This window comes from Lathyrus oleraceus, chromosome 1 (genome assembly GCF_024323335.1).
Source record: "Lathyrus oleraceus cultivar Zhongwan6 chromosome 1, CAAS_Psat_ZW6_1.0, whole genome shotgun sequence".
Lineage (NCBI taxonomy): Eukaryota > Viridiplantae > Streptophyta > Magnoliopsida > Fabales > Fabaceae > Lathyrus > Lathyrus oleraceus.
The window spans coordinates 432,637,519-432,709,607 of NC_066579.1; the positions used below are offsets into that span (position 1 = coordinate 432,637,519).

The 72,089-nt window shown below is 36.2% G+C and overlaps 3 protein-coding genes across 3 annotated transcripts in view; 2 read left to right on the top strand and 1 right to left on the bottom strand.

Moving 5' to 3' along the window:
* Positions 1–1,171, bottom strand: part of LOC127080207 (myosin-8) — a 1,761-nt gene extending 590 nt beyond the window's left edge. Inside the window, exons 1-6 of the mRNA XM_051020538.1 lie at positions 1,117–1,171; positions 941–1,042; positions 825–862; positions 530–656; positions 269–439; positions 43–174 (exon numbers count right to left, since the gene is read on the bottom strand). Of these exons, the coding sequence (XP_050876495.1) occupies positions 43–174; positions 269–439; positions 530–656; positions 825–862; positions 941–1,030 (558 nt within the window). The 5' untranslated portion in view covers positions 1,031–1,042; positions 1,117–1,171. The remainder of the gene's footprint in view (positions 1–42; positions 175–268; positions 440–529; positions 657–824; positions 863–940; positions 1,043–1,116) is intronic.
* Positions 1,172–13,429: 12,258 nt separating this feature from the next.
* Positions 13,430–15,338, top strand: LOC127080200 (GDSL esterase/lipase At1g29670). Its single transcript, XM_051020532.1, has 5 exons — positions 13,430–13,706; positions 14,069–14,193; positions 14,458–14,703; positions 14,788–15,016; positions 15,124–15,338. Exons 1-5 carry the CDS (start codon positions 13,430–13,432, stop codon positions 15,336–15,338), a joined length of 1,092 nt encoding a protein of 363 aa, XP_050876489.1.
* A 17,823-nt stretch (positions 15,339–33,161) lies between these two features.
* LOC127080185 (GDSL esterase/lipase At1g29660) lies at positions 33,162–34,679 on the top strand. Its single transcript, XM_051020518.1, has 5 exons — positions 33,162–33,441; positions 33,544–33,668; positions 33,772–34,017; positions 34,129–34,366; positions 34,434–34,679. Exons 1-5 carry the CDS (start codon positions 33,183–33,185, stop codon positions 34,655–34,657), a joined length of 1,092 nt encoding a protein of 363 aa, XP_050876475.1. The 5' UTR covers positions 33,162–33,182; the 3' UTR covers positions 34,658–34,679.
* Positions 34,680–72,089: the final 37,410 nt, after the last annotated feature.

The following is a 72,089-nucleotide window of genomic DNA, read 5'->3' on the forward strand; positions in this document are numbered from 1 at the left end:
TGTCATAATAAAGAACAAGGCTAATATGGGGGTTGAACTCACCCCACATCGAAGCTGCTGTAACACATCGTTGTTCTCAAATATCCCCGGCTTAAGAAGATTATTTGGCTTTACACAACGAATGTAGTGTGGCTCAGTCGCACTTAATGTTTCAAGCAAAGATTGCAGTTGTTGCTTCATTCCATAAGCAATAAGAATAACAATGATCAATAGTTATATACAAAAGACTTATAATTTTCAAGCATATGCATGTTTAAAGAAAACCGACCTTAAACTGAGTGGCTATAGAAGAAAACTTTGTTGATTTAGTACTTTCCTCATGTAAAGGTGGGAAAAGTCCTGAAACAAAGGAGCACTTGGAAGCACAGAGCAGCGCAGCGTGTTCCGGAACAACGTAGTCTTTGTTTTTATCAAGGAAAAGATCAGTTTGATACGTGACCTGAAATCAAAGTTCGACATATATACTAAGCTTTTAACTTTTTATTTCATGGTTGATATAACTGCGTAGACCAAAATGTATTTTACTCACATCACCAGCATAGTGATTGATGGTGAAGTCAGTTCGTGACAACTTCGGTTTGCTGAATCGCTTATTGTCCTTAAGTGTTTGATATAGCTTTTCAGCAAATGTTTCGTGCGTTGATCTTGGAAACATACTACAAAGAATAAGCAGGACAATATATAAAAGAATGACTATAAAACATAGTTATTGCTCAAAGTATATATATTTGCATGCGCTAACGCCACTTTACATTATGTAAAATGACATAAACAAACCATTAACTATAATACAAATATTTGAACTATTGTCATTTAATACATACCAGGCCTCGTCCAGAAGAGCAATAACGCCGCCAGGTTTCTGAAGTTATAAACAAGAATGAGATGACAAACTGATAGAACTTTTCTAAAATGACAAAAATGCAAGGGTGAGTTGCACCTTCTCAATAAGATCGAGAACATCTTGATTATCAACGAACTCTATATAACTCCAATCAATTTCTTCCTTTGTATATTCCTCTTGCTCCATTTTGAAGACATGCTGCATAATGAAATAATGAAGTGTTATTTGAGTCTATAGAAATTGTTTACCAGGAGATAGCAGAAAAATCAAACCTGGTTGAAATGCTGCTGTAACTTCTCATTTGTCAAATTGATACAAAATTGCTCGAAGCTGAACAGGGCCGATGTAAAGTTAGTTACTGTTAGAACAATAATTGTGGTTCAAAAGTAAATAGATACGAAAAATGTAAATAGAGAATATATATGTAGAATTGTATAATGGTCTAACTGAAAATTCATCATATAGTTTTTACAAAAGATAAATATTGACTAGAAAATATATATGTAGAATTGTATAATGGTCTAACTGAAAGCTAACAGAAGAATAGTCGACTCTAATTTACTCTATCAAATAACATCCATACCTAAACTTCTTAAGTTACTAGCTGTCATACCCCAAAATTTGCCTGTTGATATTACAGAGCATTCCTCAAGACCCTCCGATTTGTCATGCAAGGCACTAACATCAAATGGACAAAAGCCCAGCTCACAACAGGCCCAATCCAAAGGCGGCCCAAAATAGCTTGCTCGCTAGGCGAGCAATCCCTTCGCCTAGCGAATACTTCATCATGATACTCGCCCAGCGAAGCATCAGATCCAGAAAAAAGCCCAGAATAGCTTGCTCGCTAGGCGAGTAATTCCTTCGCCTAGCGAAGCTTGCAAAAATCTGAAGTTTTGGACCTCATTTTAAGCCCATTAGGTCACCACCACTACTACTATAAATACCAGCTCCTCAGCCGCGAAAAGAACACACAGACCCAGAGGGAGAAACACGGAAACGCACAAACAAGCGGACGAAGGACGGAAACCCTGGTGCAAAAACCCTGCTAACCTGAAGGCAGCCCATCCGCGCCGAAGCTACCGCCGCCCAACTCAATCCGGCCTCCAAGCAATCAATCCCTTTCACTATCGCAATTGCACACAGGTTTGCGTATCACCGTTGTTTTACGTTTCCAATTGATCTTCTTTACATACATGATGCATTCCGATTAAGGTTTTGATATGTAAATTGATTTCGCATGTGAATCCGAGTATGAATATCCTGTATAATTGTATCTGCTATGCCTGTGATCAAATGCAATAATAGTACAGGTTTTCGGAGGTCGTGCTGCTGCCAAATTCCAAACCCGTGGCCGCTCGCTAGCTCATCGCTAAGCGAGCCTGCAGCAAGCCTTCGCTGAGCCTTCGCTAGGCGAAGCAGAGGCGAACGGGACAATGGCTGCTTTGTCCCTTTGTTGTCCATTTTATGTTTTCATGATTCTGTATTATTTGGCTTAAATTCCTGATTGTTGTATTTATTTTATGATGCAATTTCCAATTGTATTTTACCTCAATGCTCTAATCCGTGTGTTGCATGGTGTAAAAGCTAGCATACTTCCAAAGAAATAGCCGGCTAGGCATGCCGCTTTAGGTGTGGACATTCTTGAGGAGATGGCTTTTGGATGACCTAAGTTTAATATGGAGATTCATCTTGAATCACCAAGCTTGATTTTTTAATGTATTGATTTCATTGATTTACTGTGGACCTAATTACCTAACTGATTATGGCTATTTAATTAATTGTTAAAATCCGGACTTTAAATAAATAATATCGGACCTCTCTTTATTACCCCACGATTACGTAATACGGTCATGTCCCGCGAATGTAGGGATACACTTAGCAACGGCCCTTCGGTTAAATCATCATAAAATAAATCATCGTCCCTCGGATGTTGCCTTTGAAAATACGATTTTGTCCCTCGATGACCCTTCGGTGTAGCCCACGGTTAAATGATGATCGTCCCTTCGAATGCTAAGGTATCCTTACAACTGTTGCCTTCAATGACCTATCGATGACCCTACGATGACCCTTAAACATCCAAAGGATAAAACTACTTACTTCTCAATAGTAAGGACAGTTTTACCCTCATAAGGATAGGAAACGTTCATAACGACCTTAGGAAGGTATAACTCTCAATTACTGGATCATAACCTAAAATATTTTCAACACCTCACACCTTTCAAAATCTCTTTTGGAAAATCACCACTTGGTATACATTCATACTAGAATCATTACCGAGTTATAAACCATTTTCAAAATCAAATGAGATAAATACTTTGTATACATTCATACGAGAATCATTACAAAGTTAAACTCTCTTTTCAAAACATTTTCTAAGCCATTCACAAGCACCTTTTCAGACAAAAATATAAGTGATCCAGTAATTAAGAGCCCATGGATAACCATGGATACAAATGGTGCTAATACCTTCCCTTTGTATAATGTACCTCCCGAACCCAAAATCTATTGAGGTCTTTCCTGTTCTTTTCCACCTTTCCTTATGGGATAAAAGAAAAGTCGGTGGCGACTCTTGCTATCCGCGACATTGCGATAAAAAGCAAAACACCCCAAGTCAGTTCACCGTATGACACTAGCTACGCTATGTATGCTAGAATAAATACACTCATAAGCTGCATAGTGTACCTTTGATTGGTAGAAGGTGTTTTAGATATTGCTGCCTCCTTTTTCTACATCGAGAAACAAATGGAACAATTGGTGAAATTTAACCCATAATGCCTAGTCTCCATTGCTAGCATTGCAACACAATAATTATTGTTGAGAATACTCAATAAATGTATGAACCAAGAAAAATGAAACCAAAAATGAACAATAGCGAACGTCAGAAGAGAAACCAAGTAATATGAAGATTAGAAAAATACCTATGGTGTCAAAATCGAACAGCTAACAACGAATTAATAGAAGGAGGAAACGTCGTAGATCTAACAGAGGTGGAAGGAGAACGCCTTAGAAGTAGCGAAAATCGTAGCAGTGAGAACCCTAACGTGAAAAAGAACGAAAATAACAAAGAGTGAAATAACAAAACGCGCAGTATGTTATAATTTTAATGTTTACTAAAGGGGACCTTAGAGGGCGCTTGTGGAAAAAAAGCGCCCTCTAAATGGGGCCTAAGAGGGCGCTTATGAAAGCGCTCTCTAAGGCTTTCCAAAAGCGCTTTATAAACTGGAAATGCACATGGACTTATAGAGCGCTTTTTTAAAAGCGCCCTCTAAGGGTAACCTTAGAGGGCGCTTTCTAGAAAGCGCCCTGTATTGTTGTCCCTCTATCTCCTCCTTATTTTTTTTGCTTCACCTTAGAGGGCGCTTTATTACAAAAGCGCCCTCTAAAGTGCGCTGTCTATTCTAGTTGTTCGCTCCTTATTTTTTCGCTTCACTTTAGAGTGCGCTTTTGTAATAAAGCGCCCTCTAAGGTGCGCTGTCTATTCCAGTTTTTGGCGTAGTGGTTATGCTCTTATTCTTCTTTTCAGATCTATCACAGATAGCAAATTCAAAAGTTTGAAGTGACCTAATAAGCTCATCCACTCTCATGTTGCAAATGTCTTGGGATTCTTCAATAGTTGTGACCTTCATGTTAAACTTCTTAGGAAACAATCTGAGAATTTTTCTAAACTGCTTTTCCTGTGACATCTTCTCTCCCAAGAAACTAGATGAATTGGCAATGTCAAGAATATTCATGTGAAAATCATGAATGCACTCATCATACTTTTTTAAATTTCTTTTATTTTTGTGGCAAAAAGTAAAAACAAAAAAGTTTATTTTTCATTTTTTATATTAATTCTCGTATTTTATTTTATTTTTTATGTCTTATTTTATTGTGGTAACTTTTCTTAATTAAAAAAAATCATGTTTTTTTGCATAAAATCAAAAAATTGTATTATTTTGATTAGAAATTATTGATATTTAATTTTTACCTTCTTTTTAAATTTACTCTTACTAGTCTTAACTTAATCTTTTGTATATAAATAAAACCCAATTGATCACAAAAAAGGACACCAATTTACACCACTCAAGCACTCTCACTCCATATTACACACTTATAACCTCACCCAAAAATTTACCATATTTTGCCATCCACACAAACACACACACACACACAGACATATATATATATATATATATATATATATATATATATATATATATATATATATATATATATATATATTTCATCGGTTTCTAAATAAAACTGAGGAAAAATATTTCAGGACATGCTTCGAATTCCAGCATTAGCAGTTTATGTTTTTATTTTTTAAAAAGTGGTGTCTTATTTTTATTTAATTTTTAATTTTTAAATTAATGATCTATTTCTTCGGTTATATTTAATAACCGAGAGATTAAATTATCATATTTTACTATAAAAGCACCCGCTAATCAGATTTTACATTAAATCTAATTTATATGTAGTTGCTCCAAAGTCTTCCACATAATTCTTTGGAATGGATTGCAAGACAGAAAAATCTTCAATATTTTTCAATATTTAACAAAATATTTTTTCTTCCCTTTCAATCCATCTCACATAATGATGTTGACATTGTATTTTTGTAATAACCTTCATATATTGTCAATAAAAGGAAACATTGAAAAATTTATTGCTTTCCTCAATTGACAACATTGAGAAATTTATTCCTAAACACAATCATCCATTTCTCTTTCATATTATCTTTCATGTGAAATCATTTGCCATGAAAATATTTGGTCAAGATAATGAAATCTCTCTGGGATGGATTGCAAGTACAATTTTTTTAAAAATCATTTGGAACAAATAAATTATCAAAAATTTGAAAAGATAGGTTGTTCTCCAAGAAACCATTATCAAACTCTTTATTTCATTAAATAATTTATTTTAATATTCTGTATAAACAATGTAAATATAATAAATAAACACTAAAAGTTTTTTTCCCTCGGTTTTTAACAAAAATCGAGAGGTATGTGACGTTTGGGTTAGAACATATTTTATTTTTTATTTACTTTAAAAGAAATACATTTTACCTCGATTTTGAGTAAGATGTGCTTGCTCGTGTGGTAGCTTATCCGCAAGTGCACCGACTTTATCAAAGTAATACAAAAGATGTCGAACCCACATAGATTTTTAGCCAACTTAACCGCTATCTACTGTCGCTATGTAAATTTAAGGCTGGTCGATTTTTGTTTGAGAAGGGGAATGGAATAACAAGATGATGAAAGAACTCTATGGAAACTTCAAGATTGAGCATCACAATTCTTCACCTTACAGACCCAAGATGAACGGGGTTGTTGAAGCGGCAAATAAGAATATCACGAAAATCCTATAGAAGATGGTTGTAACCTACAAAGATTGGCATGAAATGTTTCTTTTTGCTTTGCATTGATATCAACCATTTGTCCTCACTTCAACTTGGGCAACCACTTTCTCCTTAGTCTATGGCATGGAAGCAGTGCTCCCTATAAAAGTTCAAATCATATTATACCTCTTTTATTTAGATTTTTTTGCCAAGATGACTCCCACTTACGAAGACCCATATGTTGTTAAGAAAGTCTTCTATGGAGGTGCATTGGTTCTTACATCTATGGATCGTGAGGAGTTCCATAATCTGGTGAATTGCCTCCCAAGAAGCATAATGGCATTATAAATTCCTTCATCAGTCTCCAAGTCACATTGATCCTCTTCATCCCCAGCATTAGAGATAAAAGTTATGCTCTTGTTCTTTTTTTCATATCTATCACTAATAGCGAATTCAAAAGTTTGAAGTGACCAAAATACGCTCATCCACTCTCATGTTGCAAATGTCTTAGGATTCTTCAATAGTTGTGACCTTCATGTCAAACTTCTTTGGCAACAATATGAGAATTTTTCTAAACTGCTTCTCCTCTGACATCTTCTCTCCCAAGACACTAGATGAATTGGCAATGTCAACAATATTCATGTGAAAATCATTAATGCACTCATCATATTGTACCTCCATTTGTTAGATTTCTTTTATTTTTGTGGGAAAAAGTAAAAAAAAAAAGTTTATTTTTCATCTTTTATATTAATTCTCGTATTTTATTTTATTTTTTATGGTTTATCTTATTATGGTAACTTTTCTTAATTAAAAAAAATATATTTTTAAAAAATCATATTTCTTGCATGAAATCAAGAAATTGTATTATTTTGATTAGAAATTATTGACATTTAATTTTTCCCTTCTTTTTAAATTTACTTTTACTAGTCTTAACTTAATCTTTTGTATATAAATAAAACACAATTAACCATAAAAAAGGACCCCAATTTACACATCTCAAGGACTCTCACTCCATATTACACACATATAAACTCACACAAAAAATTACCATATTTTCTCATCAACACATACACGTACCATGCACAATCCTTCCACAAACACTACTATAAATAAAACATTTCATGACAAAACTTTCATCTCAACCTACTAAAAACTGAGGTAAAAGGTTAAGGTGCGTCACATTATATATATATATATATATATATATATATATATATATATATATATATATATATATATATATATTAATAAATACCATATATTTCCTCGGTCTCTAAATAAAACTGAGAGGAAAAATATTTCAGGACATGCTTCGAATTTCAGCATTAGCAGTTTATATTTTTATTTTTTTAAAAGTGGTGTCTTTATTTTTATTTTATTTTTAACTTTTAAATTAATGATCTATTCCTTCGGTTATATTTAATAATCGAGGGATTAAATTATCATATTTTACTATAAAAGCACCCATTAATCAGATTTTACATTAAATCTAAGTTATATGTAGTTGCTCCAAAGTCTTACACATAATTCTTTGGGATGGATTGCAAGACAGAAAAATATTCAATATTCTTAAAGGTTTTTAATGTATGCACAAGTTATCCAATTGTCTATAGCGTGATTTTCTATTATTTGTGAAACAAGGGTTGTTGTTATCTTTTAACAATCTGGCTTGTTTGATTATTTAATTAAATTAAATTTAAATCAAGGAGATTTAAATTTGAATTCAAATCAAATCGAATTTTTTTGTGGAGTTGTATTTGGAGATACAAATCCTAACTAAATCTCCACCATATCTAGACGAAATCATTTCCAAAATCCAAGGAGAAAAGCCTAGTTATGGATTGATATATAGACCAACTATTTCCATGTATTGAAGACCACAAGCGTGAGTGATATTTTGTGTTTAGGCTGAGTCTTTGTTTGTGTTAATCATACACCAAATTATTTCTTAGTTCATATCATAAGGCATAGTAGTTGGTTTATTTATTGTTGATGATCACTATGGTTACAGATTGAGAGAAAGTGAGAGGGCGCTCTCATATTTAAGGGGAGTCCTAAATAGAAATAAAGTAAGGATAGAATTAAGAGAATAAGTGAGAGGGGGTTCTCATATTTAAGGGGAGTCCTAAACATAAATTCATTGAGGGTAGAATTAAGAAGAGGGAAATTGATCAAAGGGTTTGTTCATCTAAGACATTTTGTACTAATTCTATTAGAGAGTGAATTCCCTTTCTTGGGTAGAGTGTCCCTTAGATGTAAGTGTTGTTTGCACTGAATTGAGTTAATATTTATTTGTGTTCTTTATTGGTTTTACCCTGATTTATTATTTCTCTCATAGTGTCTTTATTCTGCTATAACAAGTTGGACAAGACATCTAGTCCAACATCTGCCTCTTGAGGAACAAAATTACAATTGGCATTAGAGAATGCACCCTGTAATGTTTGGGTGAGCTCCAGAGAAAATATCTTTTGTTCTTATGGGTAACACAAAGAATGAAGGGTCTATCAACATACCACCTGTTTTAGATGGAACCAATTATGATTATTGGAAAGTTAAGATGGTTGCCTTTCTTAAATCCATAAACATCAAAACTTGGAAGGCTATTATTAAAGGTTGGAAACATCCTGTGAATTTTCTCAAGATGATTCTTCAAGCTTAAAACCAGAAGCTGAATGGACTGATGAAAAAAATAATGAAGTTCTTAGAGACTCCAAGGCTTTGAATGTTGTTTTCAATGGTGTTGACAAGAACATGTTTAGATTGATCAACATATGTACTAAAGCCAACGATGCTTGGGAGATTCTCGAAATTGCTCATGAAGGTACATCAAAGGTTAGGATGTCAAGATTGCAACTCCCCGCTATAAATTATGAGAATCTGATAATAATCCATATCTGATTTTATCATCAGACTACATGATATTCCCAAATCTTCTTTTCCCTTAGCAGAGAAGATGTCTGAAGTAAAGTTGGCCAAAAAAATCCTAAGATCTCTTCCTAAGAAGTTTGATATGAAGGTTAGAGCTATTGAAGAAGCCCAAGACATTGGTAGTATCAAAGTTGATGAACTCGTTGGTTCTTTACAAACCCTTGAGTTAGCCTTGAATGACATATCTAAAAAGAAGAACAAAAACATAACTTTTTGGTCCAATACTGAAAAAGATGAAGATCAAGGTGAAAAAAGATTGTCAAAGGCTATAGCTCTTATTGGAATAAAGTTTAACAACTCTTAGAAGAAACTTGACAGAAAATTGAGGACAAATGTCCTATACAAAGTGCCAGACATTAGTCTCATGTACAAGAGAAAAAAGGACTACAAATCTAACAAAGCCAAAGGAGCAAAATGTTATGAATGGGCAGGATTTGGTCACATTAAAACGGAGTGTCCTACTTTTCTAAAGAAGCAGTAAAAGAGAATTTTAAAAACTTTGTCTGATTCTGATGATGAAAATGAAGGAGAAATATCTAATAAAGTAATATCCTTCAGTGGAAAATATGACTATTGTAGTGAGTCTGGTGGTGAAGATATCTCAGTGGAAGAGCTTATTGAAACTTATAGAGAGTTGGTCACTGAATGGAAAGAATATTGCATGAGAGAAGAGGAACAAAAGAAGACCATAAGTGCTCTACTCATGGGAAAGGAGAAGCTTGGCTTAACCATTGTAGATCTATCGACGACATAATGAAGATATTGAAACGTCCATAATTATCTAGTAGTGTCTAGGTTTTCTTATTTATCACCTTTTTTAAAGTTATGTTTAAGTTATGTTTAAGTTATGTAATCGTTTATCAAATGCTAGTTGATGTTGATGTAGCATGAATGAAAGATCAAAAATATTATCTAATAAAAAAGTTTCAGATGAAGATGTCTGAGTAATATACAAATAATACAAATAATACATAAAATATAAAAGATGTCTAAATAGGCCCCCTACGGACTATGTGTGCAGCCCGAGCTAATTCAGTATAAATCTCGCCATCTAGGTTCACCAAACCCATGAGGTTATCCATAATAACTGCAATCATCTGGAGGCGTTGTTGGTCATCAACATCAGCTGTAGGAGGTGGCGGCGACACATCATCAACAGGTACCCCAACATCAAAAGGCATAACATCACATGTATCCTCGACAAATGGAATGACACGAGGGTGTGATATAGTGAGGTACCACTCTAAGTAACCATTCTCACACTATGATGGGCGTTGAACCCTAATTGCTCGATCTCTAGTGGCACGGCCGAAGTTGATGAAGTTACTCTAAAACCACAAATCAATGCCCGCAGATGGTATATCTGGAACTGGTCGTGGGATACTCTGAACATAACCATACTATCGCAGACACCTCTCAGGCAAGTTTGTAGCAACCATGGTCTCCCTCCACATATAACCTGAATATAATGAAGACTTTTCGAACTCACAGTGGACTCTTGGATCAGTGTATTGTGTCCATATGACATCATCTACAGTTAGTGCATCGAGCCTCCTCCGGTACTCAGCAACACCACCCGGATGTGACTTCCTCCCCTTCCATCTCCTCGCTTGTGGGGCCATATTGTGGAATGTTGCACCCTCCTGTCACAGATGGAGAGGAATTGCTCGTATATCCAACACTGATATCAAAACACAGACATGATAATAATAAATAATAAATGTTATTTGTAACAATTAAATAAGAAATAAGTAACAAATAATAAGTGATATCGTACCTATAACAAACTCAAATAACCAACAAGTTGTCTGGTCTCAAATATTGTCGCCACTTCAAATGTTATATACAAGATAGTCAATGCAACAACCTCATTAGCAACCTCTCTAACAACATATTCAACAACAACCTCATCTCCCACATCATCCGCCACCTCATATCTAGGCTACTATACTGATTGCACATGTTAGTGTCGAGTGCTACGGGGTGCGTGTAACTGCTCAGCCAACCGTTTCTGATGTGAACCGGTTGGAACAACTCGTCCAACCCGTATTCGTGAAGACTCGGTCTCAACAACCCTAGTCTGGCCTGTCGCTCTATCGATAGCTCTGCTCGCAATAATGTTGTCCCTACCTCTATATTTTACTGCAAAAGAAGGCAAAATTTTAAAAATATATAGCAACTACCAGAAATTTCTGAATTTCTGATATAAAACAGAGTTTTTATCCATATCGGAAATTTCAGAATTTTTGATAAAAAACAAAGTGTTTATAACTATCGGAAATTCTGAAATTTCCAGAAAACCAAATGGGATTTTGTACCGGAAATTTTAAAATTTCTGATAAAATTGTTAGAATCAGAAATTTTGGAATTTCAGATACAAAATCCTAGAAATTTGAATATTTATGGTAAAAAACAGATTGTTTAAGAAATTTTCGATAGTTGCTTCAAAATTTTCGGTATCGTCCCAGATTTTTCAAAACTCCGCATGAATCCGGTAAATTTGAGAAATAAATGAAGTGATTTTACAAGAGCAATATTGTTTTTTCATATGCAATGAGAAGTATCGGGTTTAATTAGGGGTCACAGGAAGAAATCTCGTTGCTCACTGATTCCTCATCAGTAGCAGACCCATCATCTTCAAAGCCCATATCAATTTCATTGGTCAAAACACCTATAAAAATAAGAAATAAAGAAAGATGCGTATTTAGTAGGGGTGGCAAAATGGATGGATTGGATGGATATAGATTGGATCGTTAATGAATGGATCAAAACAATCCATTATCCATTAACAATCCACTAAAAGTTTTTTAAAAATATCCAATACAATCCATCAATTATCATATTTTTAGTGGATGGATATCCATCCATCCATTTTTTTTCCTTTAAAATGTTTCTTTGAAATTTATTTATTTTTAAAAGTTTTTTACTTTTTTTTTATAAAACAATATCAGTTTTTTTTTTTCAAAAAAATATATATTTTTGTATTTTTGAAAAAAAGAATTTAATTTTTTTTTTATATTCGCAAAAAAAAATAATTAAATTTTTTTTTTATATTCGTAAAAAAACAATATCAGTTTTCTAATTTAAAAATAAGATTTTTTTTTATTTTTAAATTTTTGGAAAAAATCGATTTTTTGTATTTTCAAAAAAAAAGATTTTTTTTCGAAAAAAAATTGATTTATTTTCGAAAAAAAAATTATTTTTTATTTTTTATAAAAAAAATTTAATATTTGAAAAAAAATATTTTTTTTAAAATTAGATAAAAAAATCCATTGGATCATTAAAATGTGTTGGATGGATTGGATCAATCCATGCTTATAAATGGATGGATTGGATCAATCCATTAATTTAATTTTTTATGTAGTGAATGGATTAGATTGATTTTTTGATGGATGGATTGAATGAATTTTCTTTTAATGGATCCAATTGCCACCCCCTAATATTTAGTAGTTATTTTAATTTACTGACCAAGCAGTAACTATTAATTGCATTGACGGTTAGTTAAGACCAAAAAATGAAAAGAATGTAACTATTGCAATGAAATGTCAAAAGGTAAATTATAACTTCTGCATTTATACATTACTATTAATAACTTAAAACCAAACTTTATTAAAAAGTAGTAATTTGTTAAGTAAAAATGGACGATTTTGCTTAAAAAGATAAAAATTGATTACGTAAAAATCAATCAATACAAAACAACTTACTATAAATTTATAAGATGTTATATTTAAAATGATAAATACTACGGCCAACATATTTGACGAATTTATGTATATATTTTAATGAATACATTTATGGTAAGAGGTGTTACACAAAATTAACTTATAGTTACATAAAGAGAAACCGCAATACGTTTTATAATAAAAGGTAGTATTACACAAATAATTAATAATTTACAATAACATTATAGAAAAAGTTACTAACTGAAAAAATGAATAAAAAATAAGACACTTTTATAAATCGAAATGTAAGGAAAAATCCATTTTAAAATACAACTATATATATTTATATAATTATTTTGGGCAAAAGTAGTATATATATATATATATATATATATATATATATATATATATATATATATATATATATATATATATATATATATATATATATATATATATATATATATATATATATTTTATTTTCTATTTCTCAAATGAGTATTTTATAAATTAATATCTATATTATTATTTTAGATCACATATATTTGATCCAAAAACCTTATATATACACCTTCATTCCATCTTATGTTTGATAAATACTCATCTCTTTTTCCTATATTATTTTATTTGTTATTACTATAGATTACATATAGTTTTTCTACTCATAGATATAATTAGATGGCTTGTGAGACTAAAACATTGTTGATTTTTTCTCTTATTTTCTTGGCTGCATGCTATATGCAACAATGTGTGTATGGACAATCCCAAGTGCCTTGTCTTTTTATTTTTGGTGACTCTTTATCTGATAGTGGAAACAACAATAATCTTGTTACACTTTCGGAAGTTAATTACAAACCATATGGCATCGACTTTCCAACAGGACCAACAGGAAGGTTTTCTAATGGACTAACATCAATTGACATACTTGGTAACATTCTCAAATCTCTTTTTTTTAGTTAATAGTTAAACTGACACTTTTTGTGTGTGTGTGTGTCAAGTAGCCTAGGAATTTGGCGGATTAAAATCCACACGCATACATATATATATATATATATATATATATATATATATATATATATATATATATGATGTTTTTGCATAATTATTAATTAAATTAACTTAATCAAAATAAACTCATATTTTAAGTATGAAGATCTCTAATACCGCGTATTCAAACTCACATTCACATGAATCAACCTCTTTGCGCTAATACATGAGTTATAACTACCAGATATATGAAATCTTCAAAAAAATTGTAAGTTCAGTTTTTAAATCCAAAATGTTTATTCAATTCTAACTCATGTGTGAGCATTGCAGCTCAACTTTTGGGATTTAAGGATTTCATTCCCCCCTTTGCAAATACTACGGGCTCAAATATATTGAAAGGTGTTAACTATGCATCTGGATCGGCAGGAATTCGCAACGAGACGGGCAAACATTTGGTATAAATTAAATTAAATAAACTTATCTTTTTTTTAATATACATTTAATCCTTAAACATGACTAATTGATTTTTGTTAATCTAAAAAAAAAACTATAAATCAATTGGTCATATATTAAACAAATATATGACATAAAATAATTTGAATAACCTTTATGTATTTTCCTTTTTTCTCTGCATATGCAGTCGATTTTTCCTATATTAATATGTAATATTTCGATGAATATTTTGAATTACTCTAAAAAAAAAATTCTACTCAATGCAGGGTGCTAATGTGGACTTGGAATTACAGTTACAAAATCACAAAACCATAGTTTCCAAAATTGCAATTATGCTTGGTGGTGTTCAACAAGCTTCACAACATTTAAACGAGTGCTTGTATTATGTGAATATAGGCAGCAATGATTATATAAACAATTATTTTCTTCCTCTGTTCTATTACACTAATCGCACCTATAACCCTAATCAGTATGCTCAAGTTCTTATCGACCGATTATCTCGATCTATAAAGGTATTTAATCATGTTACATTTTAAAAAAAATCATTACAGAAATTAGTTCATGATTATACTTTATAACCCTTGGTTGAATTGCAGAATTTACATAATGCTGGTGCAAGAAAAATGGTGCTAGTTGGTATAGGAGCAATAGGTTGCACTCCAAATGCCATAGCTACTCATGGATCATGTGTTGAAGAGAAGAATGCTGCAGCATTAATTTTTAGTAGCAAACTTAAATGTCTAGTGGATAGACTCAATAAGAAATTCACTGGTTCTAAATTCATCTTTAGAAACAGTACATCAGACTTTTATTCTAGTTTAAACCGTAAACATTTCACTTAATTTCTTATATTTCTTTTCATGTTGTATATTGATGCTAAATCCTAAACCCTAAACCCTATACATGATTCTTGATCCTTGTATTTATTTCAGGTTTTAAAGTTTCGAATGCTGCTTGCTGTCGATTGATATTCAATTCGATGTGTGCTCCTAATGAAACTCCGTGTGAGAATAGAGATGAGTATGTGTTTTGGGATGGATTTCATCCGACTTCGGCTGCGAATGAACTTATGGCATTGCGTTCATACAATTCTTCAAATCCACAATTCATATACCCAATGAATGTTCAACAACTTATTCAGTCATGAAAATGTGTTCTTCATGAATAATCACTCACAACAATTGAGAATAATACCTTTGTTACTGGAATTTTTCTTTTTTAGAGGAATTTTATTTGATATTTTGAGAAATATTAGTGATCTATTAAAGTAATAGCAAAAGTGTCTTGGTTTAAGTCAGAGACCAATCATTTTTCTTTAAGTTTGTGTTTCCAAAAATAGTGAAGTCCCTTAAACATTCATATGCCATAATAATGGGATTCCATTAAGCTTTATGAAAGATAATGTTAAAGTATTACTATTATCACTAAAAAGAAAGAAAAGCAAATTACAATAGTTTTTTATTACCGCGGTTTAAACCACCGTGATTTCTGAGTCGCGTTTTTGTTCTGTTATAAAAGTATATGTCATCAACATAATCTGTAACGGTTTGAAAAAACCGTCACTCCAACTGTCATTATTATTTACGTCTATTAATAAATTGTCTATAGTTATTTGTGACGGTTTTAAATTGTCGCAAATTTTATTTGATATTTCATTTTCAATGATTATTACGGCTGTTTTAAAACCAACTAAAAAGATTTATAACGTGGTTAAATTAATTAATTTAAAAAATAAAATAAAAAATCTGATGTAACTATAACATTAATTAATGTTTTCTAACGCGTGAGTACTGCTGCTAAACCTGTCTATAGCAGCCACTCATTAAAAAAAAATCCAATTATTCGCTACTAAATTAGCTTCTTAAATCCTTTTCAAACAAAACACTACTATCAATTCAAAATAACACAGATCTGATATGAACAATATCAATTATCATCTCATTTTTATTACAGGAAAAAGAAGAAACTTCATGTTCACCTGCAACATGTTACTTTCTAAGTCAATCACGTTAGGAAAAATCTATGTTTTAGGGTTCATCTCATTATAACTAGTCTGGTAGGTTGAGCAACAGTACATAGATGCCTCTTAAATTTCCCTGCAGACACCATGTTCTCCAATTTCAATGACAAAAAAAGTGGAAATATTTGATGAGGTAGGATTAGGGCTGGAATGAAGAGAAGCTGCAAATAAAGTGGGAATATAGTTTAGTCATTAAGAACTTACACAATATTGCTCACAAGAAGCATGCATCGTTTCTGGTAAGAACCACATTGGTCAACAAGATCAACAAACACTTCCTCCTTCGAACCCTGACATATTTTGTCCAGAATGTTAATAAACAACAACTTAAAGAAACAGATTTATACTAAACAAAAACATTGAATATCAAAGTAAGGAAAAGCATCAAGTTTTTAATATCTATCAATATCTAACTAAACTAACGATTCTGCCGAGCCAACATAGAAAAAAGGCATAATTCTTAAACTCTTATCTAGAAACTTTCCAATCTCACATAAACAACATATTTTCATTTTGCGAAAATGGGATAAATCCCATATCCAAAATTCAACGCACAATCCATCGACCGTTAATGTACAAGATGAAATGGATGAAGATGGAAGACGAGAGAGAAGAAAGAATAACAAATTTCCACTACTCTACTAAAACTGTTATAAACAGATAATGGTTACACACAGTACTCTACAATACTCGGTGGATACAACTGTTGACAACTACAATAATATATATACACAAATAATAATGCCATGTAGGCAATAATGTTAACCTACGCTAACTAGGTTAAACTTAACAAAACTAATACTACACTACTGAATATGAATTACTTCTAAAACAATCCCTTAATTCATATTCAGTTAATCAAAATTAATCAAGATTATCAACATCAATTCCATCTCTCAAATGAAGAAATTGATTAACCTTGATCGCTTTCGTCAGAATATCTACCGGCTATTTCTGAGTACTACAATGCATAACTTCTAACATTCCATTCTGAACCTGACTTTCTCAGAAAATGATATTTAGTCTCAATATGCTTACTTTTCTCATGCATCACTGGATTATTGGCAAGATTGATTGCGGACTTGTTATCAATCATTAGGTTCAGAAGCTTATTTACCTTGATCTTCAGATCCTACAGTAAATTCAGAAGTCAAATAACTTGGCATACAACCACAACACCTGCAATATATTCTGCTTCACAGGTTGACAAAGCAACAACTATTTGCTTCTTGGAACACCAAAAAATAGGACTTTTCAGATACTTAAGCAAATATCTTAAAGTACTTCTTATGTCAACTCTGTCTCCACACCAATCAGAGTTTGAGTAACACATCATCTATGTATTAATCTTCTCTCCAGAAGGGAACAAAACTCCATACTTCATAGTTCACTATATATACCTAGAATTCTTACAGCAACTTGATAATGAGACCACTTCGATTTACTCATGAAACTACTAACCATTCCAACTACATAGCAAATGTTAGGTCTGGTATTACACAAATACCATAGAGAGCCAACCAACCGCTTGAAAGTTTTGGCATCTACATCATCACCTTCAGAGTCAGAATTTAATTTGCGATTTGTTTCTGACGGCGTGACATCAGCCTTACAATTCAACGACTTGAATTTCTTCAGAAGCTCAAGTTCTTCTTTCATAGTCTCCAGCCACACTTTCTTCTTGAGAGTTTCTTCAATACTAACTGGTTCAGAGTCTACTAACATAATACACTGAACTACTTCTCCCTCTGTATCTACTTTAGTATCTTGCAACGTGTCAAACTTTATAAATCTTATTGGTATTTGTTTGATTCTTTGTGGCATCTGAACTTGTTAAGAATCTCCTTATGATTCTAAAACAGTATCAGATGCTTGACCACCCTTAGAAGTTGGACCACCTTCAGAGGCTCCACCTTCAAAGGCTCTTCCATAAGAAGCTCCACCTCCAGAAGCTCTATCTCCATACATTGGATTACCTCTAGATTCTAGATCATCATCAGAATTTGGATCAAAATTAGATTCTCCTTCAGAATCAGACTCGCCTTAAGAGTCTTCTTAATCTTCAAAGTCACCTTCAAACTCTGACTCATCTTCAGGTTCAGAGTCATCTTCTGAGTCTGACTTATCTTCAGAACCCTCAGATTCTGACTCTTCTCCAGAACCTTCAAATTCTTTCTCATCTTCTGATTTTGACTCATATTTAGAATCAGACTCGACTTTAGATTCAGATTCATCAGAAATTGTCAATCGCACAGGTTCATCATCATTAGATTCATAAGCCATCAATAACACAATTCATCATCAGAATATCTTCTGGCTATGTTTGCTTCTTCTGACTTCCTTTCCTTGTTTGACCAACAGTCCTTAGCAAAGTGGCCAAACCTATTACAATAGTAGCATTGAACCATTCTCTTGTCAAGTTTCTCCCTCCCTTATGATGTTTCTTTTCATCAGAATTTGAGGCTTCTGACTCACGAGACCTACCATGTCTTTTCTTAGCCTCTGACCAAGATTGCGTCTGGTCCCTCTTGACAAAAGAAGATTTCAGAGCCTATTCTACCTCTCTCTCACACATGTTTTTTCAGTAAGACGCAACTCTTGCGCCTCTAGACTGCTTTGTAGCTCTTCTATTCTCATGGTGCTAAGATCTTTAGAATGTTTAATTGCTACAACGATGTAATCAAATTGAGGAGTAAGAGATCTAAGTACCTTTTCAATGATACTTTCTTCAGAGAGGGTTTCTCCACACGACCTCGTCTCATTTGTAATCATAATTACTTTGGAGATATAGTCAGGTACCTTCTCATTATTCTTCATGTTGAGATTCTCATACTGCTTACATAAAGATTGAAGCTTTACCTTATTCACTTATGCATCACCGCCGTAGAACCGTATCAATGTGTCCCACGCGGCCTTCGCCGCCATTGAATCAACGATTTTCTCAAACATGTTCACATCCACACATTGATGGATGTATAACAACGTCTTATGATCCTTCTTCCCCAGATCACATTGAGATTTTCTCTGTGCATCAGTTGCATTTTCAGCAACCAGAATGTAACTGTCTTTGATGAGATCAAGAACATTTTGATCGTCAAACAACACACACATCTGAAACATCCAACGATTCCAGTTCTTCCCATCGAACACTGGAAATTTGGTATTCAAGCTACCATTTTCGCTCATCTTTAACCTTGTATAAAACTTAGATCTCACAAAACACCAATGTTTTCCAATCTCACAAAATCAAGAAATATGATTTTGTTACGATTCCAATCAAAATTTTAACACGAACTTAAGAAACAAATCAATCATACAACGCCTCACCGTTCACTCGTGTTTCCCTGTGGATCTGAACTGGAACTCTAGATATCAATTGTTGGTGCACAAGATGAAGAAGATGAAGATGGAAAAAGAGAGAGAAAAGAGAATAACAAACTTCCACTACACTGCTAAAATGGTTACAACAAAATGGTTGCACATACACTACACTACAATGCTCAGTAGATACAACTGTTGACAGTAACAATATTATATATACATAAGTAATAATGCCACCTAGACAACAATGTTAACATACACTAACAAGATTAAACTTAACAAAACTAATACTACAATACTAAATATAAATTAAATGGCCAACGACAATTGTGAGAAATTCCAATTCTTCAAAGCAAAAAGTATTGGAAGACAACTCATAATTATAAATAATATCTGATATAATTCTAAAGATATGATAACTATCTTTATCATTCCGTGCAATATATCATGCTCAATGGTCTGCTGAAATACACTTTCACCATAATTTTTAGTAAAGGTCTCTGGTACCTACGTCAAATACGGAGTATCCATGTCAGGTAATCACTACTTTTCATTACCTACAACAAATTCACCTAATATTATTTATTAACCACATAACAATAAAAAAATATGAATGAGGCTTTTTAAATAGCTTACAATGTGAAAACTTACGGGACCATCAAAAGTTACGAAACCAGCAAGCTACAACTCATCCAGTATATTATCGCGGTGCAAAAAATACCACGAGTGCTCGTATGATCAAGATAATAACAGAATCATCATCAAAATTTATATATTCCAAAAAAAATGATAAATATCGGCAAAACTCTTAAAGAAAAATAAAATGATCGTCGCAACCAAATTTAGGTTTGGGAGTCGGTTATGCGAGGGGAAGGTATTAACACCCATCATGTTCGTTGTACTCAACGGGAACCGTTTAGTTAGTTTTGCGTTAAATGTTATCTTAAAAAATGTTTGAGTTCCTTAACATTTTGAAAGGACTAAAATTTACGTTTTTTTTATCATGGTGCCTACCGAGACATTGAATATCGTTCCTACGTATCCCCAGGTGTGATGGGGAACTCAAGACTATATAGTTTAAGGTAGCAAATATTTGTGGGTTGGTTGATTTTAGCGATATATATTTAGTCGCATTCGAGTGGAAAACATTTTCTTGCTACCCAAAACATAGAGAAGTGAACCTTGAAATTGCATCAAAATGGATAACATAACTTTGAATCTCACAGAGTTATGTTCTCATCGCATTTGAGTGGAAAGCATTCTTACTTATTGCACATGGTAGGAATGAAGCGTTGTTTGCATCGTCTCAAAATGGAAGAAACATATTTCATTTGTAAAAATATTTTGACATCACGCTAAAGCGAAAGTAATATGTTTGATTTGTTGGATTGCTTTTAGGTGGAAGACAAGTATTCAAATGGACAAGCTATTGCAACTTGTATCCAAAAAATTTAGGACTAGGATTGGATATCTTGTCCAACTAATCATTTTTTAACCCATTTTATTTCGAAAAGGTTTGAAACACTTATTATGAATTTTAAATGGAAGACAAATACTCGAGCTGACAAGCTATTACAACTTGTGCCTAAGTATGCGATACTAAGATTGGATATTACGTCCAACTAGTCATTTTTAATCCATTTTATTACGAAAAAAGCTTGAGATATTTACGATGGGTTTTAAGCGGAAGAAAAATACTCGAGCGGGAAAACTATTACAACTTGTACCAAAGTATTCGAGACTAAGATTGGATATTACATCTAACTAGTCCTTTTAATCCATTATTATGAAAATGTTTAAAGTATTTAAGTTAGACTGAAGCTAGCTGGAATATACCCGAACACATCGCACGTTCGAACATACAACAAAGTCGCCATCAAACTTTATTTATTCCTGAAGGAAAGGGAAAACATCGATAAAACCCCGGGGAAAGAGATATATGGGTAAATAAGTCGATTATACAAGGGGAAGGTATTATCACCCCTAACATCTGTTGTACTCAACGGGAACCGTTTTGATTGTTCTTGTTCAAATAGGTGTTATATCTACAGATTATTCACGAAAGAGTAAGGGAAAATGAAAGAATAGATAAAGTGCTCAGTGAGGATTAGGCCCCTCATGCCTACGTATCCTTATAGTGCAATAAGGAATTCAGAGCTCTGTAGTTCATAGAACTAATGATAGGAGGTGAAAAGAAGTTGTGATAAAGTTATGATCTGAGCCAAAGGATTGTATGATTTGAACTCCAAAAAGGGATGAAATATGAACCCAAGAGTAAACTAGCATTGACCAATGTGTGGGTAGCCGAAGCGTTCACCACTATATATGGTACGACAAAAAAGAAGGGTATTTCCTGTATATAGCTACAAAGTAAGTAAGGAGATGTTTGTCAAAGCAACTAGAGGACTAACAAGAGAAACATAACGACTTTTGGTTCAGAGGCAGGCACGTGATGAAGCTCAAAGAGATTTTGGCTCAAAGATAACACTATATTACATGGAGTGAACGAAGGTAGTAGATATTGAATGGAGGTCGTGATCAAGGATCCATGGAGATGAATGGAGGAATAGAGAAAGAATGAACAAATATGGATAAAAATGCTCATGGAGGATTCAAACCCTCGTGCCTATGTATTCTCATTGTGTAATGAGAAAGTCAGAGCTCCGTAGTTCGTGGAACAAATGGTGGCACAAGGAAAAGATTGATTGGGTTACCCAGGGGCAAGGTAAATTGCTTAAAAAGCAAGAGTGTGGCATTAACCTATGATGGTAATTAACCACAATGACAAATGAAATATGATTGGCCTACACACGAGAGGATTTGTAAGGAAATAAAGGTTTGCCTAAGCACGAGCGATGAATAAGGAATGGTTTGCCGATACACGAGAGGATTTACAAGGAAAAGGGATCAAGGGTTTGTCTAAGCACAAGAGGTCTTATAAGACAAACAATGAATATGAGATAATTTTCCAACACACGAGAGGGTTTACAAGGAAAAAAAGCTCAAGAGGTTTGTCTAGGAACAAGAGGTCTTATAAGACAAAAATGATTGGGGGATTTGCCAAAGTATAAGAGGTCTGACAAGGCAAACAATGATTAAATAGGGGTGGACATAAACACAAGAGGTCTGATAAGGCTCACAATGATTGAATAGGGTTTGCCAAAGCACAAGAGGACTAACAAGGCAAATAATGATTGACTAGAGTGGGCCTAAGCACAAGACGCCTGATAAGGCTCTCAATGATTAGATTGATTGATTAGGATTACAAGACTTGATTACAAGGGAATTGATCCAAAGGATATTTGGATATCAAAGAAAATATGATTAATAATCCACTGAAGAGAGAATGATTGATGTGCAATTGTGCTTCACTGTTGAAGTGTTGAATGATTGTTGCTTGCTTGAAGAAGACTTGTCAATTGTATGACTCAAATTGCACAAAAGTCTATGAACAAAGGTGAGTACCTTAAGCAACTAGGTCATTCATCCCGTACCCAAAGATATTCTAGACAAGGATATGAGTTCTCCACTCTCATCATTCTTTGTTTCTTAAGGCTCATGACATACAACTTGAATCAGAATTGACAAGTTGTCGATAGGAGATACTGATGATTAAACTTGATGTAGAAGAAGACTTGACAATCATTTTATTCGAATTATGATAAATTCTATGAATATAGGTGAATACGATGAGCAACTGGGTCATTCGTTCCGTGCCCAAAGATATTCGTAATGAGTTAATGGAATTCTCCACTCTCATTCATTATTCTATTTCTTAAGGCTCGTGCCACACAATATGAATTATGATTGGCAAGTGTTGATACATTTGTTGTGCTTGATAAGTAGTCCATTTTGTTAGCTAAGCTTGATTAATGTTGACTTTGAAGTCTTGATCTTGCATTTGAACCATGAGGTTTTGAGTTCCCGAGATTCAACATATCCAATACAGCTTGAGCATAATGGAATTTTCATATCGAGTGATCAAGGGTGTTTTGATCACTTGAATAGGCATGGGGATTAAAGCACAAGGAAAAGGATTTGGTTGATCAAAGTGAACTTTGATCAACTGAATCAATTGGGAAAAGCTGTTGGAAATTCTATGTAAAACCCTAAACTATGGGATCATGAAAAAATCAACTAATTAACAAGATTCACATGAGGAACAAATTATTAAAATGATCAAGGAGGCTTAAACAAATCCTAAGCTAAGAGATTATGCAAAAAATTAAGAGTTCCTAGTCCCTAGGGGCAAAATAGGCAATATGCACAAATTGATTAAATGGACTTAACAATCAAAATTAATTAAAATCAATTAAAACTAATTAATTCTAATTAATTTATTATGATATTATATTGTACAAATTAAGCTAACCTAGATTAACCTAATTCTAATTTTACCAAATTATTTCATACAGCCAAAGGTAAAAAAAATCAAAGATAACATAATTAATCCAAATTGATTAAGAATACTTAATAAAGATTAATAAAATTAATGGAAGCAGGGGTGTGAACAAATGGATGGGATGTGGATAGAAGGTTTGGGCCTTAGGCCCAAACACGTTCACACAAACCGGATCCAAACCGCGGGTTCCATTATCCACATGAGATCAGGTTTAGGGATCGATTCCTAGCAACACAACCCAAGTCTTCAACATTCATCCACAAAGCTCTCGTGTCCTCATCCTTTCTCGTCTAAATTCCAAAAGTTCGATGTATCATCATGAGCACACATGAACATAAATCAATTTCACGTTCCAACTTCAAATCAAAATCCTCAACGAACTACTGGTGCACGCGTGGTATGAGGAGAACGCGGAACCGCGACACAAATGGATTGTGAATTGAAAGAAAGAAGGAAGAAGAAAAACTCACAGGATTTGAATCTGACGTGGTGGTCCTCCGGTGATTCATCCTTGTGTCTAAGAAATTTCACTTGTGTCCATCTGTTGTAGTCATCAACAATGACTAGTCCACACTTCTTACCATTGACAGAGACAATTTTCACTGGACCAAACAAGTCAATGTGCAAAAGCTACAATGGTCTGGAGGTTGAAACAACATTTTTAGCCTTGAAAGACATTTTAGAAAATTTGCCTTTCTAACATGCTTCATAAACAGCATCTGAAGCAAACTCTAGATTTAGCAGGCCTTTGATAAGATTAAGCTTGTTAAGCTTATAAATCTTCCTCATGCTAACATGACTTAATCGTATATGCCATGTCCATTTCTCTTCATTCACAAGCATAAGACATTTTATATTTTGATTTTTAAAATCAGAAAGTCTTATCTTGTAAATGTTGTTCTTCCTCTTTCCATTGAAAAGAACTAAGCCATCCTTTTGAATGACAGCTTTATAGGACTTTTGATAGAAAATAATGTCATAACCATTGTCACTTAATTGACTTATGGACAAAAGATTATACATTAATCCTTCAACTAAAAGAACATTAGTAAGGTAAGGGAGAGTACATTTACCTACTATTCCTGAGCCAATGATCTTCCCTTTCTAATCACCTCCAAAACCGATGACGCCTCAAGGCTTAAGTTCCAAGATTTGGAACATATGCCTTCTTCTCATCGTGTATCACGGGCATCCAGAGTTTAGGTACCATGATTGGTGTCTCAACTCTACGACTAAGGATATCTGTAACATAAACTATCTCATCCTTAGATACTCATATCTTTCTGGGCCCTTTTGGGTTAGTCTTCTTAGAGCTCTTAACAACCTTGGGTTTTAGTGCATGATATTTATACATGAAAGCATGATTAGAATGGGCATGAGGTTTTGTTTTAACCTTAGGTTTAGAGATAGTTATACCTTTATACCTAACATAATTTTGTTTCCCATAAATAACAAAATGAGCCTTAAGAGTATTTGACTTGTCATCTTTTTTAGAGTTAAATTCGTCATCAAAATCATAGCCAATACCCTTTGTCTCGTTCCTATTAACGAATAAATCACGGAAGACATTAAGCTTCTATTCAGGATTTTATCAAGAAACTTCGGAAAAGATTTATCATACTTCTTTATGATATCACCATAACCTATAAAGGCTTTAGAAAGACTTTTCTTTTCAGGTTTGAGACTCTTGCTTAAAGGCACAAAGTTATTGTTTTTCAAAGTAAGATTTTCTTCACTCAAACTTGAAAACGCTTTCTGAAGCTTACAGTAAGTTTCTGATTTAGATACATGAATCTTTTTCAGATCCTTGTATTTGTAAAGAAGATTCTGATATTTTTCCAGAACTTCAACTAAACTAAATTCCAACTCAGAACGAGATAGTTCTGAAAATACCTCTTCAGAATCTGCCTCAAATTTTGATTCTGATTGGATTGTTTATGCAGGAGCTTTTATGCAAGCCATCAACACCATGTTAGCCTGCTATTCTTCAGAATCATCTTCTGAAGACTCTGAATCGTCCCATGTAGCCATCATACCCTTCTTCTTTCCTCTAAAGTTCTTTCTAGGCCTCTCTTTCTTTAACTTATGACATTCATTCTTGAAGTGGCCAGACTCCTTGCACTCAAAGCATGTGAGTTCTTTTCCAGGTCTGAACTTCTTGGATCCATAAGTGGACTTAGAATAACCACTTGTCCTTCTTTGTCCTCTGAATTTGCCCTGCCTTTTCTTCCAGAGTTGATTAACACGTATAGACAGAAGAGACAATTCATCTTCTTCTTTTGATTCCTCTTCAGACTCTTCATCACTTTCAGCTTGAAGAACTTTAGTCTTCTCGAATCTTGCTGAAGACTTGAAAGCAACTGACTTGCTCTTCCTCTTGAACTCATCTTTCTCAATCTCAATCTCATGACTTCTTAAAGAACTAACTAGTTCTCCAAGAGAAACTTTGTTGAGATCCTTCGATAACTTCAAAGAAGTTACTCTAGGTCTTCAATGCTTAGGTAGACTTCTGACGATCTTTTTAGCATGATTTTTGGTTCTTATAATCTTTCATTTGTTAATAAGTCATCACTCTTCTTTCCACTTTGCTACCACTTGCATCTACTAGGTGTATGTAGCCATCAACTACCATATCCCATAGATCAACACCGTGACCTAGAAAGAAGCTCTAAATTCTATCTTCCCAATAGTCAAATCCATCTTCATCAAAAACAGGAGGTTTATCATTGTAATGATCTCTATCATTTGTTTAAGTAACAGGTGGTGGAGGGGTAACCATTGTGTTTCACGCTAGATCTTTATCTGACATTGTTAGGTGTTTGATAATCTTATCAAGATCAGAACCGGAGCTCTAATGCCAATTGAAGGTGACAAGAAACACAAGAAAGTGGGGTTTGAATTGGGTTTCTAAAAAAAATCTTTTTCAAAACCAACTCAATAAAGAAAAAACACGAACAAGAAAAATAACAAAGTTGTTTTTATAATGGTTCGCTATTAATGAAGCTACCTCCAGTCCAACCTACTAGGGTGATTTCGCCTTCTCAAGAAGGACTTAATTCACTATAATCAAAATCTGATTACAGACACCACAAATACAAACCGTCCTTGTCTTCTTGAGTCTATCTGACTAAAACCTAGTCACTCAAACATATTTGAGATTTACAAGTTGTGTCTACAAAGAATGCTTCTAAAAGCATATTAACACAAGTTAATACAATGAATATATCTCACACAATAACGAGCAAAAACTCTTGTGCTTTTACAAAGAATATACACAGAAAATAATATTTACTAAGAGCTTGTGTATGTTCAATAGCGTAAGTGACTTTCAGTAACGTGAATTGTCAACCTCTTCAATCTTCAAGTCTCCTTTATATAGGCAGAGAAAAGATCCGTTGAATGGTAAAATTGGAATACTTAAATGCAGTTGTCTCTTTCATAGCGGTTTGCATACAAGCGGAAAAATGGTACAATAGTACAGTCCTTAGTCCACAAAATCAGGATAGTGGAGGAAAGGTGATTTGGTAATGTGTACTATTTTCCTAATGTAAAACCTTTTGATCTTATCTTCTACTCTTCAGAGGCTTCTGATAAAATGATGTTGAAGCATGCATAGAAAGATCAATAGACAAGCTGATAGAATCTTCACAACCTTGGTCTTCAGCGTCTTGACACAGATCCTCAGAACCTGGTCTTCAGAGTCTTCAAATATTGTTCTTCAGAGTCTTCAGAACTTGAACACAAAATCTTGAAGGCAGGCAAACCTTCAAAAGCTCTAACAATCAGAGTCATAGTCAGAAACTTTAGCACGAACGTTCATCATAACCATTGTCTAAGAACTTTCTAGAACTTTACAGCACCTTGTAAAGCACTTGTATCTCCTCAGAATCAGGTGTGTTAAGCCAGAATCTGATGATGTCACACGTCATTGCGTCATCGTTAGAATCTGTTAGGAAAAACTACACACTAGACAATAAAATCATTAGTGTACAAAATTGTTCTCTAAAAAATAATGCATTGCTATAATAAAAACTAAAAAGCGGATGTATAACCAAATCTTATTCTAACAAAATACATGTGTTTTGATTTTCGATTTCTAAGAATAGCCTTAATTTTCATTTATTCCATTTTTTTATTAAGTCTTTATTAACATGTGTTAAAGAGAGAGAGTTGGGCCGAGGAAAGATAGGGAAAGAGATTTTATACACTTTAATTTTTTATTTATCGTTTCATTTATCCCTCTTTTGTTTTTATTTTATTTATTTATTTATTAATGTGCCACTTGTTGCCAAATAATTGGCTAGATGTTAAAAGTTTTCAAAGTCAAGTATAATCAATTTTGTTGGCTGAACATGAAAAATGGGGCGCCATATCCCATATTTTTTCTATTATGTTTTTTGTTTTTTTATTATTTTATTATTTTGATTGTTATTAATTAGAAAAATGGGGCTTTTGAACTCATCTATATTGCTCTTCACTCTCTATTTTCAATTCACACCCCTCCTCTATTTTAATTAATTATTTTTTAGTTAACAAAAGTTAATTGATTAAATATTATTTTAGTTAATTAATTTTTTTAATTAAATTTAATTAATTTGATTAATTCATTGAATTAATTTTTAATTGATTACTTTTGATAATTAATTTTAATTAGCCTAGTTAATTAATTTAATAAATTTTAATCGATTAATTTCGCTAATTAAAAGTCTTTTCTCTTGATTAATTCAATTAACTTAATTAATCAACTTCACCTTCTAAAATCAATTATTTCAAGATAAATAAGCTCGATCCAATATCGAGCAACTTTCTCAAAACAAACCATTAAACCATCGATTCACAATCATTTCAAAACTATTTTCATAGTTCGCTTCACAATGCAAATAAAAATCTCGACCAAACATCGAGCGTGTTTTCCCAATTTAAAGTGAAAACAATTAATCATACTTAAACACCATTTCAAAGGGTGAAAATGAAGATGATCTAGAGCCTTCAATTCCTGTCCTCAGTTGTTTGGGTACGAGTTTCATTACTCGATCATTCGAGTAATCGTCATCCATTAAAAACTTCTAATCTGATCCGTTTCAAACTCGTCTCGTAGACAAACTTACGCGAACTCATTTTCGTAATAACTTAGACGAAAAAGGAGGTGGTCTAAGGCCTTCTCCTTCCCCGAGTATTTGGATACAAGTTGCCTTACTCGATCATTCGAGTATTCATCGTCCATCCAAAATACATTAACAATATTCAATCTTTTTGCAATTAAGAACCAAAAGGGACATGGTTTAGAACCTTCCATTTCTCTTCTCGATTATTCGGATACGAGTTGTCTTACTCGACAATTCGATTAATCGTCATCCAACAATCAATCTCAACACATTCAAAACCTTCTAAAAAACAAAAGACGCTTTGTTCATTCCGCGACGATGCAAATAACGTTTCCCCATGAGAATATCAAATGTTCTCCGCTTGAATGTGATGATGACATAAATCTGTGTTGATCCAGATTAAGTCATCTATTCTTGAAGTGATGCAAATGTTCAATTATCCATGTTTTGGGCATCAATGTTTTCTGTTCAAATGCGACTTGAGAATTTTCGCTAAAATCGACTAACACACAAACATTTGCTATCCAAAACTACATACCCTTGAGTTCTCCATTGCACCTAGATATACGTAGGAGTGAGATTCGCAATCTCGTCAGACACATTAATAAAAAATATTTTGCGACCCCTTTCTCTTTAATTCTTTACAACTCGAAGAAAACGATTAACGATAACTAACATTCAATCACAAATCTAACTAAAGTTTCTGATTGAGTATAACGATAACTAACATTCAGATTTATGTCAGAAGATTAATGTCAAATTTAATTCATTATATATTTTCCTAAGTTTTTATGCAAAGATTTTATTTGGAAAAGTATTATTTAATAATTTTTCTTTGAAATATTTACTTAAATTTGATTTAATTAAAAGATTAATTTTTTAAGAGATTAGATTCAGTCTTATTTTATATTAACTCTATTGGGCTTTTTAGCTTAATATAGAGATCATTCTCTTTTTTGCAAAGACAATTTAAGAGAGAAATTTGACATTTTTGAAGAGTTTTATGGTATAAAGTTTTATATTGTGTTGATTGTTTAAAACTCTATTATTGTCAGTCTTTTCAACTTATGAAAGGGTGGAAAAGCTCCAGGTTAACCTAAGTCATGGGCTCACAATCACAACTACAAAAAAAAAAAAATTTAGCTCAATTGGAATAAAATTTGACCTCGGTTGTGTAATGTAGGGTGTAAGAGAAATTGTGCAACTTTTTCTCCCGTGGCTGAGGTGAATATTTGAATTATTATAATTTTATATACTAGGTTAATAGTACTGCTGGCCCAGTACAAAGCATACCAGGTAAACATTTCAATTATTATAATTTCATATTCTAGGTTAATAATATGGCAATTGAATTTGTTTATGATTTAGATTCTTACTTATATTAATTTTTTTAAAGGCAAATAGAATATATATATATATATATATATATATATATATATATATATATATATATATATATATATATATATATATATATATATATATATATATATATATATATATATATATTATATATACTCTCGACTCAAATAATAAAGATGGATATTTAATAAAACAAATACAATTTAAAAAAATATTCTTATATTTGTTAAATAATTTTCTTTACTTCATTCACTTCTCTAACAAATCCTTCTATTCGTCAGCGTCGATATTAGATATAACTATTTTTTTTTCTGACATAAATGCCACGACAACCTTTTCATAAGTCTAAATAAATAATAAAAATAATATTAGAATCATCCTTGATATAGTTAGTCGCAAGTGAAAATTATCATATTCTGTAACATTTCTTAATAACATTAAATACTGTTTAAAAATATTTAAAATATTATGAAGAACGTAATAGATTAATTATTAATGAAATATATAATGTATTAGTGACAATCTATAAGACATAATAAAATTGAAAAGCACATGGGATCGTTAGATTATACTGCTAAGTATTCATAATATTGACTCAAAATATGTAAAAGTAAGTAATTGCTAAAAATGTGTATGAAATGATAAAATTAATAAAGAAAAAATGATCTTACACTAAATATTCTTGAAAAGGAACACAAGAATGTTTTATACATTAACATAAATACCTCCTTCCATGTTTACAAAATCGGCAAGAGCTTCAGCGGTATGCGCGCCATCAACATCATACATAACACCAACATCGTACATGATATCGACACAACCTGCAACAACAATTAGTAAAATCAGATGAAACATTAATTAGAAAAAATAAATTCAAGAGGATCAAACCCACAACCTTGACTACCATGTTTCAAATTTGCTCACAAATTCATTTCTTATTTTTTATTTTATAATTTATTTAATATAATATTAACTATATATTTTACTTACAAAATGAAACCCCTTAATTTGGAGGTCATGGATTAAGGACCGTCTTGCCCTTGCTCAGGGATGACTATATATATATATATATATATATATATATATATATATATATATATATATATATATATATATATATATATATATATATATATATATATATATATATATATATATATATATATATATATATATATATATATAACAAAAAAAGTCAAAGAGTCCAACACAAAGAATGGTATAAGGTGTGCCAAACAAGAAAAGAAGAACTTGCTAGCACAAAAAAGTCAACACAGATCTCATAAAAACCCAAATATAAATCCAACCACCAAGCGAGGGGGAGATAAAATAGAGTAAAATCACAAGTCCAGAATTTAAACAAAGTTAGATCTTTCCAACAAAGGACACATGCAAAAATAAAGAACTCACATAAATCAACAAGAACACATCTAAAGGAAGGTCGAAGCCACTCACCCCGCTATTAGCTCAGAAATAAGATATGGTTCTCAATGCTGGTTGAGAAGGTACAAGAGTTTCTCGGAGACCTAGCAAGAGACCGTTTTCAAGTCAAGATAATACTCATGTCTTCCACTCGAGTGAATATGGTAGGGTTCCCTGCAAACCTACAAAAAAACTATTTCCAAACAATTTTCATGTCTATTGGTTGACATTTCCATTCGAGTGAATATGGTAGGTTTTTCTATTAGTTAGCATCCCATCTAATATAATAGACTTTTCAAGACTTAAATAGTTATATCGTCATTGTAAGTTAACGAGTTGTTGGATTTCATCCCTGTATCTTTTTTTTCTTAAAAAAATAATTCTTGAAAGTTCAATATTTTTTGATATTAATCCCTAAAATTAAAAACCGCGGTAAAAACCTTTTTTATCTACCGATTTTGCTGCAGATTTTAACTTTATAAACGAATATCAAAAAGATTTTAACACTCAAAGATTATTTTAAGAAAAATATATATGAATAAAAACCAAAAACTCTTTGAGTTAACTTACGAGAATGGTTTAGTTATTTAAACTTTTTTTTTTAATTTAATAAAACTTGAGTCAATTGAAATGGAAATAAAAACAAAATTAAAGGCTCCAATAGTTCCTTGTGCCGATTGAAAAAGAATACCCATAAGTTGCTTTGCCAACGAAGAGAAAAGAGATATTTATTTATAAATAAAATAAAATTAATTTTTTTAATGGTTGAGATTCGAAGCGTATTTCAGAGACTTATTCAATAGGTTTATAGTCTAAGAAAATGGACGATTTATTAGTTATTAAATAAAATAAAATAAAATAAGGGAATCTATTAGAATAGACAACAACTTAAAGCAATATTAAACCGAAGTGAGAAAGTCTATACTTTGCACGTACCTCCCACACCTGCCACTAAAAGAAGACGACGAGCCATGCAATAAATTGCCATAATCAATAAAAGAATATGATAACCCTAAATATCAGACAGTTATATTCTCATTTTTCATAAAGTTTCACAGAAAAAAACATGCAAACTTGTAACATGATATCAAAGTTAAGGGAATTATTTATTTTCTTTGGTTCGTACGATAATTTAACATTTCAAGATTTCTAGGTCCTAGGTTCCAAATTTAAATCAATCGTGGACCTTTATATTTTATTAAGATACTGTATTACTTGCCAAACACGTCATTGATTCTTCATTAATACTTTGTTTTGACAAATTTGGCAACACATACCCTATATATACACACACTCCATCTTCTTATTTACTCACTAACAATATCACAATATAAATTATCATTTCCAATTCCTAATAATATGGCTTGTGAGACTGAAAAATGGTTGATTTTTCATCTTTTTCTCTTGGTTGCATCCTATATGCGACGTTCTTGTGTCCATGGAGAATCACCTCAAGTGCCATGCGTTTTCATATTTAGTGACTCCATTTCTGACAATGGAAACAACAACAATCTTGTAACTCAAGCAAAAGCTAATTACAAGCCATATGGCATCGACTTTCCACCAACCGGTCAACTAGGACGATTTACCAATGGACTAACAACAATTGACTCTATCAGTAATCTTATTTGCACCATTGAAACCAATATTTTGTAGCCTATTTTAATTTCATATTTTGATTATTTGTTGAACTCACACAATCAATGGTTTATCGTTGTAGCCAAACTACTTGGATTCGAGAAGTTCATCCCACCTAATGCAAACACTAGTGGTGCAGACATCCTTAAGGGTGTTAACTACGCATCTGGTTCAGCTGGAATTCGCGATGAATCTGGCATACAATTAGTATATAAATTGTTTATTCATTGAATATTATGTCTTTTTTTTTAATTATTATTTTAAAATAGTTTTAAATAATCACTTAATTAATGTTATGCAATACATGCAGGGTGAAAGAATCCCGTTGAGATCACAAATAGAAAATCATAAGATCATAGTTTCTGAAATAGTCAACAAGCTTGGAAGTGTATCAGAAGCTAACAAATATTTGAACAAGTGCTTGTATTATATGAATATTGGCAGCGACGATTACATAAACAATTACTTCATGCCCGAAATATACCCAACAAGTCGCATTTATAACCCGGAACAGTTTGCTGAAGTTCTTATCAACCAATATTCCCTTGAAATACTGGTATATATATATATCAGAAAAGTTTATCATACTTCCAAATACATTTTGCTTCTAAATTGTTAATATGATGATTTGATAATTTGTATACAAATTGGTATTTTTGGTTTACAGGATTTGCATAACATTGGCGCAAGAAAATTCATACTAGTTGGGTTAGGACTATTAGGTTGCACTCCAAATGCAATTGCTAAGAGTGGGAATAATGGGTCATGTGTTGAAAGTCAGAATGCTGCTCCATTTATATTTAGTCAGAAGCTGAAATCTCTAGTGGATAAATTCAATGCTGAACTTCATGATTCCAAATTTATCTTTGTGAATTTTACTGCTGGCCCAGTACAAAGCACACCAGGTAAACATTTCATAGTCTCTAGATTAATACTAAAGGAATGAATGCCTTATCGTTTATTCTTTTTCAGCTTTTACAGTTATCAATGCTCCTTGTTGTCCAACAAGGGAGGATGGGATGTGTGTTCCTGATTCGGTACCATGTCCGAATAGAGATGATTATGTTTTTTATGATGAATTTCATCCCACGGAAGCTTTTAACAACTTCAGTGCATTAGCTTCATATGATAGTTCTGTTAGTCCAGACTCAACCTATCCAATGGATATAAAACAACTTGCTCAATATTCTATATAAACTAGTGCAAGTCACAATGGATTGGGACTCCATATAAGAATAATAAATTCCCCTTATTATGTATAAGCTATAAGCAATTGCTATTGAGCAGAATAAATTAGGACTGCTTTTGTAATCCTTATATTTAATAATATTATAAACTTTAATATATATGTATTCAATTTGAGTAAAGGGTGGCAAAACAGAAAAAAATATGCTCAATTAATATTCTATCGAAGCAAGGCATGTTTACTTTAGTAGGGGCTTACAAAGTTTAGAAAATGTGTAATGTGTCAAGAAATATGTAACAACTTAGATATAGAAATATGGTTTATAAAGTGCAATCTGGAACTACAGCGGTTACTAATATAGTATTTTCTGTAACTCTATTAAGTTGCAAGTGTGATGTGCATCAAACAATTCCAATCGTGATCGTTCAATACTTCTTACTAAAGATTAGAATTTTAGAACCATGAATCACAATCTTAATTTAACAGTTTTTCAGTTGTGTGTTCAAAGGCCTTTTAATTGATATTCACGAAGCAACAACTCGCAACTTATCTTTCAACTTATCTTTCAACGTAAGGATATTTTAAGTAGGTTTGTCAACAATGTATTGGTTGATGATGAAAAAAAAATATCACTTCGTGTAGAGTGTTGAAATATTAAATTTGATTTTTAGGTTTAGTTTATTTTGGATAATGTCTCTAAAAAAGTCTTGTAGTATTTTGAGTGTCTAGATATTTTTTAGGATTATAATATTTTCTAGAATACTCTTTGAATGTCTAGAGTTGAGAACTCTCTAGAATTAATGTGTCTAGAGTTCTCCTTAGAGTACTATAAATAGAGATGTAATCCTACACTTTTGTATCAAGCAAAAATACAAAGTTCTCTCTTTCATAAATAACTATCTTACCTATCAAGTCTCTATTCAAGCCTCTAATATTCACACACACTTTTCCCAAACACAAAAAGCGTTTATTTCCAACAAAGTGGTATAAGAGTTTCAAGGTCCTAAAAAAATGGCGAATGGAGGTTTCCCTTTCCAAATGCCGATGCTCACAAAGAACAATTATGTCAATTGCAGTATCGAGATGAAGGCGCTACTAGGAGCTCAAGATGTGTGAGATATCATTGAGAAAGGCTTTAAGGAGCAAGATGAAGCCTCGCTAAGCCAAGGTGTAAAGGAGACATTGAAGGAGTCAAGAAAGAGAGACAAGAAAGCTCTCTTCCTTATTTATCAATCGGTGGATGAAGATACATTTGAGAAGATCTCCAACGCAACGACGACCAAAGAAGCATGGGACAAACATCAAACTTGCAACAAAGGAGTGGAACAAATGAAAAAGATCCGTCTTCAAACTCTTAGAGGTGATTTTGAATGTTTATTTATGGAAGAGTCCGAGTCAATTTCTGATTATTTTTCTCGAGTATTGGCCGTAGTCAATCAACTTAAAAGAAATTGCGAAGATGTTGATGGGATGAAAGTCATGGAGAAAATACTTCACACTTTAAATCCAAGTTTTGACTTCATTGTTACCAACATTGAAGAAAACGGGAATTTAAAGACCATGACTATTGAGCAACTCATGAGTTCCTTACAAGCATACGAAGAAAAATAAAAGAGAAAAATTAAATAAAATGAGGCTATGGAGAAACTACTACAACTCAACGTAAAGGAAACAAATTATGTGAATTACAAGTGCCAAAGAGGACGAGGTCGGGGCCAAGATCGTGGGCGTTGACGAGGACATGGAGGAGAAGGAAGAGACTGTTACAACAACTACTCTAATAATGGAGAAAGAACTTGGAATCCACAAGCAAGAAGAGGTCGTGGAAGAGGAAATTCATGGCCGAGGTGTGACAAATCACAAATCAAGTGCGTCAACTGCAACAAGATCGGTCATTATACATCTGAGTGTAGATTCTCGAAGAAGGTTGTGGAAAAAGATAGCTTTGTAGAATAAAAAGGCGGAGAAGAAGAAACTTTGTTGCTCGCGTGCCAAAACCAAGTTGAAGAGAAAAGAAACAAATGGTACCTCAACACCGGCGCAAGAAATCACATGTGCGGCGATCGAAGCATGTTCGTAGAGATCAATGAAACGACAACTGGAAATGTCTCATTTGGAGATGACTCAAAGATATTGGTCAAAGACAAAGGTAAAATTCTTATACGCTTGAAGAATGGGAGTCATCAATTCATATCCAATGTCTACTATGTTCCTAACATGAAGAATAATATTTTGAGCTTGAGACAATTATTAGAGAAAGTCTATGACATCCACTTGAAACAACATAGTCTTTTATTAAGAGATTGTAGAAATAACTTGATTGCTAAGGTGCATATGTCAAAGAATAGAATGTTCCTCTTGAACATTCAAAATGATGTTGCAAAGTGTCTCAAGACTTGCTATACCGACTCTTTGCGGCTATGGCATCTACGATTCAGACATCTCAACTTCGACAATCTAAAATGTTTGTCAAAAAAGAAGATGGTGAGAGGTTTGCCTAGTATAAATCACCCAGACCAACTATGTGAAGGATGTCTACTTGGGAAGCAATTCCGGAAAAGCTTTCCAAAGGAATCAACGTCAAGAGCGATAAAACCGCTAGAGCTCATACACACCGATGTCTGTGGACCAATCAATCCAAACTCTCTTGGTAAGAGTAAATACTTTCTCCTCTTTATTGATGATTATTTTAGAAAAATATGGGTTTATTTCTTGAAGGAGAAGTCAGAAGTGTTTGAAAACTTTAAGAAGTTCAAAGCCCTTGTGGAGAATGAAAGTGGTCTTTCCGTTAAGGTCGTGAGATCTGACCGAGGAGGAGAGTTCATTTCAAATGAGTTCCAAAAATATTGTGAAGACCATGGAATCTGCCTCCCACTAACAGTGCCAAGATCACCATAACAAAATGGAGTAGCAGAGGGAAAGAACCGGACCATACTTAACATGGTGCGAAGCATGCTTAAGAGCAAGAAGATGCCTAAAGAGTTTTGGACCGAAGCAGTGGCATGTGCGGTTTACCTGACAAACCGTTCCCCAACAAGAAGCGTGCATGAGAAGACACCACAAGAAGCATGGAGTGGAAGGAAGCCTTAGAAGCATTGCATATACCCACATTCCAGATGAAAGGAGAACAAAGCTCGATGATAAAAGTGAGAATTATGTATTCGTGGGTTACGACTCAAGCTCCAAAGGGTACAAGCTCTATAATCCAAATAGTAGAAAGATTGTCATAAGCCGTGACGTGGAGTTCTAAGAAGAAGATTGTTGGGATTTGAGTGTTCAAGAAGACAGGTACGATTTTCTTCCTTAATTTGAAAAAGAAGACGAAATGGAACAACCAATGATAGAGGAACATATTACACCACCGACTTCACCGATACCAAGGTTGGATGTGAAATTCTAGTAACAGACTATCGATGTCACAATGGATGTTATGACATCCAATTCTGCGCAGACATGTAATGTATGCAGAAAGTAAATGTAAAAAACAGTAAATGACACAGAGAATTGTTTACCCAGTTCGGTGAAAAACACACCTACTATGGGGGCTACCAAGCCAGGGAGGAAATCCACTATAAGAGGTATTAATTCAGGACTTAAACCACCAGTTTAATCCTATCACTTAAGACCTACCCAATGCAATTTCAATCTAAACTAAGACCTGAGTACCTACTCACTCCCCCTCAATCACAGCAGTGATTACAACCATTAAGAATTTTAAAGTCAGTGGTGAAGATATACTTCAAACAACTCTTGATTGTGCTTAAAAGCTTTAATCAAGAAACACATCACTCACGCTTAAAACCTTAGAGTGACACAACAATTACAACTCAATAAACACCCTAGTCCAATGCAATCATCTAGGTGATAATTGCTTGGCTCACAAGTAAAATCTAATTCAAGACACAATGAAAGTACAACAAGGATATATAATGATATATTTAACTCTTCACACTTCAAATCCCTAAGTTGCTAAAAGCAGGATTGTCATCCTTTTATAATGCAGTACTTGGGCCTTGTACTTGAATTTCCTAAAAATAAGGTTAAGCAAGTTAACCTAATTTCCACACATTAGGGTGCTAACAAATAGGCTATATGTTAGGTCTCTTAATTTTAGCACATCTGTTAGTTTCCTGAAAATCAGCCTGAGATAAATATTGAAACATAACAAAAAAATTAGCCTATACTTCAGCATCTGCTGTCAGGGATGAATGTCATGACATTCAGTTTGACATCCAGAAAATGCTGTCATGAATGAATGTCATAACATTCAGTTTGACATCCAGTAAATCATGTATTAGCTAATCTTGCAGCATACTACTTAAGCATGTCATGACATCAGTCAAGACATCTAAGTACAGTAAATGTTTTAACATAAAATGCAGCCAATCAAAAACATTTACAAACTCCCCCTTTGGCAATTTTTTGGCTAAAACAACTTGGCATCACAATAGAGTTCACAGCAGCAGAAAGCACACATCCAAGCAGAGAATCAAATTAGCTAATACACTTAGCAAACGTAGAAGTTAAACTTCAAACAACAGCAGCATAAGCGAAGATCAAGCAGAGAGCAAACAACAACATAACAACAACATAACCTCTTGTTTAGAGGACCTTCAACTTCAAAGAAATCTGTTGTCCTGGGGTACAAGTTTTTTTCCCCCTTTTTGTCAAAAATGTTACCAAAGCAACACTTAATATTACAGACCAAAAAAATAAAAATACAAGCAATTATCAAAAACACACTCTTGATTTTACTTCACAGTTTCAATCAAGAAGACACACTCTTGATCTTGCTTTACAACTTTGATCAAGACGACACACACTTGATCTTGCTTCACAGCTTTGATCAAGTAGACACACACTCTTTCTTAACAGCTTTAGAGTGACAAATTACAACCACAAATCAGTCCAATTCAATCATCAAAAGATGTCTTGAATGACTTACAAGTCTTACGACTAAACAGACACAAACCCTAGCTCTCTCTCTCTATATTTCGCTCAGTATTTGTTGTGTTGTAAAACAGTTTTCTAAGTCCCTTTTTATAAAAGCTTTCAGCTGGGCTTTGAAAATCCTAAATCTATTTTCCAATTAAATCTTTTTATAACAGTTGGTTAGATCTCTTTGGAAAATAAGTAAATCAGGTTGTAATCCATGATTGAATGCGCCTGCAAATCAGATCTTCAATCATACATAGATTGCCATTAATTGTGCAATCACAACACACCAGACATTCACACTGAATGTTCTGTGTACAGGATGTCATGACATCGGGTCTGACATCCTGGAAAAATCCTGCATAATTCCATAATTCCTTTTATAACTTCCAGCAGGTACAACCATATCAGATGCCATGACCTTGTGTATGACATCTTGAAACAATCCTGCATGATCATGTCTTTCATTTTAAGCTCCAGCAGGTACACATATATCAGATGCCATGACCTTGTGTATGACATTCTGAAACAATCCTGCATGAACATGTCTTTCATTTTAAGCTCCAGCAGGTACACATATATCAGATGCCATGACCTTGTGTATGACATTCTGAAACAATCCTGCATGAACATGTTCTTGAACTCCAGCAGGTACATAGGATATCTCATGTTAAGACATCACACATAACATCTTGTGAACACACTTGTTGCAAGTGAAATAACTATTATCTGTTGACCAATCAGAGCACACTTTCAATTGTTTAATAACTTGAAATATTAAATAGTAAATTCCTAACATCATTAGTTGCTATAATTCCTCAGAAAGACATATTCCCAACTTGCCCCTTAAACTTTCAAACTGAGTAGCATCCAAAGCCTTTGTAAATATGTCAGCAAGTTGTAGTTCAGTTGCCACATGTTCAAAGGTAATCACTTTGTCTTCTACCAGATATCTTATGAAGTGATGTCTAATGTCAATATGTTTGGTCCTGCTGTGTTGGATAGGATTCTTTGAAATGTTGATGGCACTGAGATTGTCATAGAACAATGTCATGACATTCTGAGTGACATTGTACTCAGTCAGCATCTTTTTCATCCATACCAGTTGGGAACAACTGCTTCCAACTGCTATGTACTCAGCTTCTGCAGTGGATAATGATACACAGTTCTGTTTCTTGCTGAACCAAGATATGAGATTGTTTCCCAAGAAGAAACATCCTCCTGATGTGCTTTTTCTGTCATCAGCACTCCCAGCCCAATCGACATCATAATACCCAGATAAGATAGGCTCAGAGCCATGCGAGTAGAGCATACCATAATCACAAGTCCCATTAATATACTTAAGAATCCTCTTGACTTGACTTAAGTGACTCACTTTGGGTTCTGCTTGGTATCTAGCACACACACCAACTGCATAAGCAATATCAGGTCTACTAGTAGTTAGATATAGTAGGCTACCTATCATGCTTCTATACAAGCATTGATCAATACTAGAACCTCCTTCATCTTTAGTTAACTTTAAATGAGTAGGTGCAGGAGTTCTTTTGTGACTAGCATTATCCATACCAAACTTCTTAACTATGTTCTTGGCATATTTGCTTTGGGAGAGAAACATAGAATCTTCCATCTGTTTAATTTGCAGTCCAAGAAAATAAGTCAATTCCCCAACCAAACTCATTTCAAATTCAGATTGCATCTGGTTAACAAAATGTTTCACCATTCTATCTAACATTCCACCAAAGATAATATCATCCATATATATTTGGGCAATCATGATTTTTCCATCTTCATCCTTCACAAATAAAGTCTTATCTATCCCTCCTTTTCTGTAACCATTAGTAGTCAGAAATTCAATCAGCCTCTCATACCAAGCTCTAGGAGCTTGCTTCAATCCATACAGAGCTTTCCTCAACTTGTACACATGTTTTGGTATATTAGGATCACTGAACCCTTTAGGTTTTTCCACATAGACTTCTTCATTCAAGTAACCATTTAAAAAGGCACTCTTCATATCCATTTGGAACAATTTGAACTTCAGAATGCAGGCAACACCTAACAGCAACCTTATTGACTCAAGTCTTGCAACATGTGCAAAAGTCTCATCAAAATCAACCCCTTCAACTTGAGTATACCCTTGTGCCACTAGTCTTTCTTTATTCCTAGTGATTACTCCTTTCTCATAAGACTTGTTCTTATAAATCCACTTGGTTCCAATGATGTTAGTCCCTTCAGGTCTTGGAACTAACTCCCATACTTCATTCCTTTTAAACTGCTCCAGTTCATCTTGCATAACATTGATCAAATATTCATCAGTAAGAGCTTCTTTCACATTTTTAGGTTCAACCTTGGATACAAAGCAGGAATTTGAGCTATTATCCATTGATCTGGTAATCACACCACTATTGGGATCTCCTATGATAAGATCCTTAGGGTGGTCTTTCTGAATCCTGATAGAAGGCACCTTGTTGGATGCTTCTAACTCAAGTCCAGGAGGAGTATCCTGTACATCTTCAGTCTTGACTGGTATTTCTGTTGAAGTCTCAAGGAATGTTCCAACATCCTCTATGACACTGGATTCTTCATCTTTATCATCAACAATAACATTTATGGATTCCATCAAGACATTAGTTCTGGAGTTGAAAACTCTGTATGCTCTGTTGTTAGTAGAGTATCCCAGGAATATACCCTCATCACTTTTGGGGTCCATTTTTCTTCTCTGTTCACGATCTGTAAGAATATAACATTTGCTTCCAAAGATATGAAAGCACTTCATAGTAGGTTTTCTGCCTTTCCATATTTCATACAGAGTGGAAGAGGTTCCCTTTCTCAAGGTAACTCTGTTGTGAACATAGCAACCTGTATTCATAGCTTCAGCCCAAAAGTGCATAGGAAGCTTCTTTGCATGAATCATAGCTCTAGTAGATTCTTGAATAGTTCTGTTCTTCCTTTCAACTACTCCATTTTGCTGAGGAGATAGGTGAGGAAAACTCATGACTTATTCCTCCAGATGAGCAGAAATCATCAAACTTGGAATTTTTAAACTCCTTTCCATGGTCACTTCTTATTCTGATAACACTACTATCCTTTTCTCTTTGGAGTCTTATGCATAGATCTTTGAAGACATCAAATGCATTTGATTTTTCTCTGATGAAGCTTATCCATGTGTATCTGGAATGGTCATCAACAACCACATAATCATATCTCTTCCCACCAAGACTTTCAACCTGCATAGGTCCCATTAAGTCCATGTGCAAAAGTTCCAGAGTTTTGGATGTTGTAGGATGTCTAAGCTTAGGATGTGACATCTTGGTTTGCTTGCCAACCTGACATTCTCCATAGACTTTTCCTTCATCAATAAGAAGCTTTGGGATTCCTCTCACTGCTCCCTTGGATATGATCTTCTTCATTCCTCTTAAATGAAGATGTCCAAGTCTTCTATGCCACAACTTCACTTCCTTTTCTCCATTGGCTAAGAAGCACATTGAGGAGTAGTTTTAGACTTTAGGTTCCCATAGATAGCAGTTATCTTTGGATCTGGATCCTCTCATAACTTCCTTATTTTCTCCATTTGTCACAACACATTCTTCCTTAGTGAACTGAACATAGAAGCCTTGATCACATAATTGGCTTATGCTGATGAGATTAGCAGTTAGTCCTTTTACTAACAACACATTATTCAGTTCTGGAACTCCAGGACTGTTCAACTTACCAACACCTTTGATTTTTCCTTTAGCTCCATCACCAAAGGTCACATAACTGGTAGTATGAGGTTGTATATCTACCAATAAGTTATTCATCCCAGTCATATGTCTTGAGCAACCACTATCAAAATACCAGTCTTCTTTGGTAGATGCCCTTAGAGATGTGTGAGCTATTCTAGCAACCCATTGTTGTTTCTTGATAGGGACATTATGCTTAGGTGCCTTCTGCTTAGGTCTGACTTGAGGGGTCTGGTTAGGATAACCATGCAACCTGTAACAGAAGGGTTTTATGTGACCAAATCTTCCACAGTAGTGGCATCTCCATCTTTGAAATTTCTTCTTTTGATGGTTAATCCTCCTGTTTCCATGATGTTGTGACATTGGTTATGACTTCTGCTTGATTTTCTGAACTTCAGCCTTTGAACTTTTGAATTCAGATGAGGATTCCTTAACAAAGCCTAAACCAGACATGGTTCCTGATTTCTGTCCCACCTTTAGAATTTCTTCCAACGTGTCAGTTCCTTTATTCAGCATTCTGATGGATTTTGTCATTTGATCTAGCTTAGAGGTCAGCAAGGTTATCTCACCATTTAGATCATATATGACTGTTAGATGCTTCTTCTTCTCAGCTTCCAGCTCCTTGATAAGTTTCTTCTGCTTTTCTCCTTGCATACACACTTCTGCACTTTTGTCACATAGCTCTTTATATGAAGCAGCAAGTTCATCAAATGTAAGTTTATCTCCACTTGAGTCATCATCAGAGGCACAAACACTAGTTAGTGCAGTGACATGTTTTACAGATTCTCCTTCTGATTCACTCTCCGAGTCTCCCTCATACCAGGTGACAGATAGTCCCTTCTTTTACATCTTGAAGAAGGTAGGACATCCAGCTCTAATGTGACCAAAACCTTCACATCCATGACACTGGATTCCCTTGCCTTGGTTGGACTTTTCTTTAGATTTTGGTCTTCTACTGATGTCAGATGAAGTGTTGTTGACATTTGGTCTACCTTTTTATCAATCTTCTTTATGAACTTGTTGAATTGTCTTCCAAGCATGGCTATAGCTTCTGATATACTTTCATCACCTCCAATATTTCCTTCTTCTGAATCCCCTTCAGTATTTGATACAAAAGCTATGCTTTTGTTTTTCTTTTCAACATTCTCACACAAGCCCATTTCAAAAGTTTGGAGAGAACCAATAAGCTCATCAACCTTCATATTGCAAATATCTTGAGCCTCTTCTATAGCAGTAACCTTCATGACAAATCTCTTGGGCAATGATCTGAGAATCTTTCTTACAAGTTTTTCTTCAGACATTTTCTCTCCTAAGCCTCCAGAAGTGTTGGCAATTTCAAGAATATTCATGTGGAAGTCATGAATAGTCTCATCCTCTTTCATCCTCAGATTTTCAAACTTAGTAGTCAGCATCTGGAGTTTAGACATTCTTACCTTGGAGGTACCTTCATGAGTTGTTTTGAGAGTATCCCAAACTTCTTTAGCCAGTTCACAGTGATGCACCAGTATGAAAATGTTCTTATTTATCCCATTGAACAGTGCATTCAAAGCCTTAGAGTTTCCAAGGGATAATGCCTCTTGCTCTTTGTCCCACTCTTCTTCAGGAATTTGCATAATGATTTCATCTTTACTTGTCTTCCTTGGATGTTCCCATCCTTTGTTGACAGCTCTCCAGACCTTACTATCCAGAGACCTCAAGAAGGCTATCATATGAGGTTTCCAGTCATCATAGTTATAACCATCCAGCATGGGTGGTGTATTTGAGAATCCTACATCCTTGTCCATGGTACTAGAAAGTAACGTCCCTAGATCTCACCCAGAAATTAACAGGCAGAGTGCCTGCTCTGATGCCAATTGAAATTCTAGTAACAGACTATCGATGTCACAATGGATGTTATGACATCCAATTCTGCGCAGACAGGTAATGTATGCAGAAAGTAAATGTAAAAAACAGTAAATGACACAGAGAATTGTTTACCTAGTTCGGTGACAAACACACCTACTCTGGGGGCTACCAAGTCAGGGAGGAAATCCACTATAAGAGGTATTAATCTAGGACTTAAACCACCAGTTTAATCCTATCACTTAAGACCTACCCAATGCAATTTCAATCTAAACTAAGACCTGAATACCTACTCACTCCCCCTCAATCACAGCAGTGATTACAACCATTAAGAATTTTAAAGTCAGTGGTGAAGATATACTTCAAACAACTCTTGATTGTGCTTAAAAGCTTTAATCAAGAAACACAGCACTCACGCTTAAAAGCTTAGAGTGACACAACAATTACAACTCAATAAACACCCTAGTCCAATGCAATCATCTAGGTGATAATTGCTTGGCTCACAAGTAAAATCTAGTTCAAGACACAATGAAAGTACAACAAGGATATATAATGATATATTTAATTCTTCACGCTTCAAATCCCTAAGTTGCTAAAAGCATGATTGCCATCCTTTTATAATGCAGTACTTGGGCCTTGTACTTGAATTTCCTAAAAATAAGGTTAAGCAAGTTAACCTAACTTCCACACATTAGGGTGCTAACAAATAGGCTATATGTTAGGTCTCTTAATTTTAGCACAACTGTTAGTTTCCTGAAAATCAGCTTGAGATAAATACTGAAACATAACAGAAAAATTAGCCTATACTTCAGCATCTGCTGTCAGGGATGAATGTCATAACATTCAGTTTGACATCCAAAAAATGTTGTCATGAATGAATGTCATAACATTCAGTTTGACATCCAGTAAATCCTGTATTAGCTAATCTTGCAGCATACTACTTAAGCATGTCATGACATCAGTCAAGACATCTAAGTACAGTAAGTGTTTTAACATAAAATGCAGCCAATCAAAAACATCTACAGGATGAAACAAGCTCAAGTGAGAGGACACCACGACTAAGGAGTATTGAAGATATTTAAGAGGTAACCGAAAACAGAAACGACATTAACCTCTTTTGCCTTTTGGGTGATTGCGAGCCTCTAAACTATCAAGAAGTAGTTGAAAACTTAAAGTGAAGAGACACCATGGAAGAAGAAATCAAGTCAATCACGAAGAATGATACATGGGAACTTACTACACTTCCACGAGGACACAAAGAAATCGGAGTAAGATGGGTGTACAAGGAGAAGAAGAATGAAAAAGGAGGCGTGGAGAGATACAAAGCAAGATTGGTGGCGAAAGGTTATAGTCAAAGACAAGGAATTGACTATGATGAGGTATTTTCCCCCGTTGCTCGTCTTGAAACTATTAGACTGATCATTTCTTTGGCAGCCCAAAATGAATGGAAGATCTATCAAATGGATGTGAAGTTGGCCTTCTTGAATGGGTTTCTCGAAGAAGAGGTTTATATCGAGCAACCACAGGGCTATGAAGTAAAAGGGCAAAAAGAAAAAGTCTTGAAGTTGAAGAAGGCATTGTACGGACTCAAGCAAGCACCGAGAGCTTGGAATGTTCGAATCGACAAGTACTTTTAAGACAAGAACTTCATCAAGTGTCCATATGAGCATGCACTTTATATTGAAGCACAAAGTGGAGATGTTTTGATTGTCTGCTTATATGTTGATGACTTGACCTTCACAAGGAACAATTTAAGCATGTTCGAAGAGTTTGATCAGTGCATTTTGATGCACATTCTTCTATATTTATACTTATGCATTTCCATGTTTTAGTTTGGTTATTTTTCCCTTTTAATGTGTTTTTATAATTTATCTTATTTTTACACTTATTTGTTTTTCGCAGTTTATTTTCAGCATTAGCAGTCTGCACGAATAAACTCATAACTGGAGCTAGGAGTATCGGATTGAGGCGTGTAACCATTCGTTGGAAAGCTAAGAGAAAGATCTACAACTTTTATATTGAAGCAAAAAGCTGATTTGGAGTGAAAACGTCTCAAATAACTCGTTGAAGTTTCGTACTTTAGGAATTATTTTCTTTTGGGTCATTTGTTGGGCCGAATTTAGGTTTTCTGACCCAGTTTGAATTATAAGTCAAACCCTTATTCTGTTTAAAAGGGCAGCCGTGGTACTGTAGCAATTATGTATTATTCACGATAACTTTTTGCTTTTGTGCGATCATGAAGAGGAACTAATCTGCTAGAGTCAATCTGCTGTAACTGAATTTCCAAGGCTTTGAGGTTTTTATTCTATCAATTTAATTTCGTTCTCTTTCAATTCTATTCTATGAAATTTCATTTGCTTAATATGTATTTTGTGGAATGGTTTTGATTAAATTCGTATGATTGCATTCCTAACTATTAATCGCCGTTTTCGTCGCTTTGTCGTTAAATTGCGTTTGTAAATCGTGTTTGCTTAATTCACGATTGTATTTATCCGTTTGCTTTATTCGGAATATAGGAATATAAATCTATCATATATCTATTGCGCTTGTCAATCGAATTTGAATCGAATAGAGATCGAAGCTGCTTAGGGAATTGGTAGGTAAAAACCAATGATTAGCCGGAAACCGAAAACAGTAGATTGACTTATTTTATAATCGCTTATTTTAATCACTTTTTTTGCTTTGTTTTCTAAATCGACCACTAAAACATAAACCCCTTAAATCGATTTCATTAGGTTACGAATAATACAAGAATCCTTGCGATACGATACTCGAGGTGTCGCTTCCCGTTTACTATATTTTATTACTCGTTTTTGACCCGTGTGCAACAGTGGATCAAATTGGCGCCTTTGCCGGGGATTCTTGTAGATTTTAACTATTATTATAGTCTAACCATTATTATAGTCATATGTGATTTTTTTATAGCATTTTTTCCTTAACTTTCTTGCGTTCGAGTCTTTTTGCGGTTTAGAAAAAAAATTATTTTCAAGAAAATCGTCTCAAATTATTCTGATTATTTGTCTATTAACTAGGAAAAATCAAGGATCAAAAGTCTCTATTTAGGTACTAAATAGTGGAAGTCATCCTAAAAACCCGAAATTCCTTATTTTTCTATTTTTTATGATTTTTTTTTTTCTGTTTTGATAGTTTCAGAAAATTCCGAAAAAATTCTCTAAAATTTTAATTGACGTTATTAGATTAATTTTTATGTTTTTGTATTTTTTTTCTTTTATTTTAATAGTTTTTTACGTATTTCAATTGTTTGTTCTTAATAGGGACACTGTCGGTATTTTCCTATTTGTTGCTGCATTGTTGAATTAGTTATGTGTTTTCTCATTGTTTGTTGATTTTTTTCTCTATTGAGTTTAATATGGATAACCAAAGAACTCTGAGAGAACTTGCTGCTCCTGATATGAATTACAATGGTTTATGTATTGAATATGATGATGTTACTGTTCCTTTTGAGTTGAAATCTGGTTTAATACACTTGTTGCCAAGGTTTAGTGGTCTTGCAAGTGAGGATCCGCATAAGCATCTTAAGGAATTTCAGGTTGTTTGCTCTACCCCATTGAGACCTGAAGAAATCACCGAAGATCACATCAAGCTGAGAGTCTTCCCGTCTTCACTACAGGGTGCTGCCAAGGATTGGTTATATTATCTTGAGTCGAATTCTATCACAACTTGGAATGATTTGAAGAGAGTCTTCCTAGAGAGATACTTTCCTGCTTCCAGGGTTGCATCAATCCGAAAAGAAATATGTGGTATTAGACAGGGAAATGAGTCACTGGCTGAGTATTGGGAGAGATTCAAACAATTAGTATCCAGCTGCCCTCAACATCAAATTACCGAACAACTGCTTATTCAGTATTTCTATGAGGGATTGTTACCAATGGATAGAAACATTCTTGATGCTGCTAGTGGTGGAGCACTTGTCGATAAAACTCCATTTGTTTCTAAAGCCCTGATTGAGAACATGTCACTCAACTCCCAACAATTCACAATCAAATAATTCTATGGTCCAAACAAAAGGTGTGAATGACATTCAGGTTTCCTCTTCCAACAAGGCCTTAGAAACCAGAATTGAAGAGCTTACTTCTTTAGTGAAACAAATGGCAGTGAGTAAACCTCAAACAACAAAGTTGTATGGTATTTGTACTTCTACTGAACATCCAACTGACACATGTCTTATTCTTCAAAATGAGTTGGTCACTCAGTTGCCTCAAGCATATGCAACTAACTTTTTCAACCAAAGCAACAATCAGAAAGGGTACAACATTCATGACTTGTCCACCAACAAATATAACCCCAATTGGAGGAACCATCCAAACCTTCGATATGGAAACCAGCATCCCACCCAACAACAATTAGCCATACCCCTGCCATTGACCACTCCCCAAGTCTCCACCTTTGCACCTTCCGGACCTTCATTAGAGGATCTTGTCAAACAAATGGCTCTGAACAATCTCCAATTTCAACAACGAACAGATTCCAGTATTCAGACTTTGCAGACACATATTGGACAACTTGCCACTTCGATAAATGCCATGCAACAAGCCCAAGGATCAAACCAACTTCCAGCCTAAACAGTTGTCAATCCAAAGGATTCTAATGCTAATGTGAGTGCGATTTCGTTGAGATCTGGAAAGGTTACAGAAACAACCCCTGAAAAAAATAAAAAAAATATTGAGGTAACATCTGAACCTGAACCTACTCCCTCTGAACCTGTTTCATCTGAAAAAATTAAAGAAAAGGAGTATGTGCCACCAGTCCCCTTCCCACATGGAGTTCTGAAAAATAAAAGAATTGAGGAGGGAGACAAGGAAAGAGAGATATTGGATGTTTTTAGAAAAGTTGTGGTAAACATTTCACTTCTTGATGTTATTAAGCAGGTTCCAAAGTATGCAAAATTTCTAAAAGACTTGTGCACAAGTAAGAAAAGGTTGAAGGGCAATGAGAGAGTAAATTTGGGACGAAACATTTCAGCCCTTATCCAACCTAAACATTCACCTGAAAAAGCTACTGTTTCATCCCTCAATCAGGCCATACCCTGTAAGACCCCAATTTTGGGCCCTAAGATCCCTCATGGCCCATATCATATCATACCATGGCCTCAAGGATCATTGCATGCCCTAGTTTCCCTCCTAGTGGGTAGGTTGCCTTGTGAGTTGATTCTTGATCACCAAGCATGCTTTGCATTTGTATATCTTTGCTTTTCATATGTTTATCATTCAAAAAGTACAAAAATATTGTCAGTTTAACCTTGTTGCTTGCAGTTGAAGCAATCATCAGCAATTAGGTCAAAGTCAGTCAACAGTCAGTCAAAGCAATGGATGGTGGCCATTCTTACAGAATTTGGGCACCATGACCCATAATCAAGAGTTCACATGACTTGGGACATCATTTGGAATCAAGTTCTCAAGGAATTAGGGTTTGGAATTCATCAGAAGTGGTTCAATCATGCAAAACCCTAGAAAAGTCAACAGAAGGTCAAACTTGGTCAACTGTGGATTTAATCAGTGATTTGATGGATGGAATTGATCTGAAGGAGCTCATTCATGTCCATACAAGCCTCATATATCATGTCAAACCTCATCATGGAAGAAAATCAAGTCAAACAGAAAATTTCCCAAAATAGAAAGTGGACCTGTAATTTCAACTGCCAAAAATGGAAACTTCTTGATCTTAAACTTACATCATGATACAAGCTTCAAATGAATTTTTGCCCAACATGAAAGTTGAAGATCTTGTTCTCCCATTTTCAAAAAGTCCAAGAACTCTCAAATCCCATGTGTGGTTGTCAAGATATGATCAATTCAATTTCAAAAATTTGTGAACTTCAACAAGCCATATCTCATGAACCATAAGGCCAAATTTGGTGGGGTTTTTTCCTACAAACCACATTTCATCTCCTCTTTCCAAAAATATAAATTTCATGAACCAAAACCTTGCCAATCAAAATGGCATTTTTTGACTTGTTCCATTTAAAATTCAAGTTTGACCAAAAGTTGACTTTTCAAATTAAAGGTTTTTAACACTTTTGGCCAATTGGGAATTGTTTGGAAGGCTATTTGCAACATGTTCCAAGCCCAAATTCATGCTCATGCTACTATCATACCACCATTTTGGCCAAAGGTGCAAAATTAGCAATTGGTTGAAATAAGTAAATCCTTGTTAGCACTTCATGAGCAGACATAAAACAGCAAATATAATGGTCATTTGCAGCCTGTTTTGAAGCCCAAATCGTGCAGACCTCACACCCTCCATATGCTTATGTACAAACTTAGCAAAATGCAAATTGGCTTCATTAAGTTAAGCAAGCTTAGCATGTTATTAAGTAACCTTAAACAGACCATATATAAGGAATTTTCTGACCATTTGTAACCCTAGACACAGCCACCACGATCAGAAAACATTCATTCTCTCCTTCTTGCATTTTTGCACATATTACATTTCTGCTCAAAATCATCAAAGCACCACGAGCTTTCTTGTTTGTTTCATGACCTGGACATCATTGGGAGACTATTCTAAGCTCCATTCTCTTACTGTAAAGCACCCCTCGTTCTGTTTTTCTTCAATGCACAACAATGGCAAATCGTGAGTTGGATATTTTCAAGCATCATTGAGCTGACTTACTTCAAGAATCCTTCATTCTAAAGCACAAGGAAGGTCTGTTTCGAGCTGCATCCACCAAATAACCACTGCATCTCATTTTTCTTCAAAAACAAGTAAGGATTCGACCTTAACCATTTGCTATGCCATGCTATGTTTTAGATAGCTCTTGTTATGCCGATTCTAATGAACTATAGTTTGCTTGAAATGGTTATGTTATGGCTGAGAAATGTGGATTTCATTTTTATGCTTGAACTTGTTTTCCATCGATTTGCTGTGATGTTGTGGATTTCATGAAAACTATGCTTGGTTTATGTATGTATGCTGTCTGATGATGCCATTGATATGTTGATTTGTTGTTCTGGGCATGTTGGAAAATTCGAGTTGTTTTGAAGATGATGAAGATGGTTACTGCAGTGTTGAAACCCTAGGGCATTTTCCAGATTTCCCTCGAATTGTGTTTAGTTTCCTTGTTGTTTAATGTTGCATGATTGTTATGTGCCATGATGCTTGTGAAACCATGTTTGATTGCTGTTCATGATGATTGATGAAGATGAACAAATGAGCTGCTGTTGTATAAACCCTAAGGGTTTTTGAACCCAGAAAATGTGAAACACGATTGGCCCTCTGCACTGTTCCATTGGCCATCAACCAATGAAAACATTCCGTTGCCTGGCCCCTAAACGCACAGTTTTGATTAATGAGGGCGATATTTACCTTTGTGCCACTCGGTCAACTTGGTTGACCATTATTCTATGCTATGTACTCATGTTCATTCCAAATTGTTACACAACTTGCAAAATTCATTTTAACTCCAAAAATCATGGGATTTTTTGCATTATGACCTGTTGAATGTCCACTATTTTATCATGATTTTTAATTATTTTTTGTGTGGCTGGATTTTAAATGCTATTAGGTTTCTTAACATGTATGCTTATTTAACACCTTTGGCCATTCCTTTTGTGAAATGATGATGATGTATCCAATGGTTCTGAAATTTTTTGTGGTGAAACTAGACTCATTCATCTTTGTTTTGATGTAGATTTTGTGCATTTATCATTTGTGGTTTGCTAGATACAAATTCTTGAAGTAGGGTGTGACAATTTGTGTCACACCAATGATGTGCATTTTCATGATTTTTGTTCACATGCTTCCTGGCTTCCAAATAACTTGAAATTTTGCATGAGTCATCTCTCCTGTGTCTAGTTTGTGTATGAGTTTTCTTGGATTTAATCATGCCATTTCCTGTTTGTTTGTGAATTTTCTTCCCTGCCTAGTCAAATGTTGACTTTGTGTGACACATCTTGCCAAACCCTTTGTGAAATTCTCATACCTTATTGTATGATCATGAAATTTCATATGTGCATAATAGACATCTTGAGCTTTGCATTGGTGTTAATCCCATCCATTTCTCATATGTTTTCATTTTGTTATGATTTTTTGAAGTTGACTCATGTATGTTTGACTTCTTTGTGCACACTTGAAAATATGTTGACTTCCTGATTTTATTTGACCATCTTCCCATGATCCAATTGAGCTGAAATTTCATATGCATGCTATGTTGTGGATTGTGATTGAGTGTGAATTATTTCATAATTTTTGGGATTGATTATGTTTGCTTTTGAGCTTGGTCTTGCTGTTGACCTTTTGTGTGCTCTTATTTGCCATGTTTTGACTTCTTTGGTCTATGAAATGACAATGATGCATGATTTGAGTTTGAAACCAATTGTGCTTGTTTCTTAAATGCTTGAACTTGACTTTGGTTGACTATTTGTTTGCTGTTTTGACTTTCCCTTTTGCTTTTGACCCTAGGCTTGCCCTAGTGGTCTCTTGGCTTATGTTGAGTTCATTTGTTTCAGGTTGAGCTACAAATGCTTCAAAGAAACCATTGCCAATTTGATTGAGTTTATCTGTTTATCATGTGCTAACCTTTGTTTTGTAGGTGGTATGACTCATATAGTTTGAGTCTTGTGCTTTGCACATTGGTCCCTCTGTGTTGACTATTGATTCCTTTCCTTTTGCTTTGACTGTTGAACTGTATACTGATCTGTTTGACTATTTCAGGTACCATTTAGTTGCTTAAGTTCTTTGAACTTGCTTTGCTTTGCTATTTGGCAATTTGCTTTGAGGTAATCCCTCTTTCTTCATGTAGTCTGGAGACCCGGCCTGTTATTTGGCCGGGCAAACTGTCTGAAGTCCTCCTTAAGAGGCAATGCTTGTGTGTGTTTAAAATTGTCCCAAGCAGGAAAAGTCCTTCAAGTAAGGCAATTGGTAGATCAAAGGGATAAGTAGTCTATCCCCTACTATTCAGTGAGTCTTCTCCTTGCTCCCATTACATGGTTGTAGCATTGAGATCAAAACCCAAGATCAATCGAGTCAATAATAATGTGGAGAGAGTTCCTACTTTCTGAACTCCCACACTTTCTGAAATGCTCTCCCTAATCAGGGATAAGAGCAATGAGGCACACCCCTCATATCCTTTCATCTGCTTCACCTTAGCCCCTCAATGGCAAGGTTAAGAGCAACTTTTTACCCTATTCCAGTTGGCCTCAGTGCCTAACCCTCTTGTGTGAGCCTCCTTGTTTGGCTATAGAGTGTGCTGTTTGCTTTTCATTGATTGATTGCTTATCTCATATGCACATGTCTGCTTGTATGCTTCATGCATTTATCATCATCATCAATTGCCATTAATGCATGATCATCTCATTTGTCTTTGTGATGCTATCATTGTTGCTTGCCCATTGAGGACAATTGTAAGTCCATTGCTTTGGCATTTGCTCCTATGATATGGAAGGATAGAGTGTAAGACCTCATTGGTCACTCATATCTTCTGTGGTTTGTTTGATTTGTATGTGAGGATACAACTGTAAGCCCCTGTAAGTTGGCATTTGTATTCCTAGGACCATACTGTGGAGGTTAGAGTAAGCCCAGACAGATTGGCATCTGACATCCATGTTTTGCTTCTGTTTGTTTATGTGAGGTTGCAATTGTAAGTCCCTGTAAGCTGGCATTTGTATTCCTGGGATCATATGTTGGATATTGGTATAAGTCCAGACAGATTGGCATCCGGTATCCAAGTTTCTTTTTGTTTGAGGAGATTAGTGTAAGACCATTGAGTGGCCTCTGATATCCATTTTTATTTTAGGAGACTGGTGTAAATCCATCTATTGGTATCCGGTATCCACCTTTTATTTCTTTGTTTGAGGAGATTAGTGTAAGACCATTGAGTGGCATCTGATATCCAGTTTTATTTTAGGAGATTGGTATAAGCCCAGTGATTGGCATCCGATATCCGCTTTTGCTTTCTTTCTTGTTTGTTTATTACTATCCATTGCTATTCCAAAGGACACACTTGAATCATCTCCTATATGATTTCAAGAAGTGAACCTTCTAAGAAGTTTTACTTTCCATCCTCATCCATTCATCATTCATTATGTCCTAAACCTTTTCACACTTTGAATTCAAACTTGACATAGATATCGTGCAAACATCTTCATGTTTTCTAACTAAAAACCTGGACCCAAGTCCTTGACTTTTTTCAAACTCCATTTTCATAATACTTCTTTCAAATCAATCTTAATCATACTTTGACTTCATTTTCATAATCGCAATCAATTAACTTCACCCATTCACTTGTTTTGGCTTTGTCCATTGTTAATCTTTTCATGCATTAGCCATAGGTTTCAATTATCTTTGTGGTTGATGTAAATCTTGCCTATCCTTAGTGAGTCGACAGTAAGACTTCCGTACTGAAAACAGGGCTAACCCCTCTAGTACGTCGAAGCTATCCTCGCATGGTGGATGTTGTTTCTTGGTCGAGTTTTCTCCCATTGATAATGAAAAGCCTCAGTGCTTGTGTTTAAAATTGAATCCACCAACTTTTGGAAATCTTTTAGCCGAACTACGGCGTTTTGATCCTTACCTTTGATGGAAGGTACGTAGGCAGCGGGTTCATCCGTTCAAACCCAATAACACAAAAATAACTAACTTGTATATCCTTTTCTCATCATCCCAATCATGTTTGCACAATATTTATGTCATAACAAATAACAATATTTTACAACAAGTGTGAAAAGGGCTCCCTAGGAGTACCTAGGACGTAGTGGGTGCCTAACACCTTCCCATTGCGTAATTTACCCCTTACCCAGACTCTCTGATCTTTTTATTAGTTTTCTACGTGTAAAACTTCTTAGGCTTTTGTTCGCTTTTTAGCCAGTCCTTTGGATAAATAAAAGTGCGGTGGCGACTCGAAATTTCATTGTATACCTTGCTTATGATTTAATCGATAAATCATATAGCGACGAATACACCGCTACAGAAAAAATGGCGACTCTGCTGGGGATAACCGATCCTTGGTGGTATTGCCTACTTTTCACCCTTGTTGTGCTATATTATTATTTGTCATTTGACATATTTTTGTACAATTTGGGATCACTGTATTGATTGTAATGTGTGAATTGCTTGATATACATTTGCTGTTTGCTTTGGTGATTTGTGAGATGAGTTCTATACCCGAACTCGAGTGCACTCTAGGATAGGAGAATGACATAGTCTTGTTGACTGGTGTGGAGTATTCCTTAGCCAGTTGACTTGCGAGCCCATTCACTTGGTGGAGGTCATGTTGGATTAATAATGTCACACAAGTCATTTGTGGTTAGGCATTATTCTTTCAATCATGTTCCGCAGAAGCCAAGGACCTTAGTTTACCAAACCCATCTTGGCCTATTTTTAGGACCGTAGTGCGGAGGTCGTTCAGATGTCAGTTCTGATACGATTGTTACGCGATACTACACTCATAAGAGTTTCTCTTGAGAATATTCTCGGAATACGAGTATTCGTTCCTCCGATAATATTCGAAAGATGGAACGATGATTATGGGAACCTCTGATAGAACATGTCTGGCAGGTTTAAACCCTAGTACACTCCCTTTGGGTGGTTCTTAACCGAGACTCCATGCTCGTGACTCTCAACAAACCCGTGATTCGTGGTTGAGTCGTTCAAACATTGTTAATATCAATGGATCCCGGATCAGGTGTAAAACCTAAAATCCATCAAAGCGGCTGGTTGATATTAAGAATGTCTGAACCGGTTCATGTACCGTTAATATCAATGGAACTTGGGTGTCGATAAGGTGAAAACCTAAATCCACCAAAATGGATGATTGATATTAGGGATACATAGAGCTTTCCCACGACCTTTGTTTGGTGTGCTTTGTCTGATCCTTGAGTGTGCTTGTTGCATTCATACATTCCTGCATTCATCCGCATTCATGTCATCAAAAAAGAGAAATTTTCAAGGAACTTAAAGGGTTATTTGCAAAATTTTCAGACATGGAAAGACCAAAAAGGCATACAAAGAAGTACAGCTTCAGGCAGCCTGATGTAAAAGAGTTAAGGAATCTGACATCATATGTATTAGATCCCTTGGGTTTCAAAGCTCGCTATGGGAAGCTTTTGCCTCTGCTCACCACTCAGGTTGACGAAGGATTGATGAGTACCTTGGCTCAGTTCTACGATCCGTTGCATCATTGCTTCTTATTTCCGGACTTCCAGTTATTGCCAACTTTGGAAGAATACTCTCATCTTATTGGGATTCCTATTCTGGATCAAGTGTCGTTCAGTGGCCTAGAGAGTATTCCATCTGCTCGAGAGATTGCTAGCTTGTTGCATATAGATGAAGATCTGATTAGAGCTAATCTGACTACCAAAGGCGGAATTCAGGGTTTTCCTTCCGAATTCCTCATTGCCCAAGCTACCTTTTATGGGAAGGCCATGAGTGAGGATGCCTTTGAGGCTCTATTTGTGTTACTCATCTATGGATTGGTGCTATTTCCCAACTTCGACAAGTTCGTGGACATGAACGCCATTAGGATCTTTTCAGTTCTTAATCCAGTTCCGACCTTGTTGGGTGATACATATGTCTCCATGCACCTGAGGAATATGAAGAATGGAGGAGTTATTGTCTGCTGTCTACCCCTGCTGTACAAGTGGTTTATTTCGCACTTGCCGCAGACAGTTGCTTTCAAGGAGAACAAGGGATGTCTACGGTGGTCTCAAAGACTCATGTCTCTCACCAATGATGACATCACCTGGTATGATCGCGTGTATGATACCGTCCAGATCATCGATTCTTGTGGGGAATTCCCGAATGTGCCTCTTCTTGGTACATGTGGTGGGATTACCTACAATCCTATTCTCGCACGTCGTCAGCTTGGGTTCCCCCTGAAGGATAAACCTAATAACATTCTGTTAGAAGGTGTGTTCTTTCAGGAGGGTAAAGATCCCCAAGGCCTGAAAGCCAGATTTGTCCGTGCATGGCGCAGTATTCACAAGAAGAGTAGGAATGAATTGGGTCCGAAGAACTGCATTGCTTTGGAGCCATACACTTCTTGGGTCAGACAGAGAGCTGCCACCTACCTGATGTCGTATGATCATCCAAGACCTACACCGTTGGATGTGGCTGGGCCTTCAACCCTCCCTACCCAACGTGTAGAGGAGTTGAGAGAAGAAGACCTTTCGCGTGCCTGGATCCGTGAAAGAGAGGAATTGCTACAGCAGCTCAAGGAGAAGGATGCTATGATTGAATTTCTCGAGCACCGAGTGATCGACGATCCGAACGACACTTGGACTTCTCTGCTTCCTCAGTCATCCAAATTCTGGAAGAGGAGGTATGATCGACTTGCAAAGGAGAAAGCTGATATGGAGGCTGCCTATGAGAGAGAGATCAAGAAGTTGTGCACTTCTCGTCTTCCAGCATCCCGAGCTAATAGGGATCCATAGGATGTCATTTACCTTTTCTCTTTGTAATAATCAAAAAGGCTGTATTTCTTTGTTTTGATATATTAAAAGAAATATTTTCCATGAACGATTAAAATGTCTAAATATTCAAAATATTGCAAAAAAATACCCTAAGGGTTCCTTGAAAACAAAGCATTTGCACGAGCATTTCATGCATCATTCTTGCATAAGCAGGTACCCCTTTGTTTCTGGTCTTCTGGTTCTAACCTCTGTTCTTCATTTATTTTGAAGACAAGCTGACTCACCGGTATTATACAAGAGTCAACTCTGCCAGAATCATGGAACAGTTGGAGCAAGAGAACCGAGATTTAAGAGAAGAGGTCGCCAGACTTGGCGCTTTGATGGAGCAACTTCTTGCTACCCAGAATCAGCCTGCTCCTCAGCCAGCAACTCCCGTTCAGCGGACGGTTATTTCAGAAGTGGCTACTTCAACGGTGCCTGTCAGTGCCCATCAGCCCAATGCCATGCCTCCCGGTTTTCCTTGGGGGGATGCCTCCAGGCTTCATGCCTGATCTGCCAGCTCCAACATTTGCTCAAATGCCGGCATCTAGCCCGGTCCCCGTTCCCGCTCCTCCTGTCGTGCATACCATGCCTAGGGTAGACGACACCATCTATCACTCTGAAGCTTCTGAGGGCTCAGATGTTCATGAAAAGATGGATGCAATGAACGATCAATTCCTTGAGCTGAGAAAGGAATTGAGGACTCTCCGTGGCAAAGATCTCTTCGGCAAGTCTGCAGCCGAACTCTGCCTAGTTCCCGGTGTGAAAATACCGATCAAATTCAAGGTCCCAGACTTTGAAAAATACAAGGGGAACACCTGTCCATTGGCTCACCTGGTCATGTACGCCAGGAAGATGTCAACACAAACTGATAATGATCAACTCTTGATCCATTATTTTCAAGACAGTTTGTCTGGTGCCGCGCTCAGATGGTACATGAGCCTGGACAGCGTCAACATCCGATCTTTCAACGACCTTGGCGAAGCTTTCGTCAAGCAATATAAGTACAATGTTGATATGGCGCCTGACCGAGATCAACTCAGGTCCATGTCACAGAAAGATAAGGAGTCGTTCAAGGAGTACGCCCAGAGATGGCGTGAGCTGGCGGCTCAAATCACTCCACCGTTGGAAGAGAAAGAGATGACCAAGATTTTTCTGAAAACTCTTGGTTCATTTTATTATGAACGAGTGGTGGCAAGCGCTCCCTCTGATTTCACCGAGATGGTAAACATGGGGATGCGTCTTGAAGAAGGTGTCCGCAAGGGACGGTTAGCCAAAGATGATGGTTCTTCCTCTAAACGATATGGAGCGTTTAAGAGGAAAGAAGGGGAAGCACATGCCGTGCAGTCTCAGCCGAAACATAGAAGACCCTCTGTTCAGAGGAAGCCTGCACGACGTGCCGGACATCAGCACCAGGTGGCTCATGTAGCGCCTGTATTCAAAGATAATGCTCAACAATATCAGCATCAGCAGCAATATCCACAACCGCAGTACCAACAGCAACAGCAGCGTCCACAGCAACAGGCTTACCAGCCTCGTGGAAGTACAACCAATCAAGCTAACATGAATTATGATAAGAAGAGGGTCAGCTTCGATCCAATTCCTATGACATATGCAGAGTTTTATCCCTCCTTGTTGGAGAGGAAATTGGTTTCTCCCAAGGATCCTCCTGCTATTCCTGCAAACCCGCAATGGTGGTACAAACCAGACCAGCATTGTGTCTACCATTCCGGTGCTCCGGGCCACAATGTAGAGAACTGCTTTCCATTGAAGAATAAGGTGCAAGACCTTATGAGAAGTGGAATTCTAAGTTTTGAAGACTCAAACCCGAACGTCACCAGGAACCCATTGCCTTCGCATGGGAAATCTGTGAACATGATTCAGGAGTGCCTTGGGAAATACAAGGTTAAGTATGTCAGCCACATCAGGCAGTCGTTGGTTGATTTACATAAGATGCTGTGTCAGTACAGCTATTTGGAGCATAACCACGACAAGTGCCGTGTTTGTTCGGTTAATCGCTTGGGTTGCGACCAGGTCCGCAAAGAGCTTCAACAGTTGTTGAATGAAGGTACCATTGAGATTCTCCAGAATCGCAATGTTGATATAGTTGAACCTGAAGTGAATGTCATCTCGCCAGTGTTCAAGCTACCTGAACCAGTTGTTATTCGCTATAATAGTAACAAGTCGAAGGCTTCACCTTCTTTGATCATCAAGCCAGCAGGCCCTGTGCCCTACACATCTGATCGAGCTGTGCTATTCCGGTACAATCCTGTTGCTGTTCAGGATGGGGTCGAAATGCCTCTGCCTTCAACTTCTGGGACCACTATTGCTGATGTTAGTGGGTTGACCCGCAGTGGTCGTGTATTTTCTGCGCCTCCGAAGGCTACTGTTTCTGATACTGTTGAGCGCCCTGTGGGGACCGCTGTGAATGTTCAGAATCCGGCACTTGATGTTGCCAAACTCTCCTCGTCTGTACAAAAGACTCCTGTTTCTTCAGTTGGCCCAAGTGGCATTGTTGATGAAGAATCTGATGAGATGCTGAGGCTCATCAGAAAGAGTGAGTACAACATTGTAGACCAGCTTCTACACACGCCCTCCAAGATTTCTATTCTTTCTTTATTGCTGAATTCAGAACCTCATAGGGAGTCTCTGCAGAAAGTCTTGGATCTGGCGTATGTCGATCACGACGTCACCCTTGAGCAGTTTGATAGCATTGTTGCAAACATTACCGCTTGCAACACTTTGAGCTTTTGTGACGCTGATCTCCCTGAGGAGGGAAGAGACCACAACATGGCTTTACACATCTCCATGAATTGCAAATCTGATGCAATGTCCAATGTGTTGGTGGACACTGGATCTTCTCTTAATGTATTGCCAAAATCCACACTCTCTCGATTGTCATATCAAGGTCCTCCTATGAGGCAGAGTGGGGTTGTTGTAAAAGCTTTCGATGGGTCGCGCAAGACCGTGATTGGGGAAGTTGATCTCCCAATCAAGATAGGACCAAGTGATTTCCAAGTTACTTTCCAAGTAATGGATATCCACCCATCTTATAGCTGTCTCTTAGGCAGACCATGGATTCACGAGGCTGGCGCCGTGACATCCACCCTACACCAGAAGCTGAAGTTTGTCAAAAACAAGAAACTGGTTGTAGTAGGCGGAGAAAAGGCTCTCCTGGTTAGCCATCTGTCTTCTTTCTCGTACATTGACGCAGAGGATGAAGTTGGAACTCAGTTCCAAGCTTTATCTATTGATGAACCAATCGAGAAGAAGTCTCCTTCATTCACTTCCTACCGTGATGCGAAGCTGGCCATTGAATGTGGTGCAGTTGCTGGATTAGGGAAAGTGCTTGAACTTGAAGATAACCGATCCCGGGCTGGCATTGGCTATGGTTCTGGGGCATGCAATGAGCAAGGTCTGTTCACAAGTGGATGATTCATCCATGCTGATCAACCTGAAGAGGAAGCTGCTGCTATCATTGAAGAAGAAGACGCAGAAGACTTGAACAATTTTGTTATTCCTGGTGGTGTCTGCCACAATTGGGTCGCTGTAGATGTTCCTACAGTTATCCATAGATCAGAGTAAATTGTTCACTTTGTTTAAAACCCTTCTCCCATGCCAAAAGGAGAAGTGATGACATTGTTGGCAAAGCATATATACAATGATATTTTCATTCAATTTTCGCATTGTCAAAACATTTGTTTTTCCTTTGTTTTCACTTTTTGCTTTTCTTCATGAATCAGTGATCACAAAAAACCCATAAAAACAAAAAAATAAAAGCAAACATTTTTTCATCTGCATAATGATTTGCTTGTCTAAAATTCTGAAGTTTTTCTTAACCAAAATCATTATGCAGGTTGATCCTAAAACCAATTGAACATAATGATCCAACGCCATCTCCCAATTTTGAATTCCCTGTATTTGAGGCAGAGGAAGATGACGTTGAAGAGATTCCTGATGAGATCACCCGTCTCCTTGAGCACGAAGAGAAGATCATTCAGCCGCATCTCGAAGACTTGGAAACAGTCAACTTGGGGTCTGAGGATTGTATTCGCCTGGTGAAGATTGGGGCACTTCTTGAAGAGTCTGTTAAGGAAGATTTGATCAGTTTGCTACGAGAATATTCAGATATCTTTGCTTGGTCCTATGAAGACATGCCGGGTTTAGATACAAATATTGTGCAACATTTCCTGCCTTTGAAGCCTGAGTGCGTGCCTGTGAAGCAGAAGCTCAGAAGAACTCATCCAGATATGGCAGTGAAGATCAAAGAGGAAGTTCAGAAGCAAATTGATGCGGGGTTTCTGGTGACTTCGACATATCCTCAATGGGTGGCCAATATTGTGCCTGTTCCTAAGAAGGACGGAAAAGTCCGTATGTGCGTTGACTACAGAGATTTGAATAAAGCTAGCCCAAAAGACGATTTTCCTCTACCACACATTGACATGTTGGTAGACAATACAGCTAAATTCAAAGTCTTTTCCTTTATGGACGGATTTTCCGGATATAATCAAATCAAGATGGCACCAGAGGATATGGAGAAGACAACATTCATCACACCTTGGGGAACATTCTGTTATCGAGTGATGCCCTTCGGTTTGAAGAACGCCGGAGCCACGTATCAACGAGCTATGACTACCTTGTTTCATGATATGATTCACAAGGAGATAGAAGTCTATGTTGATGATATGATTGCTAAGTCCCGGACGGAAGTTGAGCATATTGAGCATTTGTTGAAGCTTTTTCAACGTTTGAGGAAGTTCAAACTTCGCCTGAATCCGAACAAATGTACTTTTGGAGTCCGTTCCGGCAAGTTGTTGGGTTTCGTGGTAAGTGAAAGAGGTATTGAGGTTGATCCTGCAAAGGTCAAAGCAATACAAGAGATGCCCGCACCCAAGACTGAGAAGCAAGTCCGAGGTTTTCTTGGCCGCTTGAATTACATTTCCAGATTTATATCCCACATGACTGCCACATGTGCGCCGATATTCAAGCTCCTCCGGAAAGATCAGTCTCATGATTGGACCGAGGATTGCTAGAAAGCTTTCGACAGTATCAAAGATTATCTGTCTGAACCGCCGATTTTGTCTCCGCCTGTGGAAGGAAGACCTCTGATTATGTATTTAACGGTTCTTGAAGGCTCAATGGGTTGTGTACTCGGTCAACAAGATGAATCAGGGAAGAAGGAGTTCGCTATATACTACCTCAGTAAGAAGTTTACTGATTGTGAGTCTCGGTACTCTACGCTTGAGAAGACGTGTTGTGCTTTGGCTTGGGCTGCTAAGCGTTTGCGCCAGTACATGATAAATCATACAACTTGGTTGATATCCAGAATGGATCCAATTAAGTATATCTTCGAGAAGCCTGCTTTAACTGGGAGGATTGCCCGTTGGCAGATGTTGTTGTCTGAGTATGATATCGAGTATCGAGCTCAGAAAGCTATCAAAGGTAGTATCTTGGCTGACCATCTAGCGCACCAGCCAATTGAAGATCATCAGTCTGTTCAGTATGACTTTCCTGACGAGGAAATTCTGTATTTGAAAATGAAAGATTGCGATGAGCCTACACTTGATGAAGGTCCAGAACCTGGTTCCAGATGGACGATGGTGTTTGATGGCGTTGTTAATCAATATGGGAATGGAATTGGGGCAGTGATCATTACTCCTCAAGGTTCACACATTCCATTTACAGCAAGGCTAACTTTCAAATGCACGAATAATATGGCGGAGTACGAAGCCTGTATTATGGGACTTGAAGAATGCATTGACTTGAGAATCAAGTATCTTGATGTCTATGGTGATTCAGCCTTGGTTGTCAATCAGATCAAGGGTGAATGGGAGACGAATCAACCAGGTCTCATCCCATACAGAGATTATGCAAGGAGAATTTCAACTTTCTTCACAGAAGTTGAATTTTATCATATTCCTCGAGAGGATAATCGGATGGCAGATGCCCTTGCTACACTTGCTTCCATGATTGTAGTCAGATGGTGGAATGATGTCCCCAACATTACTGTGATGCGCTTGGACAGACCCGCTCACATATTTGCGATCGAAGACGTGAAAGATGACAAGCCTTGGTATTTTGATATCAAGAATTTCCTCCAGAACCAGGTCTACCCGCCTGGGGCATCTGTGAAAGATAGGAAAACTCTGAGAAGGTTGTCAGGCAGTTTCTACCTCAGTGGTGAAGTGCTGTACAAGAGAAATTTTGATATGGTTTTGCTCAGATGCGTGGATAGACACGAAGCAAACCTATTGATGACTGAGGTCCATGGGGGTTCATTTGGTACTCATTCCAATGGACATGCCATGGCTAAGAAAATGTTGAGAGCGGGCTACTATTGGCTGACAATGGAGTCTGACTGTTGCAAGTATGTGAAGAAATGTCACAAGTGTCAAATTTATGCGGATAAGATTCATATTCCTCCGACACTTCTGAATGTGATTTCATCACCATGGCCTTTCTCCATGTGGGGAATCGACATGATCGGCATGATTGAGCCGAAAGCGTCCAATGGACATCGGTTTATTCTCGTAGCAATTGATTACTTCACCAAATGGGTTGAAGCCGCTTCGTATGCGAACGTGACCAGGCAGGTGGTTGTGAAGTTTGTCAAGAACCAGCTGATTTGCCGTTATGGTGTGCCAGAGAGGATCATTACTGATAATGGATCCAATCTGAATAACAAGATGATGGATGAGTTGTGCGCTGAATTCAAGATTGCACACCATAATTCCTCTCCCTACAGACCTAAGATGAATGGGGCTGTTGAAGCTGCTAACAAGAATATCAAGAGGATTATCCAGAAGATGACTGTCACGTACAAAGATTGGCATGAGATGCTGCCATTCGCTTTGCATGGATATCGTACGTCTGTACGCACTTCAACAGGGGCAACCCCTTTCTCTCTTGTTTATGGCATGGAAGCCGTTCTCCCAGTAGAGGTGGAGATCCCATCAATGAGAGTCTTGATGGAAGCCAAGTTGACTGATGCTGAATGGATTCAGAGTCGTTATGACCAACTGAATTTAATTGAAGAGAAGAGATTAACTGCCATGTGCCATGGTCAGTTATATCAGCAGAGAATGAAGAAAGCATTCGATAAGAAGGTCAAGCCTCGTGTATTCCGAGAAGGTGACCTTGTGCTCAAGAAAGTTTTGTCTTTCGCGCCCGATTCCAGGGGCAAGTGGACTCCAAACTACGAGGGTCCATATGTTGTTAAGAGAGCCTTTTCAGGCGGAGCTTTGATGCTTACAACAATGGATGGAGAGGATTTCACTCGTCCTGTGAATTCAGATGCAGTCAAGAGATACTTTGCCTAAAAAAAAAAAAAAAAAAAAAAGAGAAAAAAAGTATATGCAAATGAAAAAAGAACGAAAAAAAAAAACAGAATAGCTCGCTAAGTTGAAAACCCGAAAGGGCGGCTTAGGCAAAAATGAGCGTCTCGGTGGAGAACCCGCAAGGGTAATCCAGGCAAAAATTAGAGACTTGAAAAAAAAAGAATATTTGCATCCCGCTAGATTGAGTACCTCACCCTGGGGCAATCTAGGCAAAAATTAGGGATTTGGCAAGTAACTGCATCCTGACAAGACTTTCTGGTTTACCAGTCGTCATTTCGTCAGAAGATTCTCGATTCGTCGTCAACTGAAGCTTCGGATACATCGAGATTCAAATTGGTAGAGAAAGGATCATTATGTTCAATGTAGCCCTCTTCCAGTATATATCACTGATTTCAAAATTTGTACAGATCTATGGAGTCTTGCCATTTGCAGGCTACCATTCTATCAAATCAATTTGAGCTTTTTATCCAATTATTTGCACTCTTATTTGTTTCAATTCAACAAATGTTTTGCATGTTTTAAATTGATAAAATATCATTGTTTTAAACAAATCAAATTTTTCAAAATTTTTGTTTCAAACAAAGTGAACATTCACAAGATTGAAAGGATACTCAAGAATATCTCAGTGCTCTCCCGAGGGTGACATGATTCCCAACAGGTAAGACATTGGTTCATATTCCTGGTTTGGTGGTATTTTCTTTCTTCATATCTTTGTTGGGGTTGTTCCTCAAACAAAGTTGTTGTTGGGGTTGTTCCCCAGTATAGTCGCAAGCAGAGTGTTGTTGAAGACTTCGTTTTCTCCAGCAGCAGTTCCCCTAGCATGGGTGTTTTCTTGTGAAGTTTCGGCGGTTGATGGTTTGTCATCTTGGTGCCCCGTCACTTTCTCCAGTGGGTCGTCTGCCCCAGACTTTATTTGTCTCCTCAGCAGTCATGAGTATAACTGATTGATTGATACCCTCAGCGGAGTCGCGAGTAGAGCTGCTATTGATATCCTCCTCGGAGTCGCGAGCAGAGTTGTTGTCACTCTTCCCAGTGCAGTTGCCAGCGGAATTGTCTGTTTCCTCAGCACGATCGTTTTCTTTTTGAAGACTCGGTAAGTCAGTGGTTTGATACCCGGTACTTTACCTTTTCCCCGGCGAAGTCGTCTGCGGAATCGTTGCTATCTCTCCATCAGAGTTGTTCTCCTCGGCAGAGCATGAATTTATTTTCCTACTCAGTGGTTGATTTGGGTTGACATCCCAGTATTTTCAACCATCTTTTCCTCAGCATAGTTTGCAGAATGTTTGTTGTGGCAGTTTTCGCCTGTTGAATACTCCTTCAATCCCCAATATGGTTGGATGATGGCTTTGGCCTCCAGTGAACGGATTGATTTCCTGACTGTTTGTGATCCCCAGTAGAGTGGCTTATATTGCAGAATCTACCTGTTGTGATCAGTTTGTTATGTATATTCTCTCCAAGTGGAGTGGTTCGTCGCAGAATCTACTTGTTTGATCTGTCCTCCCTCAGTGGTTTGTTCCCCAAGAGAGTAGCCGACAGTTTTCCCCAGTAGAGTTGCTTATGCAGTTAGATTCTATTTGGATGATATCATTCTCCCTCAGTGGGTTGTTCCCCAGCGGAGTTTTGTGGATTTGCTTCTACAACAGTTCGTGCACTTCTTGTTTCTCAGTTGACACTGGGATCCCCTGCAGATATCTTGGGTTTTCTCTTGTTCCCCTACAGATTCGTCTTGGTGGTTGCTTCGCCCGTTGTGACTTTCTGTACTCTGATTGGGTTGTTTCCTGATATCTCTGTTCCTCTGCTTCTTCAGCAGTACCTGCAGATCTTTGCTTTACAGCATATAGATCTCCGCAGAATGGCTCTCCAGCTGGTTATTCCCCTGGAAGTATAATACCGGGCGTTTGGTTCCTGAACCTATTCGTGTTAGAATTGTCTGTTTTGTCAGCATTCATCAAACATAAATCACGCATATTCATGCATATTCATAAACATTCAGATATTCATGTTGCATTTCTTGCCATGTATCCTTTGTTTGTCGTGTCTCCTGCTGTGGTGATATAGATCTCTTTACAGATCTCCCAAAGCAGATGTTGGGTGTTATAAATCTCTCCATATAGAGTCAGCCCATAAGCAGAAAATGTTGTCTTTCTTTCTGCAGTTCCCCACTGAGATATATCCTCGTGGATGACGGTTTCTTCCGTTTCCTCCCAACACATATGTTGGGATGGATTTTCCTATTTGAGTTACATCCTCATTAGGACATGTCTTTATTCAGTCCGTCTTTTCGGATCATTCCCGAATCGGCTATTTATCAAAAGTCTTGTGCTTCCCAGTGGGTTGTTCCCCAGCGGAATGTTTTTGGGCCTCTACCCTCATACCGGTAGTTATAAGTCCTATCTTTTCCTGGCTTTCTTAACAGAATTTGTGGTTATACACCTTTTATTCTCCAGCCAGAGTTTTGGTTTTCTACCTACTACCCGGTAGTTGTAAATCCTATTTTTCTGCTCTTCAGCAGTTTGTGGTTTGTTATAAACCCTATTTTGGTTTCCCGTGCGGATTTGTGATTTGTTCTATCCCCATGCGGAGTTGTTGGTCTTCTACCCCGTATTCGGTAGATGTAAACCCTAATTTTGTGGTTATCTTCATCTAGTCTTTGATGTTGATTTTCCTTTGCTTGTATAAGTTGCTCAGATCAGCACTTATATCCTTAGCAAGTCTTTTGTGGATAATTGCCGTATGCTAGCAATTTTATCCCCAGTGGGTCCTGTCACCGTTTGCTAGTGATTTGTTCCCCGGATCATTGGTTGTATACCAATGCATCCCCAGCTAGTCTTTTATGGATAATTGCCGGATGCTTGCAATTTATCCTCAGCAGATCGCCTTTCATTTACCCTTTTGTTGGTAATGTCTGTTGCTCCTTTTGATTGGTTATCATTATATACCTAGTTTGGTATCCCGATGCCTCTCTTTTCGGTTGATTTATCCTTTATTAACCCAGTAACTGGTTGTGGATAATCTTCCTTTGCGAGTATATTATTCACGGTCTGCCGGTAATGAATAATATGTCTCATGCACTCTTCAGTCGAAGCCTTTCGTGTTTCCCTGGTCGAGTAAGATTCGTCATTTTCCCTCTGCGGAGTCGAATATTTCTTGTTGTTGGATAATTGCCGGATGCTTGCAATTTATCCCTTTGAGTTGTCTTTCGTTTACCCGGATGCTTGGTATCGATTGTCTCTCTATTGTGGTTAGTCACCTATTATATACCCAGTAACCGGTATCTCTGGTGTCTTTTCCTTTCGAGTGTATTATTCACGGTCTGCCGGTAATGAATAATATATCTCATGCGCTCTTTAGTTGGAATCCTTTGTTGATTTTCCCCAACTGAGCAAGATTCGTATTCTTTGTAGAATCGAATATCCATCCTTTAACCAATTTGTGTTTTGGATGATGAGTGTTTTGGAAGTGAAATCCAATTCACGTTTTCGGTAGATCACCTATTATATACCCAGTAACCGGTATCTCTGGTGTCTCTTACCATGCGAGTTTATTATCTACGTTCTGACGGTAATAGATAATATATCTCATGCGAGTATCTTATCCACGGTCTGCCGGTAATGGATATTGTATCTCATGCACTCTTTGGGTTTGTGTCCCCATTTGAGTAAGATTCATTTTCCCGTTGTGGATTCGAATGCCCATCCTGTAAGTCGATTTGCTTTTTCAAGCTCTCTTCAGGATGATGAGTGTTTTGGAAGTGAAATCCAATTCACGTTTCGGTAGATCACCTATTATATACCCAGTAACCGGTATCCCTGGTGTTTCTTGCCATGCGAGTGTATTATTCACGGTCTGCCGGTAATGAATAATATGTCTCATGCGCTCTTTGGTTGGAGTCCTTTGTTGATCTTCCCCGGTCGAGTAAGATTCGCATTCCTTGTGGATTCGAATGTCCATCCTTTAACCAGTTTGTGTTTTGGATGATGAGTGTTTTGGAAGTGAAAACCAATTCACGTCTTCGGATTTTATCCTATAAACAACCCAGTAACCGGTTCAGGATAATTTTCCTTTCGAGTATATTATTCACGGTCTGCCGGTAATGAATAATATGTCTCGTTCACTCTTGGGTCAATCCTTTGTTGCTTTCCCCTCAGAGTAAGATTCGTATTCTTTGTAGAATCGAATATCCATCCTTTAAACAAGTTTGCTTTTCTAGCTCTCTTCAGGATGATGAGTGTATTGGAAGTGAAATCCAATTCACGCTTTGGTCGGTCACCTATTATATACCCAGTAACCGGTATCCTTGGTGTTCCCTCCTTTCTGCTCCCTATTATGACCTCGGTCCCCCTGTGGAGTCAGACTTTCCTGTTTTTTGTTACCCTTATACCGGTAACATCTCATTTCTTTGGTGCTTCCTCCGTGAAGTTTTCTGTTGCTTCTCCCCCAGGAGTCAGCTTGTGTCTCTCCAATGGATTTATTTCCCATTTGGAAATCTTTTCCCCAGTGTGAGCCCTTCACCCCCCAGTGAGGTCTCCAGTCTGTTTTCTGTTATTCCCTAATCAGAGTCGTGTCTTGTTCACGCTGTGTCAGTTTTGTTTATCCCTAACTAGAGTCTTGTCAGAGTCTCTGTTCCTAGTGAGTGTATTGCTCCGATGGATCGTCTTTTCTTCTGTGTGAATCGTATATTCCCCACAGAAATTTGTGTCTTTTGCATGCATACATCTGCATCATGAGGTCTCTTAGGGACCAAAATTTGTCTCATTACTGTTATTTAAGCCCATTCTACCGCGTCGAGATGAAGATTTCTAAACTTCACTTCTCCGGCTAGAATTGTAACACCCCGATAATAATATGGTCATTATTTAAATTAAGTTAATAATAGATTTATTAATTTAATTAGATAATTGGATTATTATTATTATTATTATTATTATTGGAATTATTGGAATAATTATTTATTGGAATAATATATAAGTTGGAATTTAGAAAAAATCCCATTTTTGGTAAAAAGGTTATTTTCACGTGAAAAGGGAAAAGAGGCAGAAAGGGCAAAAAGCCAGAGAACGAAGGTTGAAGGAAGGAGAAGCTTGGAGCTCGGAAGCTGCCGGATTAACTCAGGTAAGGGGGGTTTATCATCGGTTAAAGGGTATTATATGATAATATGTACTGGGTAGTGATAACCATTGGTTGTACCTCTGATTAGATTGATGCATGATGAATCTGTGAAATATTGGATGAATGAAATTGAATGATAATTGAAAAGAATTCGTAGGAATTAGTAGGGATAATGTTAGGAACGGTGAAGACGAATAGGATATGATTCGTGTAGATGATATGGACGATTATTGTGTGTAATTTGGATTGTGGAAGGTTGGATCGGATAGGTTTCGTAACAGAGAAAGCCATAGCAGATCTGAGAGTTCTGGTTTCTGGTCATACGCGTATGGCACTAGGCAATACGCGTATGAGCTGGCTGGTACGCGTATGGAGGAGGCTTTACGCGTATGGGTGCAAAAGATGATATTTTGAACGTAAAATGGTCTCTGTTGGTACGCGTAATAGGGGATTGATACGCGTAGCATACGCGTATGAGACAGGTGATACGCGTATGAGTGGGGCGAGGAAATGCGCAATACGCGTATGAGAGTGGGCATTACGCGTATGGACTTGGTCAGGTTTGGGCAATACGCGTATGGGCTTAGGCAGTACGCGTATGGGCAGATTTGTGATTTTCCTGAACTGTGGTTGTGCAGTTTTAGTTGTTTAGGCTGAGTGATGTACTTAGCTGAGATATGATGTTGTAGGGATCATTTCCCGTTGTTTTGAGTAGTATAGGTATTAGTAGAGTGTACTAATACTATGATTGATTATGTGGCATGACAGGAGATGTTTTTGTTGATGAGGTGTGATGGTATACATGATGTTGTGAATGTATGCATTTGTGAATAGACTATCCTATGGCTTAGAGTGTGAGCATGTGTCTATTCTTGATTACTGTTGATGTTGCATTTCTAGGTGATTAGCATGCATATTGTGGCCTTCGGGTGGTAGCTAATTCCCATGGTGAGGAATTAGTGAGTAAATCATTTTGATTGTGGTTGTTAATGTTTGCATGCTAGGTGATTAGCGTGCATGTCATGGCCCATTTGGGGTGGTAGCTAATTCCCATGGTGAGGAATTAGTGAGTGAGTCATTATGTCTCAAATGAG

What these genes read in the sequence shown, in the direction of transcription:
- LOC127080200 (XM_051020532.1), top strand. Translation starts at nt 13,430, where the DNA reads ATGGCTTGTGAGACTAAAACATTGTTGATTTTTTCTCTTATTTTCTTG. An exon ending in TCTCAAATCTCTTTTTTTTA is followed by an intron (nt 13,707 to 14,068) that starts GTTAATAGTTAA and finishes TGAGCATTGCAG; the next exon opens with CTCAACTTTTGGGATTTAAG. An exon ending in ACGAGACGGGCAAACATTTG is followed by an intron (nt 14,194 to 14,457) that starts GTATAAATTAAA and finishes TACTCAATGCAG; the next exon opens with GGTGCTAATGTGGACTTGGA.
- LOC127080185 (XM_051020518.1), top strand. Translation starts at nt 33,183, where the DNA reads ATGGCTTGTGAGACTGAAAAATGGTTGATTTTTCATCTTTTTCTCTTG. An exon ending in AACAACAATTGACTCTATCA is followed by an intron (nt 33,442 to 33,543) that starts GTAATCTTATTT and finishes TTATCGTTGTAG; the next exon opens with CCAAACTACTTGGATTCGAG. An exon ending in AATATTCCCTTGAAATACTG is followed by an intron (nt 34,018 to 34,128) that starts GTATATATATAT and finishes TTTGGTTTACAG; the next exon opens with GATTTGCATAACATTGGCGC.